We start from the raw sequence: 72,089 nt of genomic DNA, 5'->3' as shown, positions 1-72,089 counted from the left end.
CCTTTCCTCTCCCCCAAGCTGACAAGAGGTGTGCTGTCTAACACACATAGCATTATCCATAATAAATAGTAACCAGAATTCCAGCAATCCAGGAGTGAGATTGCCTCAAGTATTTAAATCATGATTTAACTTGAGAAAAAAAACCAAACTGTGTACTATTTCTCTTCTATAAAGGAGAACACTAAGTCATGATTGATCATAATGTTAGCACCAAGTTATAACTCCCTTTTAGGTACAACTACCCCACAAATCATCATTGTGAATTACATTGTCCAGTTATTTGTGAGAGATTACACCACTGTCATCATTCCATAGCTTCTTATGCCTAGACTAATTAGAGGTTTTTAGCCAAGAGTGAGTGTTGCATTGTGTCAAATACTTTTTAGCATATTCTTTACATTGTTTTTTTTTTCCTATTTGTTGAGCACACTATATTGATTTTTAAAACATCATTTTGGGAGGGCAGGGGTATATAGCATAATGGTTATGCAAAAAGACTTCTTAAAGCTGAGACTTCAAAGTCCAAGGTTCAATCCCTTGCACCACCATAAGCTAGAGCTGAACAGTGCTCTGGTTAAAATAAATACAAAATTCTCCAAAAACATCCTTTTGGGACATCACAAGTTTATAAGAATAATATACCTGCATAGATAATGTCCATGAACTTTATGATTTTTATAATTACATCAATGTAAATAGTATCGGCCCATATTCTTATTATACTTTTGGAAGTTAGGGATAATAAGACTTAACTTGATAGAAAATGTTTTCATAAAATGCCGTATCGTTTTTAATATAGAAACATGCAGAGCCAGCTGGTGGCGCAGCTGGTTGAGTGTCCATGTTACAGTGACAAGGAGCTACAGGGGAGACTCTGAGAATGGTGAAGCAGCGCTGCAGGCGTCTCTCTTCTCCATCCCCTCTTCCTCTCTACCTCCCCCCTTCTCTCTCAATTTCTTACTGTCTCTGTCCAATAAAAAATAAAGATAATAACAAAACATTTTAAAAGAAAAAAAAAACATGCTACAAAAGTAGAGGATAAACAACAGAAAAAGTGGGAGAGTCAGAGAGACACAGGGAAGGAGAAATCCTCTCCACAGCACTTCTCCAGTGCCTGTGAAACTTGCCCTGGTATTCCTGTGTTGTGTGGCCAGGTCTTGGGCCTAGACCTTGCATTTGATGACATATATAATCTGCCAAGTAAGGCACTTATTGGTCCCCAAATCATTGACTTTTTTTAAAGAAATATTTTCTTTATTTTTTTAATAGCCACTAGGGTTATCACTAGGGCTCTATGCCAGCACTATAAATCCATCATTTCTGGTGGTCATTCTTTTTCCCTTTCTTTCTATTTTATTGGATAGGACAGAGAGAAATTGAGAGGGAGATGGAAAACAGAAAGAGAAAAAGATAGACACCTGCAGATGGCGTCACTGCTCATGATGTGCCCCCTTGCAGGTGGGATTCAGTCAGGTGTGCCACCGACCAGCCCCCCATTTATTTCCTAAAAGTACAAAAAGAAGGTGGACTGGCAAATACTTTGGCAAGACGTGAAAGTGCAACTTAAGACAACAGTTTTGTAAAGCATCATCCCTCAATAAAATAAATGATGAAACTAGAAAACAACCTTTTTCTGCAGCAAATGTCCTAGGAGTCAAGTTCTCACGATGGCATCACTGTCAGTCCCCACAGTTTGAATGTCATAGCTTGAGTTTAGTGATTATTATGAGAGGTGTAAGCACAGAGTGCATGACATTCCAGCAGTGAGGCATCCTCTTCACGACTGGATGTGAGAAAATTTCCCTATGAATCTAATATCTCCGTGAGGAGAGGGGACAACACCACTTGATAAGGAATACAGTATTTGGGGGTGACTGAAATGAATGGAGTATATTCATCACGGAGCATTTTTGATGCCTCTAGTATCTCTATAAAAATGATTGGTTTTTATTTCTTTAATTGCCATCCAGGTTATTGCTGGGGCTCCATGACTGCATAATGATTCCACCACTCCTGATGGCTTTTTTATAGAGGCAGAAAGAAGCTAAGAAGAAAGGGGGAGAGGGAAAGAGAGGAGAGGGAGAGAGAGAGAAAGCAAGAGAGACAGAAAGAGAGAGACAGAGAGAAAGAGAACCATTTTTGAAGTTTCCACCCCTTGCAGGTAGGGGTCAGGACCCAAGTCTTTGTGATGAAACCTGTGTACTTTATAGGGTCCAGCACCATCCAGCCCCAACCCATGTCTCTATCCTTTCTACAGTAAAAAAAATCTAGGGGTAAAATAATTGGAGCAAAGACTAGACTGTTTCTGAAACTGAATTGCCTAACAAAATATATATTTTATACACATTATACTTGCCTGTGAGAATAACTGACAGAAGGCCGATGAAAACAATAAATCCTTCCTTTATATCAACATGGAAGAAGAAACAGCATAACTGGGATTAAAGTTGACTATATAGATTCAGGCCTGCCTGATTCAATATTTTCCATAAGGTTACCACGTTTTTTTTTTATATCCACCCATAATTATTGTCGTAAAGTGACAGACCACAAGGCAAAATGTTGACATCTCAATTCTATTTGTTGGGTATCCTGGAAAATTTTATTTGGCCAGCAGTCTTCAATACTACAATGCTTCCCTCTCACAGACTTGGTTCAGTTGATTGAACTAAGCTTAGAGGATATCATATATTTTTCAATAAGCAGTGAAAATCAGGAAAATTAAAAAGTGACAGCATGAACTAGAACATTAAATACAAACGAAATGCCAGGAATTAGTTGGTGTGGCTTTAATATGATTTAATATGATTTTCCAAGGTATCCAGTGTGGAGCTTGAGACTGCTCTTGAGACCCAAATAATTTTGTATGATTTGATTCTACATTTTGATAGAAACAAAGAGGCAGAGAAAAAGAGGGAAAAGCAAACATCCTTCAATGTGATGGGGACTGGACTCAAACCCAGGGCCACATACATAGCAAAGTAAAGCACTATTCAAGTGAGATATATTTTTTAGGCCTTGTAGAATAAATAAAATGGAAATATTGACAAGACTATAGGATAAGAGGGGTACAATTCCATACAATTCCCACCACCAGAACTCCATATCCCATCCCCTCTCTTGATAGCTTTCCTGTTCTTTATCCCTCTGGGAGTACGGACCCAGGATCATTATGGGGTGCATCCCAGAATTTGATTCTTATAACAACTTGATAATTTTTGCTTCTTCCCAGTTTACTATGTTCTATCTGAAAAATCAAGCAACTTACTAAAATTAAATACAAATTAGTTGGTCTATATAGTTTTTCCAGATATTTTTGTTATTTTTTACTTATTTATTAATTTATTTATTTTGTGTAGATGCAGAGATGGATCTCTGAGAGGGAAGGAGAGAATGGAAAGGGAGGGAGAGGGCATCAGGCAGTAGCGCAGTGGGTTAAGCGCACTTGACCCCAAGCACAAGGACCAATGAAGAATCCTGTTCAAGCCCCCCACTTCCCACCTGCAGGAGGGTCACTTCATAAGCGGTGAAGCTGGCCTGCATATGTCTGTCTTTCTCTTCCCCTCTCTGTCTTCCCCTCCTCTGTAGAATTCTCTCTGTCCTATCCAACAATATCAATGGCAACAATAACAATAATGACAACAACAAGGACAACAAAATGGGAAAAAAATGGCCTCCTGGAGCAGTGGATTCATAGTGCAGGTACCGAGCCCCAGTGGTAACCATGGAGCCAAAAAAAAAAAAATGGGGGGTGGGGATTGAGAACTATCTGCAGCACTGATTCACCACTCGTGAAGCTTTTCCCCTACAGGAAGGGGCTGGGGCTTGAACCCATGTCCTTGTGCACTGTAATGTGTGCACTCAACAAAGTACACCACTGTCTGACTCCCAGCTCTATATACTTTTTGAAACAAATATACATTTACTTTTAAATGATTCATATATATTACACACACGTACACACGCACACACACACGCACACACACACACGTGTGTGTGTGTGTGTGCGTGTGTGTGTGTTTGTAAGTAATTTATTTTAAATCTTACTAGGATCTTTCCAGTAGCACTCTTTAAGTTTTAGTTGTCTTGATTATGTTGTTATGTAGTCCAAAGACATACCATATTTCTCAAAACCTCATTTTCAATAAAATTAATATAATAACCTTGTCCTTTCTGATCCTTAGGAATATTCCAAGAATCAAACAAAATATTAAAACTGAATATGTTCTGGGGGTTTACATTATAAATGTAAATGTCACTGACTCACATCCCCTTGGAGCTCATGCATAGAAATGAGGAATTACTCAGTTGTGACCGAATTCTTTCTGATGGGGCTTTCTCAATACCCAGAACTCCAGACTTTACTGTTTGTGATCTGTCTCATCATGTACATGATAATCCTCCTGGGAAACAGCCTTCTGATTCTCATCAGTATCCTGGATTCTCATCTCCACACCCCCATGTACTTCTTCCTTGGGAACCTCTCATTCTTGGACATCTGCTACACATCCTCATCCATTCCCATAATTCTGGTTATGTTTGTAACTAAGCAAAAATCTATATCTTTTATTGGATGTGCTCTACAGATGGTTATCTCCCTGGGGTTGGGCTGCACTGAATGTATCCTGCTTGCTGTGATGGCCATTGACAGATACGTGGCCATCTGCAACCCACTGAGATACCACGTCATCATGAACAAGCTGCTGTATACGCACATGGCCGCATGGTCCTGGATCACAGGATGTCTGATCTCTTTACTGCAAACAGTCATGGCAATGACCTTGTCTTTCTGTGGTAACAATATTATTGATCATATTACCTGTGAGATCTTGGCCCTCCTTAAACTTGCCTGCTCAGATATTACTGTAAATGTGTTTGTGATGACACTGGCAAATATTGTTCTACTGGTGATCCCTCTATTATTAATTTTCATCTCTTATGTGTTTATTCTCTCTTCCATCCTGAGAATTAATTCTGCAGAAGGGAGAAAGAAAGCCTTTTCTACCTGTTCGGCGCACCTCACTGTGGTCCTCATGTTTTATGGCTCAGCCCTTTTTATGTACATGAAGCCCAAGTCCAAGGACACAAAAGTTTCTGACGAAATCATTGGACTCTCTTATGGAGTGGTAACCCCTATGTTAAACCCCATCATCTATAGCTTGAGGAATAAAGAGGTGAAAGAAGCTGTGAAAAGGATCTTGAGCAGACATCTACACTTGTTGAAAACATGAAAGAAGGGACTGAGTGGTGGCATATTCAGCTGACTGTCCATATTGCCATATTCAAGGACCCAGGTTTAAGGCCCCAGTCACTACCTTCGCAGATGGTGAAGCAGTGCTGCAGATGCTTCTATTTATCTCCCTCTCTCTCTATCTCTCCTTACCCTCTCGACTTCTGTCTGTTCTATAAAATAAATAAATAAATATTTAAACAAATATATGAAAGAACTTAGCTCATGTGGCTTCTTCAATGAGGGAAACAGATCCTGTTTGCTAATTTAAATGTGATATTGCAAAACTTACTGTGACATGAGATTGTGTATTTGCAAAGCCAAAGGTTAATTCCTTTTGTAGAATGTTCACAAGAATCTTCTAACTAGAACCTTATTTACTGGGTTTCCAATTTTCAACAGGTATGAAAACTGGCTCTATAAAATTCATGGTGCTGCTGATGAAGATGAATCAATCACTCTCTTGGTCTCCTTATAACCTATCAGTCTCCCCTCCTCCTGTTACTTTTTCCCCCTTCTGGTGACTCCTTTCTCTCGCCCAGTGTCTCGCTTCTACCGTGCTCTCCTGTGTTGTCCTCTCTCTAGATTTCTCCATATATTCTCTTTCTCCTTCCCTCACTACTATCTGTATTCTTCCCTGTACCTTTGTACTGACTAGTGGTTTGTGCTGCAGTGACATTGCACGACTTTCAGATGCATGCTGTGTTTTGTCTTTTGTGGAGCAAACCCTCCTCCACCTGTCAGTGTAGTTGGGCAGGGTGAGCTAAACCAGACCTCTACACATAGGAGTAAACATCAAAACAGACCTTGCCAATAAGAAGGCTGATGCTTATTTCTGTTTTGACATAGAGTGTAGGAAATGTCAGACATCGCGGTAATCATACCCAATCCCAAGTGTGCTATCTCAGAATCGTGAAAGTTGCGCTTTCTACAATGAGCTCTAAACTGGTTAAATGTAACTTTAGTGTTCTTGTATTATTCCTACTTTGCTAATAAGTAGGGATATTGAAAAGGAAGAGGAAAGAAAACAGAGAATGTGCTAATGCCATTTATTCTCCTAAACCCATCTATGGCTACAATCAGAATAAACTTTGTTCATTTCCCATATGGGTAAGATTAGTATTTTATGAAAAAGAAATTTTTAGTGCCACTTCCAACCAGAAAAGTTCTAATTAGTAGCTGAGGGACGACACACCCAGTAGTGTGCACACAGAACTATAGGCACAGAGCAGAGCTACCGCCCTCAGCCTCCACCTGCGGAGGTGTGCTTCACACGAAGCACAGCAGTGCACAAATGTCTCTCTTTCTCTCTCCTTACTTGTCCTCCCACTCCCTTTCAGTCTCAGTCTCTATCAAAAAAAGGCCAGAGGGCACAGTAAATTCACCATGCAGGTACCCAGCCCCCGCAATAAAATACATAACATGCTAATGAATATATTTCCTTAATGTAATTTCTTATTCATCTACTTAAGGTTTTTGAGGCCAAAATATTTGTGTGTATATATCTATCAATGATCTCTTTTTAATAAATAATTTAAGGGCTAGAAAAATAGGCAGATATGAAGATTTTCAAAATAACAGGCCAGAAGACAACTCAACCAAAGGAGTGCACATTTCACCATGTGCAAGGACTCAGGTTCAAATACATGGAAGCAACATGCAAGGTACTACATCCCCTCTCTCCCCATCCTTTCCTCAGAATCCTTTTCTTTGATAATATACACCATTCCCAGTTCAAGTTTCACTTTTCATTCTTCACTGTTTTATTCTACTCATTAAGTCCCACCTAAAAGCGAGACCATCCAATTTTTGTCCTTTTTTTTTTTGTCTTATCTCACTTAACATGATGTTCCATACAAGATAATGCAAATGAGATGACTTTATAATTTTTAACAGCCTATTAGCATTTCATTTTCGCCAATTTTTAGTCACTCCTCTATCATAGAGATCTGAGTTATTTCTAAGTTTTGGCTACTACAAACTGTGCTGCTATGAGTACAGGTATATATAGATCTCTTCTAGTCTTCATAGTTTCAAAAAGATGTCATGGGCATTCTAGCAGTTTCTAGATCTGGTCCAAGAAATTCTAGTGATGTTAGCCATGGAATTAGTATAGTTAGAGTATATTTAATAGTATCTGGCCATTATAATGTTGACAGTTTGTTAAATGACTTGAGAAGATATCCTTAAAATGAGAGAATACAGAAAAAATTATATATTTATATGTTTACCTTTAGTTTTTAAATTGTTATATTTTCAAGATTTTTATATTCATTAACTGAGTCAGTGTTCTGCCACATAAACAAGTATATATATATATATATGTAAATAAGTACATATATATATGTAATGTAGATTAATAAGTATAAGAGGACTTTTCTTTATGAGCATGCCCCTTTTTTTTCAGACACCATTAATCTCAGTTCCTTCCTCTATTGTTTGAAGAGTTCAGTACCTGTTCATAGCAGGACATGCTGACAATTTTGACAGTATATTATGTGTGTCTTCTCTTCATCAGGAGCAGCAACTGCATGTCCACTTGACAGAGTGGCTTCAGAAACCTGTGCCTCATCTAGAGTGGGTGCTTCTATGTTTCTTTTCACATAAAACTCATTTTAGTAATTCTGTCAAGGCAGGACTGATGGTAATTCTGTAAGTTTGAGAAAATTTTATTTTCTCTTCTAGGCTTTAAGGATAATTTGGCAGGACAGAGTATTCCTGGCTGGCAATTCTTAACTTTTACTACTGTGAATGTCCTTCAACTTCCTTCTTGCCTCTTGGGTTTACGATATCTAATGAAAATCTGGAAGTTCTACCTCTGTATGTCAGATTCGTCTTTCTCCTAGCAGCCTGCAACATTTTTTGTATGCCCTTATTTTTCCACAGTTTAAATATGATGTGTTGTGGTGTAGGTTGTTTTGGATTAACTCTCACATTCTTTTTTCCTGATGGAGTCTGTTATTTCACAGAAATTTGCTTCACTTCTCATGAGCATTTCCTCTCCATTGGCTTTGGAGTATGTGATTTTATCTTCTACCCTGATATGCTCTCCTCAATCTGATTTATTCTACTTACTAGACCTCTTAAATAAACATTAACTCCATCCAAAGTTCCCCTCATATCATGTAGCTCTTTTCTGAGTTTTCTTTGTGTGTTTTGTAGCTCTTTAGTGAAATGATCTCTGAGTTCCTGAATTTGTGTCTGTATGTTATAGTTGGAGTTTTGAATCGAATTCATAATAAGCTTTCTGAATTCAAATTCGAACATTTTATCCATGTCTTTGTAAGTCTGAAAAGCTGTATTTCCCCCCATGTTTTAGTTAAGCATGGTTTCTATTGTTCAACCAGCAGGTGGTGCTACAGCTATGTTGTATATGTTTCCTGTGGTGGTGTTGTGGGGGGATCCTCTGTATTACCTTGGGTAAAGAGAATAGTTTATTACTGCTTTGTTTCAGAGTGTACACTGGTCTCCGGCACCCCACTGCTACAGCCTGAGGGGACTGGACAGTTTCGGTTCTGGCTTGGCTCTCCCTGAAATCTTAGGCAAAGCCTGTGTATTCTGTTGTGGGACTGCCCTCTCCCAGCTGCCAGATCCATGTTCAAGCTGTTTTTGTCTTTTTGTTTTTCTTTTACCATCTAACACAAGCACCTGCACCAATTTGTGGCTTGTGAACTTTTCTTCAAATATTGCAATTGAAATGTGAGGTTCTGGGTGTTCTTAATTTGCTTTACATAATTTTGTCTGGGCATGATCTTTCAGCCACGGCTACTCCATGGCCACACACCCCTAGAAGTCAATTCTAGTATTTCTCTAGTATTTCTAACACATTTGTTATGAATTTTGAACTATATATGAAAAAAATATTAAAGAATACCAATACTACAAGAAATGTCCTATTTCAGAAATAGTAACACTTTGAAAAAACAGATCAAGAGAGGACTAGAGACGGAGACATTTAAAGTTAAGTAGATAAATTCACAGATAAGTTGAGCTACTTTTTTTTTAAAGGAAATGGTATATGTCAAGTACAGTAATAAACATTCTTTTACAGAATGCAAATCTCAGAAGACAATCTATAAAGCATACACTTTTAAGAACCATGAATCTTCAGGAACATGTATTAAGATTATGGAATAGGTGTAAGATTATTGGTATAGGAAGAAAGTGGGTATCACTAAATGGTTCTTTGGTGACACTATTATCTGTCCTTTTCTCTAAAGTTTTTGAAGTAGAGAAGACCTTGTTTTTGCAATCCTTCCTCCATTATTGTTTTCTAAAAGAAAAAATCCCAAGCCCTACAAATGGCTAACTAATTCAACATTTGAATTAAAGATTGCTAAAAATGAAAAAAAAAAAAAGATAAATGATGTGCTCTTAAGGAAAAAAAGGGGAGGCTACCAGAACTCTACTGCTGGCTGACCCAGGAGAGCTCACAGGTCACCATGTGTGAGGAACCAGACTGAAGCCTCAGATAACCATATGGGATCACCTGCAGTGAGAGGGTTTGGAGTGGGAACTTCATAAACAGTCCTACAGTCTCTTTCCTCCTCTCTGTCTCTCTGCTATCTCTCTGTATCTCACCTCTATATAGAGGAAAGAGAAAAAAACTGGCCACTGGGAGCAGTAAAGCTATGCAAGCACCAAGCTTCTGTGATAACTCTGGTAGAAAAAATGACTCAGTGGTATAACTACCATCTTACATATGTGAGGCTCTGAGTTCTGTCTCTAAAACCAAATGACATCAACAGGGAGAACTCCAGAGATGGTGGAACCCATGTTTTGCTTTAGCCCTCTTTCTGTTCTCTGTCATTGATCTTTCTAAGAAAAAAAAAAAAAAAAGTTGGATTGAGGAGGCAGGTTTGTGGTAATGCACATTGAGCCTGGGTTCAATCTCCAGCACTGCACTGAAGACATTGGGGTTGAGGAAGGGATGGAGCATGTATCAGGTACTTCACCCAGATGCACATGAGTTGTCATATTTGAGGACCCAGTCTGAGCCACAGTTCACTACACTGAAGCAACTGCAATGGGGGAATTGCATGAGCAGTGAAGTGGTGCTATAGTGTCTATCCTTTTCTCTCCCTTCCTCTTTCTCTGTCTCTCACCTTCTCTCTAGAAGAAAGAAAAGAAAAGAAAAAATGGGTATCAGGAGTGGTGGGATCATATAATTATTAAGTCCTAGGGGACAAAACGTTCTAGTGAAAAAAAAAAACAATAATGTCAACTAAAATAAGTTTAGATAAGAGAGCATCCAGTATTCACCCATAGGTAAAAACAGAAAGGGAAAACACAAAGTGAAATTGGACTGGGTGTGGTGTATTGCACCAGTGCAAAGGCCTCTGGGGAGGGAGTGGAAGGGAAGAGATGCATGGGGATTACTGCAGTCCTGGTGCATGATGGTGGAAAGAACCTAAGTTGGGGTGAGACTATTTTTAGATACCCATCACTGGGAGATGAAAATTACACCCATGTATCAGCATCTGTACTGTAAATCATTAATCCCCCAAGCTCCAATAAAATAATAAAAATAAAAAATAACATTATAAAAATAAGAAAAAAAATTAGATTAGGAAGAAACAAACTCAAAGGTTATGTAACTGTGAATAGGATTACCTACATTTTCCCTCAAAGTCTACCTAACTCTGTTAACTAGAGTTTAAATAAATATACAAGCTAATGTCATTACAATATTGACTAACTATAAAATATTGTAAATATTGTCAATTGTAAACTGGTACCAAAAAAGATAAAATACACATGTCGATTTCTACATCATTAAAGAAATATCTATTTTTGTTGTTAATCTTCCTAAATTTTATTTAGAGACCATTGTCAGGATCTCTAGTATAGGAAATAACAGAAAATAGAGACTAGTCTATGTCAGAAAACAGATTCAGGGTAAGACTTAAAACTGAGAAAATATGAAATCAGTTGAATTGCCCACAATTATAGTTTTTAGTCCTAAGGAAGTCCTTTTTTTGGTCTGAAGAACTAGAGTACAAAGTTTGGGAAAACTTTAAACAGCAATAGAACAGTAAAGGTCATACTGACTGGCACACAACTGAACACTTCCTATGATCATAGAAATATTAATTGTCACCACTAGTATTCCACATAGTTAGAGAATAAGCTTCCCTCTTTGTTTCTCTCAGTTTCTCATTCTCTATTAGAAACAAACAAAAGAAAAAAATGGTCACCAGGAACAGTGAAACCCTGCAGGACAGCCCTCTTCCCCATTCACCATTCACCTCTCCCTCTCCCAGAAACCTTTGTTGTGTTGTAATGCACCATATACAGTTCAAGTTTTACTATGTGCTTTAATTTTCTTCTTTATTTCTTTTTTAACTTTAAAAATACTTTATATTATTTATGTATTTGATAGAAACAGAGAGGAAATGGGGGAATAGAGGAGAGAGAAATAGACACAACTGCAACGTTGCTTCACTGCTTGCAAAGCTTTCCCCCCTGCAGGTGGGGACTGGGGACTCCTTGTACATTGTAACATGTGCTCTCAACCAACTGTGTCACCATCTGGCCCCTCTTTTCTTATTTCTTACAAAAATGGACAATACAATCCTAAATATTATAGAACTACTAACATCTCCAAATAGAAAAATACAACCTAAGTGAAATACAATCATAGGTAACACCTTCACTCATTGCAATGATGTGTGAAGTGACATGTCATTGTTGTCTTTATTTGCTTTTCCCTGATAATCAGTAACTGTGACTATTTTGTTGTGGGGAAAGGCCCACTGTCTGGGAAATCCAGGCTATTATCTCCATGAGAGTCTGGAGGGTCAACCCTGAGCCCCCTCCTCACAGGTGGGGTGGTAGACAAGTCCCCACTTGACCCCATGACCTTAAGATAGATGGAGTTTTCCAGACCGGGAACCTTCTTGCACATACTTATTCCTTTTGGACAAAGGCCATAAGTTACCATATATGGCCAACTGAAACCCACCGCAAATATCCTGGTTTTGCTTAACTGCCCCTTCCCCCCTGCCCTGAGGTGCTCATAATTCACCTTTAGAGAGAAGCTTGCCTAATGCATGGTGAGCTCATGACCAGACCTTATATGGTAACTTCCCAGCAGTGAACAAGTATCTGATATGTCAAGACTTAACCCTGTATTATGTGTGGCTTAATGGCTACCTTGGCCCTTCCCTAGCCCTTGAGTATATGTACTTGCTTGTACACCCAATAAATGAGGTGTCTCCCTGAAGCTCTCCTGGAGGTGGTGGTTTCTCTCTGTGTTCGCCCTTGTCAGCAGTCTCCCCAGGACCGCTGGGGTGGCCCGTCCCTACCTCCTCTGTGATCACTGGCTGTCACACAGAGGGTAATCAGCCCCCACATTTTGTTATATGTTTATTTGGCCATCTGGATATCCACTTTGGTGAAGGTTCTGTCCATTCCTTCTCCCCATTTTTTTATGAGTTGTTTGGTTTCTTGTTATTGAGTTTTGTGAGCACTTTATATATTTTGGTTCTTAGCCCTTTATCTGATATGTGATTTATAAAATATTCTATTTAGTAGGGTGAATGAAGCTAATAAGTGGTATTAAAATAGTAGAGGGGTTGCTGATTTTATATAATTGGGGAAGAAAAACTGTGTGAAGAAGCACTAGGAAGCTGGTAAGGTTATGTCACTGTTCTTTATGTTAAAAGGGGTTTCAATTGGATCGACCTTCTCGTGGTGCATCCCATGAGTACCCATTCATTGGGGAAACTGACGATCCTTTCTAGCCAACTGAATCCACATGGATCCCAGTCACTTTCAAAGCCAGCAACAAGCAGCTCCTGACAGCTTTCAACCTGACCTGTTGACTAGCTACAGAAGAAGGGCAAACGCTAGAAGAAGAAGAAGGGGTTTCAATTACATAGGTGTATAACTGTCAAATATGACTAAGTTTATTTGTATCGATAATCATATGAACACTGAAAATTTATTTTTCATTTTTTATTTCTTTTTTAAAGTTTTTATTAATCTTTATTTATTGGATAGAGCCAGACATTGAGAGGGTAGGAGAGATAGAGAGGGAAAGAGAGAAAGAGCGATGCCTGAAGTCCTGCTTCACCACTTGCAAAGTTTTCCACCTGCAGGTGGGAACTGAGGGCTCGAACCCGGTTCTTTGTACATTGTAACGTGTGCTTAAGCAGATGTGCCACCACCCAGCCCTGAACACTAAAAATTTATACCAGAGTCTACAGAGTATTTTAAAAATTAAAGATGATTAGGAATAATCAGAAAGTCAGATAAGTATGTAGTGAACAACTGTAGTATAATCTGAATTGGAGCATCTACTTGGGGTACAGATGGCTACTCTAACATTACTGATATTTCAATCAGCTTTTATGTTTGAAATAGTTCACAATAAATGTTGGGTAACTTTTAGACAAACATTATCACATGTAAACTAGTAAGCTTTTCAGTAGGTAGAACACATGATTTATAGCCATTAGATCAAAAGTTCAAACCCTGGCACTGCATATTAACTTAGTACTCTGACCTCTCTTTCTCTATTTCTCTTCAAAGAAATTTTTTTTTTCAGTTATCAGGAACAGAGTGTACAAATATACAAGATAGATGCCTATTAAGATAAAGATAGAGAATAAATGAAAAATAGTAACTTCAAAAGTTCCCCCTTAAACTTTTTAAGAAAAAAAACATCATCGCATTGCAAAAGGGAGAAACTTGTTTATCAGTTACTTGTGAATTCTTCAAAAGAGAAATCAAAAATAATTTTAATAGTCCCTGTGAAACTCCATTTTCAATACTGATCTGCAGTCAGAGCTTTAACTCTTATTCCTGAGGGATGAGTACAAGAAACATACAGGAAAGAGAAATGTATCCGAATATGATTTTAAAAACAACATTGTAAAAATTAATGAGTAGAAAGAAAGCAGCAAAGACTGCTGGATAAAAATATTGTCTGAAAAAAAAACAAAAAACTTTAGTCTGCTTTCAGCAACTACTGAGGAGACTATTGATACCCCAGGGCAAGTCAGAGTGTAAAGACCTTATCAAAATTTCAGTCAACCTTACAGTCTGACTTTTTCAATTCAACACTCTCAGTGCCCTTAAGTTCATGAAGAGGTTTTTTTGTTTTTTTTTTTTGTAATAATATCATTCCTCTATATCCGAATTTCTTGGTCAGCATGATCAAAATATATATTTTTCACTTTTTTTAAAGCTTTTTTTTTAATTGTCTTTATTTACTTGATAGAGACAGGTAGAAATTGAGAGGCAAGGGGTGGATAGAGAGGGAGAGAGATACCTGCAGCCCTGCTTCACTACTTGTGAAGACTTCCCCCTGCAGGTGGGCACCGGGGGATCGAACCTGGATCCTTGTCCACTGTAACATGTGTGCTCAGCCAGTTGCACCACCACCTGGCCCCCTATATTTTTCACTTTTAAGTTTGCTTTACTGCTTCTTAGAAAATATAAAATTGCAATTAGATAGAAAATATTAGTAAAGTACAGTAGCATTAAAAATACTAGCCACAACAATATAAATAGCATTTTACATTTGAAAAAAGAGTTCAAAGTGCAGACCAAGTTGCAATTTACTTATAATTTGCATTGAACTGATGAAAAAATCTGCATTGAATGTGCGCAGGTTTAGTTTGCTTTAATTGCTTAATTAATGACTTTCTCGCTTTCTTTCTTTCTTTCTCTTTTTATTATTGGGAGGTTCATGATTTCCAGTACAATTGTCTGGGGAAGGAGGACAGAGAGAAGTTGGAGACAAGGGAAGCTTTTTGGTCCTGGTACAGGGTGATGGACCTAATTTTTAGGCTAGAGTGTTTTGTAGACATCTGTTACTGAGATGGGAAACTACCCATGTCACTATTGACGTTTTAGGCTAGGTATTTTGTACTTGGCAGGGGAGGAGGAGTCCATAGAATCCCTGAACCCTATCTACTAAATGTCATTTTGGGCCCACCAGGCTTCCACCTCCTTATCAACTGTGATAATCAATGATTCTACAGATAGCCCCTTAGGCAGCAAATTTATCACCACTACATAGCCACTAGCCTACATCCAAATCTTATCTCTACGACTAGCATTATTGCGCAGATCACATTGCTCAAAGTCAATACAGATCTGAAACATCAAGAAATATTAAGACATTGAAGTTCAACTTGAACACTGCAGTTTTTAAAAATATTTTGCTTACTTATTGGCTAGAAACAGAGACAAATTGAGAGGAAAGAGGGTTATGATAGATAGATGACAGATAGATGGATAAATAGCCGATAGACAGACAGACAGATGCCTGAAGCAAGATTCACAACTCGTGAAGCTTTCCCCCTGCAGGTGGGGATCAGGGCTTGAAGCCAGGCTCTCATGCGTTATAATCTGTGTACTGTACCAGGAGGGCCATTACCTGGCCTCCAAACAATTAAAAATTAAGCAGAAGAGAGTCAGGTGGTAGCACAGCGAGTTAAGCACATGTGGCGCAAAGCGCAAGGACCGGAGTAAGAAGAGTTAAAAATCCCAGTTCGAGCCCCCAGCTCCCCACCTGCAGGGGAGTCGCCTCACAGGTGGTGAAGCGGGTCTGCAGGTGTCTGTCTTTCTCTCCCCCTCTCTGTCTTCCCCTCCTCTCTCCATTTCTCTCTATCCTATCCAACAACAATTATATCAGTAACAACAACAATAATAACCACAACAATGTTAAACAGCAAGGGCAACAAAAGGGAAAATAAATATAAAAAAATAAAATAAATTAAAAAAAATTTTTTAAAAAGGAGAGAATCTAACTTACCTATCTGAAACTAATAATTGGAATAAATACATGCACATAACTTTGAACTACACATTATGAAATATGTAATGGGTTTTAAATTATATTTTAATTTATTTATTAGTGGAGAGAAACAGAGAGAAACTAAGAGGGGGCGGGGGAAGAAACAGAGAGACACCTGTAGCCTTGCTTCACCATTTGTGAAGTTTTCCTCTGCAGAAGAGGACCCGGAGCTTGAATCTCGGTTCACTGTAATATGTGTGTTTAACCAGATGTACTACTGCTTGGCCCCCATTTTTAAATATTTTTAAATCCAAATAAGACTTAGAAAATCTGTTAAGAAGGAAGCCTCAATAAATTACAAACAATAGCACTCAAAACTCCATTACGATTGAAAATGTTACAGAATATTAGATGAAGCTATTGAACATAAAACTACCAACATATATTTTAAATATCAATCTTAAAACATACAATTAAATAACAAATTATAAAATGTGATGACTATTCCACTGTTTTAAAAATATAATTACAATAAAATGACTATCAATATCAAATCATTAAATAAGACTAAGAAAACTCAAGAAATAGTGAAGATCTATTTGTTTATGCTAAAAATCTTTTACTAACATGCTAATTTACCCCCAATTTTGAGAAAGTTTAGTAATTCCAAACAAAAGGAAGCAGGAGTCTTTACATTTGTCAACATGACTTTAAATTTCATATTGAAGAATTAGTTAAGTGGCAAGAATAACTGAACACAGAAATTAGTAAAGTCGTGGGCCTCTTGGAATAGACCTAAAATAGACTTACTAGCTTTTTCCAAAATGGAGACCCCAAATCTCATTTGGCATATTCTTGCCTTTAGGTTCCTGATTATTAAACAATTTGTTCTACTTTATATCCTAACCCTTTTCAGACACCAAGTTGCAGATGCAAGCATGACACCAACCTGACTGTCCTGGGCAGATGACCTCACCAATATGTCCTGGAACCCCACCTCCCCAGACTCCTGCCCTACTAGGCAAAGATAGAAACAGGTTGGGGTTATGGATCCACCTGCCAACACCCATGTTCAGCAAAAAAACAATTACAGAAGCCAGACCTTCCACCTTCTGCATCCTATAATGACCCTGGGTCCATGATCCCAGAGGGAGAAAGAATAGGAGAGCTTTCAAGGGATGGGATGGGATACGGAACTCTGGTGGTGAGATTTGTGTAGAATCGTACCTCCTCTTATCCTGTGATCTTGTCAATATTTTTAAATTTATAAATAAATTTTTAAAAATTTAAAAGACAGAATAGCTAAATAAATGCTGTAAAACGAGAAATCCACATCTGGACTGGCAAAAGAGCTCACTTGGCTAGTGCACTGCTCTGCTATGGATGTGGTGCAGGGGCAAGCCCAGCTCCTTTCTGTATCAAAGGAGCTGACTAATGAACTGAGATCAACCTTGGGCATACAATGACTCCAAAGATGAACTGGTGTTTGATACAAAACTGAGTCTGTTAGAGGTCAGGCACTGGCGCATCTAACTAAGCGCACACACATTACAGTATACAAGGATTCAGGTTCAAGCCCTTGGTCTACACCTGTAGGAAGAAAGCTTCACGAGTGGTCAGACAGGGCTGCAGGTGACTCTCTGTCTCTTTCCCTCATTATCTCCCCTTTCCCTCTCAATTTCTCTGTCTCTATCCAGTAATAAATAAAGTAAAAAAGTAAAATAAAATAATATGTCTAACCTCAACAAAATAAATGAGCAATTTAAAGATACTGAAAGAAAGATTAAAAGTCTATCTGATGTTAAGCCCAAATTAAATGGGGAAAATAATTAAATATCTAAATGAAAAACAGTACTATAAAAATATCTATAGAAAAATGAGGGGCTGGGCAGTGGCACACCAAACAAGTGCACATAGTACTAAGCTCAAGGACCTGCTCAAGGACCTGGGTTCTAGTCCCCGCTACCTCCCTGCAGGGGGGATGCTTCACAAGCACTGAAGTAGGTCTTCCGGTGTCTACATATTTCTCTCTGTCCTATCCAAAAACCTGGAAAAAATGGCTGGCAGGAGCAGTGATGCCATCAAGCCCCAGTGATTACACTGGAGTCAATGGGGGGGGGGGCTATATAACTGAAACACAATGGGTATTTTCTTTGTATTTTTATTTTTACATTTTATTGAAATGTTGATTTAGAAGACTGTTGTTGTCACAGAGGTAGGTAGTTGTGCATCTCCCCCTAAAATACTTCTGATGCCTAGTTTCTCTTTCAAAATTATGTGTTCCTGATCTTATTTCATGGTGTATTTATCACAGATGAACTAAAACCCTCTCATGGAAATGAATTTTGTTCTTATCTAAACAAACCAGCACAGAAGTATGAAAAAAAACATACAGTGGAGGGGGAAATAAACAAACCTAACATTTCTCATAAGGACAGAGTGAAGTAAAGACATGTTTTTAGCCCTCCAACAAAATTATTGTTTGAAAAATCCAAAATATTATAAAGTTGACAAGATACCAACAGGAAATGACTATACTTCCAGTTGTTGTATATGTTTCTTCCACCACAGTTTACTATGAAGAAATACTATTAAATACATTACAATTGCATGATAACATGACCAGAGAAAATATTGTTGATTTAAAATTTATAAAATCAGAAATACAGTATGTTGTTGTACCACTGTATGCAGTATAAATAAATATATGAAATTATCAAGCGTTCAATCTGAAATTGAGGGTAATTTTCGTTTTCTCTTTTGAATTTTTTAAATTTCTCAAAATTTCAACATGAAATAAAACTGTTTAAATAATTAGGGAGAATATAGTCTAAGAAATAAAAAAAAAATACTGTTCAATAACTAAGGTACATTCTGTTTTTTGAGAGATTTATTTCTAATATACCTGGAAGCTTCTATCTTTAACAAGACTTAAAAGTTTAACTTTAAATCACTTCTGGGATTACAGAGTCTCCTGGAAGGAACAAAGGAGTATTTAAATTGGCTTCCAGAGTCACAGTTGTGTCCTCTGGAAATGTTTAGGGCCCAGGATAGGGGTACTTACATGGCAAATTGCCTTCCTGTAATATAAACTTCTACTGGAGATGAAAGCTTTATTCTGATCTTCTCCCCCTCCTCAGTACTAGCAAACAAGTAGAATTGTGGGACTTCTTGGCAGTGGGTTAAAAAATGACTATGGAAAAGATAGATAATATCTGAATGCATCTAGGGAGAAACAGCAACAGGCACTTCCATATGCAGACAGTATAGTTTAGTGAAATACTATAGAAAAAATAATGAAAAGAAATATTGATGCATGTCTGAAATGGTTTCCTTGTTTTGGAGACTCTCTCAATCATAGATCACACTGTCATTGTAAATTCTGGAATAGAAGAGCCTAAAGTAATGTTTATATGAGGTAAACTAGAATTGGGGTCAACTGCTTTCAGAAAGCAGAAACGATACAGGATCTATGAGTTCAGGTTGGTTACCAGATTTGAAAAGTTTTGACTAAATCAGTGGAAAACAGATAATAGAAAATAAAGAATTTTGGTGTAAAGGAAATATTTCTATACTTATAGACACCACTTTTTAAACTAACTGCTTCTCTTCACTGTGGGAAATAAAGGTATGTTAGCTAGGAGTTCAGATTTAATGAGCACACCTCATTGTGTCTTCTCTCTACACAAGATCTTTTTGATGTGTTAATTCTCACAGTAAGTCAACAAAGTAAGTACTGCTATCAGTTTTTTTTTTTTTATCATTCTCATGCATATGCCTTCCTCAAGGTTTGTATAGCTAATAGTCCAGGAGTTTCAGATCGATCGAGCTCGAAAACCCACCCTTCCAACACTAATACTCTTAAAACACAGTAGTCCATAGAGAAACTTTCATAGCAAACAACAAGTGGGTAACGGAACTGAAATATGACTTAATAATTGTGCCATTCTGAAGATGACTGGCACATTCAGGACAGGATATTTAGGAAACACGGTGTAAAATGTTTAGAAAATGCAGGATATTCCAGGATATTGCTAAGCTCCTACAAAGTAAGATGTTAAGACTAGAAATGTATCCCCAGAAACAAAACTGCACTTGATAATCACCCTACAATATTAGCGAAGAATTTGGAAAAGTTTTCAAGGCCATGTAAGGTAAAGGGCCCCCGGAGGCATTGATGAATAGGCATTGAGGAAGTCCTTTAGCCAGAGATCTTTAATATCATGAAATAGGTATTATTTATGTAAATAATATCTATTATCAATAGATGTTATATTTATTATATAAAGATTCATATCAACAGGGAGACAAACTATATGAAGAATGATGTAGGATGCAATATTTAGTGCAGAAAGTTTCGTCTAGATTAAAACTCTGGAGATGAGTGTTTCCTGCCCTGCTTCAAGAAGATGCTGGTCGTAATCTAGGCACTTGGGTAGAAGTGTGCACTCCAGAAAGGAACTACCAGTCACTGCAGCTGGCAAATGTTGAGAGAAATATAAATGCACATGACCCACAGAGCTCAATCAGAGCTGTCTTTCTCTCCATCAGGGCTGCTCAATAGTAACAGTCAAATTACTGATCAACCTCTTGATGAGTAAAACCAAGAAGGCCAAAAAAATCGATGTTTGATCTTTTGACAGCAGAAAGAGAAGGCACAGATAACAGAAGGCATCGGTGTATGCCCCAGACTCCTCCTAGCTAGCAGGTAGCCCATCTTTCATTTTCCCTTCCTTCCAGTGATACTATGGAATATGTGACAGCACATCATATCTGTACCTTTATGTTTGATCACATTCCAGATAGTAGATTCTAGAGTTATTTTTGCAGTGATTGAGGTCCTATCATCATGTCTGATGATGATGATGATGTGTGAGATCAGTTGTGTGAGCTAAGATATATTAAATGGCAATAAGTTAATCTATAAGACAAAGCAACATAAAGTCCTGCTCCTATATCCTGTCTATTTTCATACTGTGTTTTAGGGGGAAAAAATGGGTGTGGACATCTTCGCGACTATCCCACCAAACAAATTTTTGTTATGCAAAAAGACTTTCATATCTGATGCTCCAGTGTCCCCGGTTCAATCCTCCAGGCACCATCATAAGACAGAAAAGCAGTGCTTTGATTAATAAAATAATAATAATGAGGAGGAGGAGGAAAGACTCATCTATCATGTTTCCTAAGATAAGAAATAAGCAAAATGAGTGGCATTCATATACATATATACATATTAATTTATGTATTCCCTTTTGTTGCCCTTGATGTTTTATTGTTGTAGTTATTATTGATATTGTTGTTGTTGGGGTGGAGAGAAATGGAGAGAGGAGGGGAAGACAGAGAGGGGGAGAGAAAGATAGACACCTGCAGACTTGCTTCACTGCCCGTGAAGTGACTCCCCTGCAGGTGGGGAGCAGTGCTCGAACCCGGATCCTTAGGCTGGTCCTTGCGCTTCATGCCACATGTGCTTAACCCGCTGAGCTACCCGACTCCCAATATATACATATATTTTTTTACAAGCAGACTATCAGCAAAGTTGTATTAGAAGCCTTATATGTATTCCATATAACATATATATTCTGTATAACAGATTCCAGTAAATAATAGAGCAATGTCTTTCTGCTGTTTCTGTTTTTAATATAAATTTCTCAGAAGCAGAAAAGAAGGGTAGTTTTAGATAAAAACTCAGAAGGCATATACCACTCAAGAAGCCCTCTGCCAAAACTTTTTTTTTTTTGGCCTCCAAGATTATCTCTGGGGGGGTCAGTGCCAGCTCTACAAATCCTGGCAGTCATTTTTTTATAGGCCAATAGGAGTATAGATTAACATAATTCCTAACACCATAGATCTGTCCAGCCTCATTAGTACTTATATTTCAACACAACAAATAAACATTTTTTGCAGTATGTTCTATCATTTAGATCACTGTAGAAATGTGTAAGTGGTAATCTATTCCAGTCACTGAAAAGGTAACTCTGGTCAGATGACAGAGTATATATAGCATTCTGGCTTTAGCATTTATTATCAACATAACTTTGTGAAAGTGAAACTTTCCTTGTGTTTCTCCAACTCTTAAAAAATGTGAGTAAAATATGTTTATTAGTTTATGATATGTTTATTAGTTTAATATGTTTATTAAATATGATATTAGTATCACATTTAAGATCAAATTATACAATTCAACCAGCCTACAACAGTGAAATGCGCTGCAAAAATATTTAATAATAATGGAGTCATCTCTTCAGTCATATAAGGAAAGCTTCACTGGTATGTTTTTATTTACATATTTATTTTTCTTTGATAGAGGGTGAGAGACAAAAAGAGGGAGAGAAACAGAAAGATGAGAGAGATGCCACAACACTGCCCACACATTCATGACGCTTATTCCCCATCAAGTGGAGACTGTAGGCTTGCTTGAAAGTGAGTCCTTAACCAATGATGTGTGTGTTCTATTGGTTGCACCACCATATGCAAGACCTGGGTATGTGTTAGAAAATATCAAATACAAAAAAAAAAACTGAAGACAAAATTACATATTAATGATTACTTAAAAATGAACTCAATTTGCCCACAAAAACAGAAGATCAACATGTAGGAAAAAAGTAGCAGAGAAAGAATAGAGAAAACTACAGTTAGGAATAAAGGCAGCTGGCTCAAAGATTCTAAACTGGATCAATGACCCTAATCTACCCAGGAGAGAGTCTAGAGAAACTTATTTTATTTCTTGGATCAGAAAGTGTTCACATTCCTTCAACTACAATCTCTTCCTTTCAAAAAAAAAAAAAAGGCACTCTCAGGCCGAAGTTGAAAAACAAGATTAGAAAAGAAAACACAAGTCGAACCTGAAATGGAATTGGAGTATTACACCAAAGTAAAAGACTCTGGGGGTGGGTGGGTGGGTGGGGAGAATACAGGTCCATGAAAGATGATGAATGACATAGTGGGGGTTGTATTGTTAAATGGGAATCTGGGGAATGTTATGCATGTACAAACTATTGTATTTACTGTTGAATGTAAGACATTAATTCCCCAATAAAGAAATAAATTATTTAAAAAAAAAGGAAAGTTTTACTCTACAGCCAAACAAGTATTTTTAATATGTTTGAATTAATGTGTCAATTAATCTACTATAAACTATTATCCCTCAAAAACTATTAGAAAAGAAAAGTAATAATTATATTTATACATATTATCATATTGCAGTTAATTTGATTATGTACAATTTTACATGACTTTTTGAACCACTAACTATGCCTTCAGCTTGGTAGATTTTATCTAATTTTGTTCTTATATCAAACTTCAAGAGTTATGCTTTTCCTAGCTGGACAACTAGGTGACCTGGCTGAGTCTTAGGTATACAGAATAGTCATTCTGAGGATAAGTGGCATGCTAGTAGATATGTATATTTTAATTAAAACTCTGCTTTAATAACATACAGATTCGTTCAAAAAAATCATTAACAAATTCTTTTGCAAAGATTTTTTTTTTATCTACTTCATATTAGAGAGGGGAAAGCCATCCATCACGTCTATTACATGTGACGGCAAGGCTCAAACCAGATGCCTCAAGCATGTTGTTCCAGAGCTGAATCAGTCATGCTATCTTCATAGCTACTATTAAGGGATTCTTTTTACAAACATTTTTTTAAATTTATTTTGAATAGAGACATAGAGAAGTGGAGAGGATGGGGGAAGGAGGGAGAGAGAGAGAGTGAGAATAAGAGAGAGAGAGAGAGAGAGAGAGAGAGAGAGACCTGCAACACTGCTTCATCACTTGTGACGCTTCCCCTGTCCCTTGAAGGTAGGTACCAGAGGCCTGAACCTGGGTCCTTGTTCACTATAATGTGTGAATTCAACCAGCTGTGCCACCATCTGGCCCTGAGATTCTTATGTAAACACATTAGGAAGTAGTTTCTCTGCGCAATGTATTTAATTAGAGATCTGGCGCTTTTCAACAAAAAGTTGTTTCACTTTGCTGCTGTGTAAATCTGACTAGTTTTGATCTTACAGTGCTTCATTTTATCATTAACATAGTTAATAGAATATCCTTGTTCTATCCAGGTTGACATCAGGGTCTGTTGAAAGGATAACATGAAATAACAAAACAATTTTGAAGACTTTATCAAGACTTTGATTTTAGGCTACATTCTAAATCCTCAAGGTGACATGGGAATGGAGATGGGCAATCACTCAGCTGTGACTGAATTCCTTCTGGTGGGACTTTCACACTATCCAGAGCTCCAGCTTTTACTGTTTGTCATCTGCCTCATCATGTACATGATAATCCTCCTGGGAAACAGCCTGCTTATTCTCATCATCACCCTGGATTCTCGCCTCCACACCCCCATGTACTTCTTCCTTGGGAACCTCTCGTTCTTGGATATCTGCTACACGTCCTCATCCATTCCCACAATGCTCGTTATGTTCGTGTCTGAACGAAAATCCATATCCTTTATTGGCTGTGCTCTGCAGATGTTTCTCTCCCTTGGATTGGGTTCTACTGAGTGTGTCCTCCTGGCCGTGATGGCCTACGACAGGTACGTGGCCATCTGCAACCCACTGAGATACCCTGTCATCATGAGCAGGGTGTTGTATGTGCACATGGCCGCATGGTCCTGGATCGTAGGATGTCTGAACTCTTCATTGCAAACAGCTCTGGCAATGGTGTTGCCTTTCTGTGGTAGTAATGTTGTAGATCACGTGACCTGTGAGATCCTGGCTCTTCTTAAACTTGCTTGCTCAGATATCTCCAGAAACGTGTTCATCATGACAATAGCCAGTATTGTTTTGTTGTTAGCTCCTCTGCTGCTAATTTTCATCTCTTATGTTTTTATTCTCTCCTCCATCTTGAGGATTAATTCTGCCGACGGTAGAAAAAAGGCCTTTTCTACCTGTTCAGCCCACCTGACTGTGGTCATCTTATTCTATGGCTCGGCCCTTTTTATGTACATGAAGCCCAAGTCAAAAAACACAAATGTTTCAGATGAAATAATTGGATTGTCTTATGGAGTGGTAACCCCTATGTTGAACCCCATCATCTACAGTCTGAGAAATAAAGAGGTGAAAGAAGCTGTAAAGAAAATACTGAGCAGACATTTGCATCTATGGAAAACATAACTGCCTTCCATTGGGTGATCGCCTCAGAGTGGAATTACCAGCTCTACTACATTTTCAGATGAAGTCATCAAAACCAGTGTCCAAAGAGCTTGTCTGTTTATAAAATCAGACATGGCCTTCCACTATTCTTCAGCGCCGGTCTTCATGTAAGCCTCTGAATAATGCCGTGTCTGGAACTTACCCTGCATGTAGTTCTGCCAGCTGGATCCACAAATCACAAGCCTTTTCCTTAAGATGAAGCTTTCTGAACAATGCTAGCTACTGAGTACCTGGACAAGTCATGATGCATTTCTTTTCCACAGTATAAATTATTTGTTAACTTGTGTTCATTTATTTTAATGAGAGAGATACAAAGAGAAAGATACAGAGAGAAAGAAAGAGGACCTGAGAAAGTGTGACAGAAAGAGGCCAAAACACTCCTCAGCTCTGGCTTTTGGTGGTGCTTGGGACTAAACCTGGAACCTCAGAGTCTCAGACATCAAGAGTCTTTTTCATAACCATTATGCTGTCTCCCCAACCTCAGGACGGCTTTTAGCACAGGAAAATGTCATGACTTTTTTTTTTTTTTTTTTTTTTTTTTTTAACACATGTTCCCCCATTCACAATGCAGACCGGGCAAGGAGCCTGGGCTGAGGTGTATATGGGGTTAATGTCATGACTTTTCCAGCAACCCAAGATAATGTTTCTCTCTTCCTATTGCTCTCATTCTCCAATATTCTCCTCAATAGCCTCCTTCTTTTCCTGTCCCTTTCTCCATGACATTCTCTCTCTTCCATCCATCGTTCTGCCTCCTATATTAGACACCATGATCCTGGAATTCATTCACCAGGAGAGTTTGAGAAAGGAGAACTGAGATAATGTACCTGATGATGTCACTTTAATTCCTGAGTCCAACTTCAGCTAAAATCGGGCAGATCTTCATATGTATATATGTATATAATGCAAATTAGCATTTTATACAAAATTAACTTAGGTTTACTACTTATCAATTATAGAAACCCTAATCAATATATCTTCTTGTTTCATATACTTCTCTACTTTTGATACCAAAAATATGTATTAACATAAGCTAAGTGTTTCCAGTTTTGCATCATTAGGAATTCTTTTTTTTTTTAAATATTTAATATCCATGGAAAGAATCTGTTAGCTGTTTAATATATATATATATATATATATTACTAGGTAAATATAGAGAGAAACCAGGAGACTAAGGGTAAATAAAAAGGGAAATACTTGAAGAACTGTTTCATTATTCACAAAGCTTTCCCCACATAGATGAGGATCAGGGGTTTGAACCCAGGTCCTTGTGTGTTGGAACATGTGCACTCAGTCACATGCACCAAGGCCCAGCACAGAGAAATTCTTTAATCACTAAATTACAATATTAAAACCTCAATTCTATTAACTATCCTAACCATCTCTACAATATTTTTGAGATGTATCAAAATATTCCTAGTTTATGCTCTCATATTTGTTTCTAGATCATATTCTAGATTTGTATAATTCCCCATATTCATTATATATATTGATAACTTGATCACAGCAACATGCTTTCTTATAAATATTTTTGGGCTTTTTATTTTCAGAGACACTGTCAGTTGGCAGAATATACAGAACATAGCATTTTGTATATAACGCATATCAGTAAAAATAAGTATGGCTTGGAATTTTCCCCAAAAGATAAGATAAATGTATATCTGACATCTAACTACACCAGAACTTTGATGGTAATAGATCAGATGTGCTCTACCCAATCACATCAAACAGAGGTATAATCCTTGAATTATCAAACTCTGAATTCAACAGAAGGAAAATAAGTAAGTTGATAGCCTCAAAGATAGTGATTCAATTGTTTATGTCCTTCATGAATAGGCTGTTCTACTAGGTACTTCCAATGTGACATGTTCAAAGAGAATTATCAATTCCCTCACATTCTCATTCCATCCCTTAGTCATATCATCATTATAACTCATATTCCTTCTATTAACAAATTATGTCAACTCTTATCTTCTAGTTTATTTGAATCTGACTACTTCCATTGTAACCATCTTAATACAACTCACAAAAGCCACTTCTAAACTACAGAAATAGCTTTCCAATTATTTATATCCTTGCTTCCATTCTTGCTCTCTTACAGTCCATAAAATAGATGAGCCACTGCTTTAATAATGCAAGTCACATCATGGAATACATTACTTAAGCCATTAAATGTGTCTACGGTCAAACTTACAAAAAAGACTACATATACACCCAATGGAATATTATTCGCTGTAAAAATAACAGTCATCTCTCCTTTGCCATATCTTGGACAGAACTTGAAAGGAATCATAGTGAGTAAGATATGCCAGAAGGAGAAAAACCAATACCAAATGACCCCACTTATAGGTAGGACTAAATGAACAAGACCAGTCAGGGAAAACTTGGGCTAGGAGTGGTGTTTTGCACCAAAGCAAACTACTATAGGAAAGGAAGGAAAAGATGAGAAGGAGACGCATTGGGGTCCTGGTCGATGGGGTTAAGGACCTAGGCTGGGGATGTCTTGCAGACACCTAGAAACCCGTCATGGGAAGGTGAAAGGTTGTAACTATGTGTGTTCAACAGCTGTGATGAAAATTATTAAACACCCTATTAGAAAAAAAATGGTATGTGTGTAAAAAGTTAAGATCTTTTTTTTTTTTAACAAATCAGGTTTTTTTTATTTATATTATTTTTATTTATTGGCTAGAGACCACCAGAAATCAAGAGGAAGGGAAGATAGAGATGAAGAGAGACAGCCTGCATCCCTGCTTCACCACTTACGAAGTTTTCTCCTTTCAGTTGGGGACCAGGACTTTTAACCTGGGTCCTTGTGGACTATAATGTGACCGCTTAACCAGGTCCACCACCACCTGGCCCGAAGTTAAGACCTCCTGTCATGATTCATAATGAACACATAATCTGACCCCAAACTACTTTAACAACTTCATCTTCTACCTATCTCTAGACCCAACAGACTGAGTTTCACTGCCTTATTTTCAAATGTGTGAAAGCCTTTACATTTATTGGTTCCTCTCCCTGACAATAAGTCCCCAAATATGTCAAAGGTTCCTGCTCTTATCTGAAACAGATATTTCCTCAAATGCTTAATAATTTCTCTTTAAGAAAGTCATAGCAATTCTTATCATGGCACCTAACAATCCCATAAACTGCATTGTACATCTATAATTTTAGAGGTTTATTATACATTTCCTCCAATAAAGTGATTTAGTAAAATAAGCCAACCAGTAAATAAAGAACTTTTGATTTCCAGTATTTTCTTCTCTTTCCAGGTTCTGATAAGTCTTTTGTGGACTACCTTTAGCTTCTTGTTCTACACTACCATTCGTGAATTTGGTCACTTTTCCACCCAGATAGGAATCTGATTTGTTTGCTAAAGGCATATGATTTTATATCATCAAAATGTACAAATCATATTCTAAATTAGGTATTGTCAGTGATTGTAACGGGTTTCTTCTGGATGCACTGAAAATTGCTGCTTATATCCTTTTGGTTGACGTCATATTGTTATATTTCTTTGTTCTCCTTTCTCAAAACTGATCTAAGTATTTGCTATTTGTCAATGTATACTATATCACTGTTTTCTATATGGTGCCATGAAGCTTCCCCCCTGCAAGCGAAGACCTAGGTCTTTTCATTTTCTTTCTCATTTGCCTCCAGGATTATGCCTGCACTACGAGTCCACTGCTCCTGGTGGCCATTTTTTCCTTTTTCACTTATTTATTTATTTACTGAATAGGACAGAGAGAAATTGAGAGGGAAGGGGAGGTTGTGAGGGAGAGAGGAAGACAGACACTTACAGACTTGCTTCTCCACTGTGAAGTGCCCTCACTGCCACCCCACAGGCTGGAAGCTGGGAGCTCAAACTGAGGTCCTTCCTCGGGTCCTTGCTCTTTGTACTACATGCACTTAACCCAGTAAGCCACCCCGCCCCCCCCCCCAAGACCCAGATCTTGACTCTAGGGCTCGAACTTGTCTCCTTGCATTTGGTAATGTGTGCACTCTATCAGGTGCACCACCCATCCCCTAAAGTGAATATTCTCTTAACTGAACAGCTGCCGAGGTTCTAGAAGAACATAAAACGGAGTGGAAAAAAAAAAAAAACTGACTTTGCTTATGAAGTTTCCAGCTCTCCAACACGACCATTCTCTTCAAAAGGCCAGACTGGAAAGTCACCAAGAACCCAATAGGAAGCGTCACTTCCACCTGTTACATGTTTCTCTCCATGGACTTACCGTGAAAATAAACTGGCATTCATCAAAATTCCTTGATAAAGTCACATGAGAAAATATTCACAGTGCATTATCAGTTTTGAACCGCAAGTCATAAAATAGATACTGTAGTGTGCTGTTAAACGATTGCAAGATAGCTCACTTGGGAGGGTGCCTGCTTTGCCCTATGAACTGCCAACTCACTGCCTCCCCCTCACTGCCAACTACCCTCCCCACTACCACATGCTAGTACTACTGCAGGAGAGGAAGTTTCAGGACTGTGATGTCTCTCTATCATCTATTTCCCTATCTGAAAAAAAAAATCATCAGGGGCTGGGTGGTGGTGCCCCTAGCTGAGCGCATATGTGACAGTGCCACAAGGACCCAGGTTCAAGCCCCTGGTCCCCACCTGCGGGGGGAAAGCTTTTCCAGTGGTGAAGCAGTGTTGCAGGTGTCTCTCTGTCTCTCTCCCACTTTATCACCCAGTTCCCTCGCCATTTCTGGCTAACAAATAAATAGAGATAACACAAAATTGTTTTACTCATCTCAGAGAGGTGAAGCCCTGGTGATAAGGAGGAAAATTGGTTGAGTGCATACGTTACAATGTGCAAGGACCTAGGTTTGAGCCCCCAGTCTCCACTGCAGGGGGAAAGCTTTGTGAGTGGTGAAACAGGGCTGCAGGTGTCTCTCTGTCTCTCTATCACCCCCTTCACTCTTGATTTCTGGTTGTCTCTATCCAATAAATAAATAAAGATAATTTTTAAAATATCTATGGTTATATCTAAAGTTATGACTCATTTTGTCCTTTGGGATTTTATAAATTCTCAGCTTCTCTACAAAGAAATTATATTTATACAATTGATGAGAATACCAATTCAAGAAAGATACCTCTTTTTTAATATGATACAACTAACATGTGTAAAGCATTATTTATAACATACTTGGAAGTTACTGACTTGAGTAAGATCTAAAGATTCAACTTCAAATTACTTCTGGGATTAGAGGGTCTCTTAGAAGGAAACAAAGAAATGTTTAAATTGGCTACCAGAGCCACTGGGATGGCCTCTAGAGCTGGTTAGCAGCCAGAGGTTAGAGAGTACTTAGGCAATAGACCGGCTAACTACTGAAACTAACTTATGGCATGAATTTCTACAGGGGATGAAAATTTCCCTTTGTTTTTCTATTCTCTTTACCATTACTGGCAGCCATCTTTATATGCTACTACTATAACAGTAACCCAAAGGACTGGTTATAAAGCTTCATTTCAGGAGCCCCAGGTAGTCATAAAAAATCAGTGACATACTAGGAAAGCTGAACAGACACATCTGTGGAGCTTGTACAAGATAAATAACTTCCTTGTTTAGGAAACGATCAAACACTAAATTTCAGAATTATAAGATCATGTATTGGTGTATTTGATAGGTTAGAACAGAGTTGGGAAGAGGTATTTTCTAAAAGCAAAATAGAGGAGCTGGGAATTCAAATTGAGTTTAGTTTATTTGAAAGTTTCATAGAAGAAAAAAAACATGAGAGATTGGAATTCTGGAGATGAAAATATCTATTGATTTATAATGAAAATTTTCTTTATGAAGTTATTATTCCTTTACCATGGGAGATGAAAGCACGGGGACCAAGGAGTTAAGTCTAAGAGGACATGTTCAATGTACTCCCCCTGCATCAGATCTTTTAGAGAGCTTCACAGTGCGGTCTTCACAGTGTGTCAACAAAGTGAGTATTCCTATCCTTTTCATATCATGCTTAAGTGTCATGCTCAACACGTATATAGAGAGACAACACTGAACTTTCTCCTGACTCTAAGGCATCTTTTTGTTCACTTAAGACCTATCAAACTTCACAACGATAGCATAATGTCAATAAGAAGGGACAGGAAGGATGTCTGGGGCCCAGGCTCATAATAAACAGACACTTGCAGGGTGGCATGTTCAAATCAATCCCAGGAGTAAGTCTGCTGGTCAAACAGAAGTTCTTACCAAATTAAAAAAAAAAGTTTAAAGCTCCAACTGTATTCACAGCAAGGGGAAAAAAATAATTGTACAAAGTATCCATGTGACAATGTAGTGAGACAATCAGAGGAATATTAAAGACCTGCTTGGAAGTGGATTGCTTATTATTTATGCCTTTTAGGCCTTCTACAGTCTCATCTATTCAGAAAAGTATTCATTTCTTTTTCAGATATCTGTCAGAGTGTGCTAAATAAAGCTGCCTATAAACAGTGGGTCAAGCAGTACATAGGAGGCGGTATTTATAGTGCTGAAATTTTCATCTTGAGGGCAACGTCCATGGTAAACGTCCCTGCCTTCTTCAGTGCCCTGGGTGAGTATTAGCCTGTCTGGGTGAATACATGTATTTCACAAACCAAGAACTACACTCTTTCTGGGAAACGTTTAAAGTGGTGAGTGCACACAATCCACAAGCTTCAGCAGAGCTCAGATAGAGATGTCTATCTCCATAGATGTGGCAGAGTAGTAATAAGCAAGTGAAGAATTCTTACTTAGCAAGAGTCTCCTCTCTACCTCTGGAAAAAAATAAACAGAGCCCAGAGAACCAAAGCCCTGGAATTTTAATTCATCTTGGAAGAAATAAATAAGCATAGATAGTACATCACCAATCTTTGACCTTATTCACCCTTACCTACCAGTTAGCTCCTCTTTCTGTCTCTTGAATGATAAAAAGCTGGACGATTGGTCATGCCTAGTACCTAGCTGCACTGCTGAACTTGAACACATTCTAGAGGCTTGGTTATAGATCTTTCAGCAGTAATTGAAACCACCATCATTACTGGAGATGGTTAATCTATGTGTGAGTATAGTAGGTCACACTCAGAAGACTAAAGAGCATTAAATTAGTTAATGTAATATAAAGTAATACAAAACGCCCCCCCCCACTGTCTTTATATTGACTGCTGGACTCGTTGCTTGTTTTTTAGAGGCATTGGGGCCAATATTCTGAACATTTTTGCCACTGTGGTCTTCCAAGGAAAACTTGATTGAATTTGAAATATATTACAACTCTGGGGAGATATTATAATGGTTATGCAAATGACTTCTAAGCCAGAGGCTCTGAGGCCCCAGGTTCAGTCCCTAACATCACCATAAGCCAGAGCTGAGCAATCCAATCTCTGATAAAAGAGAGAGAGAGAGACAGAGAGACAGAGAAAGAGAGAGAGAGAGAGACCAGGTGGTGATACATCCAGTTGAGCACACATATTTCCATCCTTAAGGACCCAGGCTTAAGCCCTTGTTCCCCTCCTGCAGTGGAAAGGCAGGTCTGTGGTGGTGCAGTGAGTCCCTGCACTAACACAGGTGAGAAAGAAGGAAAAAGGGAAGAAAGGAAAGGAGAGAGGGAGGGAGGGAGGGAGGAAGGGAGGGAGGGAGGGAAGGATAAAGGGAGGAAGGATAAATAAATCATTTCCTTTTTCTTTTTTTGTCTCCAGGGTTAATGCTAGGGCTAGATGTCTGTACCAGGAACCCACCACTCCTGGAAGCTACTTTTTTCCCCCTTTTGTTGCCCTTGTTGCATTATCATTGTTGTGGTCATTACCATTGCTGCCACTGACATCGTTGTTGTTGGACAGAACAGAGAGAAATCAAAAGAGAGGAGGAGAATGCAGAGAGGGGGAGAGAAATACACCTGCAGACCTGCTTCACTGCTTGTGAGGCAACACCTCTGCAGGTGGGGAGCCGGGGGCTTGAACTAGGAACCCCATACCAGTGCTTGCACTGTTTAGAGCTATGTGCACTTAACCCACTGCACTACCGCCGGACCCCCTATTTTTATTTCTATTCTAATATTGAAGTTCTATATCTTTGGGTAAAATGCTACATAATGATGATGATGACATATTCTTGATTTACTTTTATAAAAATAATCAGATAGAGCTCACTATTTGTAATTATGCTGTTGATAAGTTTAAGAGATAAGGATGTTTATTTGCTTGCTTGCAATGTTATTTCAGGGTCTTGTGTCTGTATAATAATTCTACCACTCCTGCTGCTTGTCCTTTTTTTCCTTATACAGAAAGAGGGAAATAGGGAGACAGAGAAAGAGACACCTGTAGCACTGCTCCACCATTGTGTGAAGTTTCTCCTGTGCCGATGGGAGCCAGTAGCTTGAGCCTGTGTCCTTGCTCCTGCGAAAGTGTGCAGTGAGCTACCGCCCAGCCTGATTTTTAATCACCTTAAGACTTATTCTCTTAGGTCTAGACTACTAAGAGATCATCTCAAAAGTAAATATTTTATTATATTGTGGGTTGAGTAATGATTACTCAACCTGGTTGAGTAATGATGTAATCAATGATTATTACCTGCTTGTTTTGTAAACTGATAAATTCGTAGTATTCATTTGAAAATTTTAAATATAATATTAGTATGGAGACAAGAAGTTTTTTCCTCTTGCATATATTTATAAATACATTGGGGTCATAATTAAATTCTATCTTTGATGGTTAGGTATAATGGATATTTTTACTTTAAAAATTAAATGGGGAGCTTGCTGGGTGGTGGCGCACCTGGTTGAGCACACACATTACTCTGTGTGCTTAAGAGTCATGGCCCTGGTCCCTTCTGCAGGGGGGAAAGTTTTAGGAGTGGTGAAGTGATGCTAGTTCTCTCTCTCTCTCTCTCTCTCTCTCTCTCCATCTCCTCTTTCCATCTATAAAATAAAATAAAAATAAATGATACATATTTTAAAATTCTACTCTGTATTAAAAGAAAGAAAACCTATCTGTAGTGGACTCAGGAGGTGCATCTAGTTGTGCAGGGATCTGGGTTTGACACACCCCCTCAGCGCTCCCCTCCTGCAGAGAGTGGGGATATCTTGCTTCACTAGCAGTGAAGCAGGTCTTCAGGTGTCTCTATCTTTCCCTCCCCTCTCAATTTCTCTCTAATGTAACTAATAAAAAAGAAAGGAGACAATGTTCATTGGGAGAAGCAGTGCATTCCTCCTGCAGGCACAGTCTCAGTACTAAGCACAGAGTCTCAGTACTAAGCCTGAGTACACTAAATATGCCAGGTGATGGTGCACCTGGTTAAGCACTCACGTTACAGTGCACAAGGACCTGGGTTCAAGCCCCTGGTTCCCACCTGCCGATGGGGGTGGGCAGGAGAAGTTTCACTCGTGGTGAAGTCCTGGCTGCAGGTACCTTTCTATTTTCTTCTATCTCTGCCCTCCCCTCTCAATTTCTCTCTGTCTCTAACTAATAATAAAAATGAATGAATACATAAACAAATAATTTTTAAAAATGTGCAGTGTCCCATAAGTTTTTATACTGAAACATGTTACAGCTGTTTAAATAAACCATTTATTACAATTATAAGCCATCTATCATAAGCATTATTCACTTAATTCCCCCCTTTGAAATTCTATCACTGCAAAATGGAATTCTTATCATATGTCATGACATGTATACACAGCATCCTGTGTGCTGAATAAATGAGCACCAGAAGGAAGCTAAGACAGCAGAAATAGAAAGTTCTAGGACAGCACTTAGTAGGGCCATCCTATCAATACTAGAATGATAAGTAAGAAAGTATTGATGAAAAAAGTCCAGATTGGAAGAGGGCCTTCAGGGTTAAACCATTTAAAATACAAGCATGCATGAATAATGTACAATGGGGGAGGGGAAAAAAAGAGAAACTCAGCTTAGACACCAAGGATCTCAGAAATACCTCGGAATTTCTAAATTGGTGGTGAAATGGAGGAGTAACTGGATGTCTTAAAGCTGTTTTGCAAAATAAATAATATTTCTCTTTAGGTTTTTAAAAATAGTTTATGTTGTTAATAGTATGTTACAGGATTGTAAGAACATAATGTATGGTTCCACACCACACCCACCATCAAAGTTCTGTATTCTCACCATCTCACCTCCCAAAGATAAACACCAGAGTTCTCACAGATCTTAATAACATGTGCTTGCCTCTGTTTGCTTGTTTGCAAATTCATATGTGTCAGATCTCTAGATGCCACATATGAGTGAAACTATCTGGTAGCTGACTTTCATCTCTTGACTTACTTCACTAAGTATAATCACCACCAGTTCTCTAGATGCCACATATGAGTGAAACTATCTGGCAGCTGTCTTTCATCTCTTGACTTACTTCACTAAGTATAATCACCACCAGTTCCATTCATTTTGTCCCAAGGGATCCAGTATCATCTTTTTGATGGCAGATAAGTATTCCATGGAAAATATATCCCATAACTTCTTTTTTATATTTATTTTAATTATTTATTCCCTTTTGTTGCCCTTGTTGTTTTATTATTGTAGTTATTATTGTTGTTGTTGGATAGGACAGAGAGAAATGGAGAGAGGAGGGGGAAGACAGAGAGAGGGAGAGAAAGATAGACACCTGCAGACCTGCTTCACTGCTTGTGAAGCGACTCCCCTGCAGGTGGGGAGTCAGGGCTCGAACCGGGATCCTTATGCCTGTCCTTGTGCTTTGCACCACCTGCGCTTAACCCGATGCACTACAGCCTGACTCCTGTGCCATAACTTCTTTAGCTAGTCATCTGCTGATGTGTATTTAGTCTGCTTCTACTCTTTGGCTATTGTAAATAATGCATCTATGAACATAGGGGTGCATATAACCCTTCTAGTTAGTGCTTGAGTATCCACTTAGTAAATACCTAAGAGTGGTATTGCTGGGTCATAAGGTAATTCCATTTTTGTTTAAGGACTTTCCATACCCTCTTCCAAAGGGGCCTCACCAGTTCGCATTCCCACCAGCAGTGAAGCAGAGTTCCTTTTTCTCCACAACCTCTCCAGCACTTGCCATTTCCTGGTTTGTTGATGTAAACCACTCTCTCAGGTGTGATATGGCATTTCAGTGTAGTTTTAATTTGCATTCTGCTAATTATAAGTGAAATAGAACATTTATTCATGTGTCTATGGGCGATGGGTATCTCTTTAGAACTGTTTAGTTCCTTGGCCCACTTCCTTATTGAGTTACTTTTGCTTAATTTGTAGGTCTGTACCAATTCTGTACAGATGTTTGATATCAGTCACTTGCCTAATGTTTGATGTGCAATTATATCCTCACATTTACTGAGTTACCCTTGTGTACTTTGCTTCTATTCTCAGTTTCAGGAGGGTCTTTATCACAAATGGATTTTGAATCTTGTCAAATGCCTTTTCAGCATCAATTGATATGACCATGTTATTTTCATCTTTGTTTTTGTTGATATGATGAATTATGTTGATTGACTTGTGGGTATTGAACTATTCACAGGGATGAATCCCACTTGTTCTTGGGGAATTGTTCTCTTGGCGTGTTGTTGGATTGGATTTGCCGAGATCTGTTCAGGATGTGTGCATCTAGGTTCATCAAGGATATAAGTCTGTGGTTTTCTTTTTTAGTAGAGTCCCTTCCTGCTTTGGGATCAAAGTGGTGTTTGCTTCATAAAATTTGTTTGCCCTTCTTCACTTTTCTGGAATAGCTGAGGAGAGTAGGTATTAGTTCTTTGAAAGTCTTAAAGAATTCATTAGTAAAGCCAGCTGGACATGGGCTTTTATTATTGGGAAGATTTTGACTAAAGATTCAATTTCTATACAAGCAATTGACTTCTTTAAACTATCTACTTCCTCTTGTGTTAGGCTTGGCAGATGGTATGGACATATATATTCATTTCATCTAGGTTGTACAAGTTATTTCCATAGAGATGTTCAGAATATCCACATATAATTCTTTTATCTCTCAGTTGTAATTTCATCTCTCTCATTACTGATGGTTTTTTATCATAGTGCTCTCTAGTTTGTTTTCTGTGATTCTAGCCAGTGGTTTATCTATTTTATTTGTCTTTTTGAAGAACCAGTTCTTGGATCCACTAAACTTTTGGATAATCTTTCTGGATTTTACTGCATTAATTTGTGCTATGCGTTTGACGATTTCCTTCATCCTGCTGACTTTTGGGTCTCTTACTGCTCTTTTTCTAGATGACTCAGTTGTGATGTTAGGTAACTTACTTGAGATGTTCGCTGTTTGTTAATATGGGCTATTGCTATGAACTTCCCTCTTAGGACAGCTTTAGCCACATTCCACAGGGTCTGGTAGTTGGTCTCTTCATTTTCATTGTTTTAGAAGTAAATTTAAGTTCTCTTTTAATTTCTTCAGTATGTTATTCAGAAGTGTACTGTTCAGTCTCCATAGTTGGGGTGTATTTTTTGTTTCTTTTTGTGGTTGATTTCTCACCTCACAGCCTCATCGTCATAAAAGATGCTTTTTATGTTTTCAATGTTTACATATTTATTAAAGTTGTCTTTGTGTCCCAACACATGGTCTATCATTGAAAATGTCCTATGTGCACTTAAAAAAGAATGTGTATTTTTTTTTGCCTCCAGGATTATAGTTGGGGGTTGGTACCAGCATTACAAATCCACTGCTCCTGGCAGTCATTTTTAAATTCATTCTCTCTCCCTCTCTCTCTCTCTCTCTCTTCCTCTCTCTCTCTCTTTCTCTGTCTCAGATAGGACAGAGAGAAATTGAGAGAGGAGGGGGAGAAAGAGAGGGAGACATAAAGACACCTATAAATCTGCTTCACTGCCAGTGAAGCATCCTGGCTGCAAGTGGGAAGCTCAGACTGGAACCCAGATCTTTGCCTGGGTCCTTGCACTTAGTACTATGTACACTTAACTGGGTGTGCCATCCCTCTTTATTTGTTTATTTATTATTGGACAGAGACAGAGATAAATTGAGAGGGGAAAGGGAGGTAGAGAGACAGAGAGACACATGCAGCTCTACTTCACCATTTATGAAGCTTTTCTCCTGTAGGTGGGAACCAGAACTGGGGGCTTAATCCCAGGTCTTTGCACACTGTAGTGTGTACTTAACCAAAGGTTCTGAATCTATCTGTTAAGTTCATCTTTATCTATGGCTTCATTTAAGGCCTTTATGTCCTTGTTGATTTCTTTGGGCCTGATAATGTATCTTTTGTGGTGTGTTGAGGTCTCCAGCTAATACTGGTATTAGTATTTTCTATTTGTTTTTGTGCTATATTTTGTTTTCTGGTTATCATGAATATTGTGTCGAACTTACATTGTCTACAAGCATCTTTTTATGTTGGCCTTGGTTGACCAACTGTACCACTCTGTCTATTTTGCCCTCCCTTTTTTCTGGTTCTTTCTTAAGGTCAGTAAGAACTTTAAAAATTTTTTTTATTATCTTTATTTATTGGATGAAAACAGCCAGAAATTGAGAGGGAGGAGGAGATAGACACCTGCAACCCTGCTTCACCACTCACAAAGCTTTCCCCCTGCAGATGGGGGCCAGGGGCTCGAACCTGGGTCCTTTCGCACTGTTACATGTCGTTCAACCAGGTGCATCACCACCTGGCCCCAGTAAGAACTTTTAAGAAAATAATTCTGTGCCCACATATTGGGGGCATATACACTGATGATGGCTATGTCTTTCTGTTATATTGACCCTCTGCCCAAAAATGTAATGTCCATGTTTGTCTCTATTCACCTTCTTTGCCTGAAAGTCTATTTTTATCTGATATTACAATAGTTGTTCCTGCCTTTTTGTTTGCATTATTAGCTTAGAGTAGCTTGTTCCAGTCTGTCACCTGGAGTTTAGTTGCTTTTTCTTTTGGACGTGTGTTTCCTGGAGACACAGAATAGATAGGACTTGCTTTTTAAATCAATTCAGTCACTCTGAATCTTCTGACTAGTGAATTTAAGTCATTCACTTTTAGGGTAATTACTGATAAATGTGGTTTGCTTACATGCATACTATTTTTTGTTTTGAGGTTGTCTTATGTTCATGTTAGCTCTTTTCCTGTTTGTTTCTGTTTGTCACTTTATGTGGCTGGATTTCTATAATGGTTTTGCCTACTGTACCTATGTTTCCTATTTGTCTTAGTGCTATATTTTGTTTTGGGGTTATCATGAATATTGTATCTAACTTACACCATCTACAAGCATCTTTTTTTAAGTTGGCCTTGGTTCACCAACTGTGCCACGCTTTCTATTTTGCTCTCCCTTTCTTCTGCTCATTTTTTCTGTAGTTTTTGTGTTTTTAGCTCTATTCTGATATTGATAATCTCTTTCAAAGTTGGAATTCCTTTGCATCTTCTCATGTGGGACTCCTCTTGGTAATTCTACAAAGTAGTTTTGGTAGTGGGAAGTTCCTTCACTTTCTGAATGTTTGGCAAGATTTTTATTTCTCCCTTATATTAGAAAAGTAATTTTGCAGGATACAGAATTCTTGGCTGACAATTCTTATCCTTTAATGCTTTGAATATGCCATCCCAATCCCTCCTCACCTCTAGGCTTTTTTGATGAGAAATTTGATGAAAGCCTGATGGTGACTTTCTTCCTTTCCCTAGCAGCCTGAAATATGTTTTCCCTTGTTTCTGGTTTTGAACAATTTTACAGTGATGTGTGTTCATACGATTTAGCTTGGACTCAAGAATTTAGGTGTTTGTTCACCTTCTTGGATTTTTGTATAAGAACTTTGTTTGGGCATGGAAATTTTTCTGCTACTTTTTAAAAAATATATCCTCTACTCTTCTCACCTTCTCTTCTTCTTCAGGAATCCAAATAACTCTGATGTTCATCTTTCTCATGGAGTCTTATATTTCATGGTGAAGTGCTTCATTTTTTCCTAAACCTTTCCTTTCCAACAGCTTTAAATTCACAAAGTGTGATCATGTGTTCTAGTGTTGACATTTTCTCTGGTCCTCACTCAAATGAAGGAAGGATTACAAGTGGTGAAGCACTGCCACATATGTCTGTATTTCTTTCTCCCCCTCACATCCCTTTCAGTTCTCAATTTCTCTCTGTCCTATCAAATAAATAAGTAAATAAAAACTTAAATGAAAATTTATAAATACTGCAGTTAAAGGCAATGGCAATTAAAAGACTATGATCCAGACTTGAGAGTTCTCTATCACATTTTTGATTATCAGAAATAAAACAAGTAAATCATACTTTTTAAAAAGTTTATCACAGTAAGAAACATTTTTGTAATAGGTAATAGTTGTCTCTTGTCTAAGCTCAGTATAGGAACTTCAATCTCCTTGCCCAGCTTAAAAAACTATATTTTCTTCAGAACAATTCAAACACACATAAAAGTTGCAATTTTTATATTTTCATATTGAATTATATATTTCAGTATATTGTAGTATGTTATGTATTTTAGATACTTAAAAACCACATGTATCTATCATATCACATATGCCATCTAACTTGATTCTCATAATAAAGTGCTAAACAATGCTAAACACCATGGAGAATCATAGAGTTCAGAAATTGGGAGTCAGGCGGTGGTGCAGTGGGTTAAGCGCACGTGGTGCAAAGTGCAAGGACCAGCGTAAGGCACTGGGTTCGAGCCCCGGGCTCTCCACCTGCAGGGGAGTTGTCTCACAGGCGGTGAAGCAGGTCTGCAGGTGTCTCTCTTTCTCTCCCCCACCTCTGTCTTCCCCTCCTCTCTCCATTTCTCTCCGTCCTATCCAACAACAACAATAATAATAACTACAACAATAAAGCAACAAGGGCAACAAAAGGAAATAAGTAAATAAATAAATAAAAATTTAAAAAACAGGTAAAAAAAGAAATTAAAGCTAGCTCTAACATTTTATGGCATTGTACTGAATCTATATAATACTTTAAGTAAGAACTTTTTAAAATTTGTTTTTAATTTATTTTCCCTTTTGTTGCCCTTGTTGATATTTTATTGTTCTTGTAGTTATTGTTGTTGTTATTGATGTCATTGTTGTTGGATAGGACAGAGAGAAATGGAGAGAGGAGGGGAAGACAGAGAGTGGGAGAGAAAGACAGACACCTGCAGACCTGCTTCACCACCTGTGAAGGGACTCCCCTGCAGGTGGGGAGCTGGGGCCTCGAACCAGGATCCTTATCCGGGTCCTTATTCTTTGCACCATATGCGCTTAACCCTCTGCGCTACCATCTGACTCCCTATAAGAACTATTTTTATGTGTCCACATTTGAAAGTGATTTCTCCATACATTGTATTCAGTCTCTGTCACTATCTATCACAATGCCCAGCCTCTGCAGCTATGTAAGCCTATTGGACAAATAAAGTAATAGAAGTAAAAATAATTTGACAAATCAACATCAAAATGCACTTTCTGAGTTATCTCATTTTCCTTTGCTTATACTTATCTGTCTATTTAAGGGAGACAAGAGAAGAGATAGAAGATCACAATACTCCACAATTCTGGCACTAGGTGTTACAGAGATAGGATCTATGACTGGTGGGGTCTCAGGTACTCAAACTGGTGCTCCAACAGGCAAAACTGTCACCTCAGTCCTTAGTTCTCTTGTTTCCTAAATATTCAAGGTTTCATCCACACATAGAGATGGGCAATCACTCAGCTGTGACTGAATTCCTTCTGGTGGGACTTTCACACTATCCAGAGCTCCAGCTTTTACTGTTTGTCATCTGCCTCATCATGTACATGATAATACTCCTGGGAAACAGCCTGCTTATTCTCATCATCATCCTGGATTCTCGCCTCCACACCCCCATGTACTTCTTCCTTGGGAACCTCTCGTTCTTAGATATCTGCTACACGTCCTCATTTATTCCCACAATGCTCGCCATGTTTGTGACAAAAAAACAACATATATCCTTTATTGGCTGTGCTCTGCAGATGGTTATCTCCCTTGGATTAGGCTGCACTGAGTGTGTCCTCCTGGCTGTGATGGCCTACGACAGGTACGTGGCCATCTGCAACCCACTGAGATACCCCATCATCATGAACAGGGTGCTGTATGTGCACATGGCCGCATGGTCCTGGATCACAGGCTATCTGTTCGCTTTAGTGCAAACAGTCCTGACGATGGTCTTGCCTTTCTGTGCTAGTAATGTGATTGATCATATTACCTGTGAGATCTTAGCCCTTCTTAAGCTTGTATGTTCAGATATCACCATAAATGTTTTTGTCATGACAGTGGCAGGTATAGTCTTACTGTTGGTGCCTCTGTTGTTAATTTTCATCTCCTATATTTTCATCCTCTCTTCCATCCTGAGAATTAATTCTGTGGAAGGGAGAAAGAAAGCCTTTTCTACCTGTTCAGCCCACCTGACTGTGGTCATCTTATTCTATGGCTCAGCCCTTTTTATGTACATGAAGCCCAAGTCAAAGGACACAAAAGTCTCAGATGAAATAGTCTCACTGTTTTATGGAGCCGTCACCCCTATGTTGAACCCCATCATCTACAGCCTGAGGAATAAAGAGGTGAAAGAAGCTGTGAAGAAAGTCTTGAACAGACACTTGCATCTCTGGAAAGGATGAAGAGCCCTGAGCTATATGACGTCCTCAGTGTGAGACCAGATTATAACTTTTGCAATCGCAGATACCATTGATAGTTTCAAAAAAAAAAAATTTCTGTTTTAAAGGTAAAAAAAAAAGCCAGTGTTATAAAACTCATATGAATCTTCTGCATAGTGTCTTGTGGTAATAATTAAAATAAACTTCAATTTAATAACTAAAATAAATCAGTTTGGTTCTGTTAACTTAAATATCCAAGTCATTTCCACAATATTTTCTGAGAAACATTTACATGGATCTAAATTTTTTCTCATTATTTTTGCTCCAATATTATGTTCTGGATTCTTTAAAATTCCTCTTAATATTTCAATTAAAATATTGATACTTTGGATCACTGCAATTTGAATTTTTCTATAAAGTACATTTAGTGTCTTTTTATTTCTTTTAAATTTTTATTATGTGTATTTATTAGATAGAGAGAGTCAGAAATTGAGAGGGCAGGAGAATATAGAGAGGAAGAGAAACAGAGAGACACCTACAGCCCTGCTTCACTACTTGCAAAGCTTTCTTCCTGCAAGTGGGGCATGGGGCTCAAACCCTGTTTCTAGTACATTGTAACCTGTGCTTAAGCAGTAGCTTTAATGTTTTAGGTAACATTGTCAGTTATTAGAATACAAAATGACTTTTTTCATATTAATACACATTACTAACAATAAGTCTGATTATGAAAAATATCCTTAAAAGAAAATTGCATATCTAATACTGCCCACCCCTTTCCCAGAACTCTGATTGCAATACATATGTCATAGTTGACCAAATCCAGTTAAGCTGAGTTATAAACAGCATGCCATAGTAAATTCTGAATTTGACAAGAGGACAATAAGTGGTCTTTTATCCTACTGACATATTATTGTGACTTACATAGACCACCAGCACAGATAGGCTATTCTAACTTCAAATATAATATGTCCAAAGAGAGAATTCTTGCCTGCCACCCCAGAACAATTTCTCAATTATTTATCATCTCAGAAATTGCCAGCATCATACATTCACATTCCATGCAAGTAAATCCTATCAACTCTTCATTTTAATTCACTTGAATTGAGTCAGTTACAGCGGCAGCGGCACCTTAATACACTTCACAACCATCTTTCCTAAACTATGGAGATAGTGTGCCATTAATCGCACCACTGCTTCCACTCTTTTGCTACTACCCATTCTCAGGAAAGCACTGAAAACATCAATCCTAGGGATGGTCTCACTCTCGGGCAGAACTTGAAAAACAAGATCAGAAGAGAAAACACAAGTAGAACCTGAACTGGAATTGGCTTATTGCACCAAAGTAAAAGACTCTGGGGTGGGTGGGTGGGAGGGGGGAGAGAATACAGGTCCAAAAAGGATGACAGAGGACCTAGTGGGGGTTTTATTGTTATCTAGAAGACTGAGAAATATTATGCATGTACAAACTACTGTATTCACTGTCCAATGTAAAACACTAATCCCCCAATAAAGAAATTAAAACAAATGCCAATCCTATCAGGGACTACTTAGACTACTGCAAAGGTTTACAGTGAATCTTAATTTTAAACCTCTTAACTATAGCTTATACAGTTCACTTTAATAGCCTCAACAACTGCTTACTTACTAGCTTTATGACAGGAACTCCACTGCCTCTGAATGCTTCTCAAATGTACCACACACTTTACATTTGTTGTTCCCTCCACCTGAAGTACACCTGCCCAGAATCTACCAAGGCCTTGCCTCCAATGTCCTCTTTTTGGAGGAAGTGTGTTCTCTGTAGAGAAGCCTTCACATGCTCCTCCCCACCATGACTGTCACTCCCATGAGCTGCAGTACTCATCACTGTGTGGGTTTATCATCAGTACTCATCACTGTGTGGGTTTATCACCAGTACTTATCACTACTGTATGTGTTTATCATCAGTACTCATCACTGTGTGGGTTTATCATCAGTACTCATCACTGTGTGGGTTTATCATCAGTACTCATCACGGTATGGGTTTATCATCAGTACTCATCACTGTGTGGGTTTATCATCAGTATTCATCACAGTATGGGTTTATCATCAGTACTCATCACGGTATGGGTTTATCATCAGTACTCATCACGGTATGGGTTTATCATCAGTACTCATCACGGTATGGGTTTATCATCAGCATTCATCACTGTGTGGGTTTATCATCTGTACTCATGTCTCTGATATGTCTCTGATATCTGATTACTGTAAAAAATGGCGACTAATCCCTAGCACTGCAAAAACGGTCTCATCTGTTTTCCATCTACACCATGCCTCGGCCTCGCATGAGCTTAATGTACAGCTTGGCGATACAAGAATCCGGCAAGAAGCCCAGCCAGTCTATCTTGGCGTTACTCTCGATCGCACCCTGTCATTTCACAAACATCTCATAAAAACTGCAGCAAAGGTGGGCGCAAGGAATAACATCATTGCAAGACTGGCCAGCTCCTCATGGGGCGCAAGCGCTTCCACACTACGATCATCATCTCTGGCATTATGCTATTCCACTGCAGAATACTGTGCCCCAGTATGGTTCCGTAGCCCCCATGTCCACTCGGTCGATTCCAAATTATATTCCTCCATGAGGATCATTTCTGGAACCATCCGTTCCACCCCGGTTCCATGGCTGCCAGTTCTTAGCAACATCACCCCGCCAGATATTCATCGGGATGCGGCATCATCTAAGTTCATTTCCCACGTCTACACTCAACGGGACCTGCCAATATACGCAGACATCTTCGCCCACCCTGTCCAACGCTTGACGTCTCATCACCCAATCTGGTCCCCTACGCCCACACTGAACTTCTCTGTTCCAGACTCTTGGAAACAGAGTCGGCAGTCAGCTGAGGTAAAGAACAAACACCTCATCACAGAACCCTGCAAGAGTCAACCCGGCTTTGACCTAGCACGTTATGATTGGGCCCTCCTCAATCGCTATCGAACAGGCCATGGCCGGTGCGCCGCTATGTTCCATCGCTGGGGAGCCAGAGATGACCCGAACTGCCCCTGCGGCTCCAGACAGACTATGACCCACATAGTCAACGACTGCCACCTCTCCAGATTCAAAGGAGGTCTTGAAACTTTACATCAGGCTCAACCTGACGCTGTTGACTGGCTACGGAAGAAGGGCAAACGCTAGAAGAAGAAGAATCTGTACTCATCACGGTATGGGTTTATCATCAGTACTCATCACGGTATGGGTTTATCATCAGTACTCATCACTGTGTGGGTTTATCATCAGTACTCATCACTGTGTGGGTTTATCATCAGTACTCATCACAGTATAGGTTTATCATCAGTACTCATCACTGTATGGGTTTTTAATCAGTACTCATCACTGTGTGGGTTTATCATCAACACTCATCACTGTGTGGGTTTATCATCAGTACTCATCACTGTGTGTGTTTATCATCAGTACTCATCAAGGTATGGGTTTATCATCAGCACTCATCACTGTGTGGGTTTATCATCAGTACTCATCACTGTGTGGGTTTATCATCAGTACTCATCAAGGTATGGGTTTATCATCAGTACTCATCACTGTATGGGTTTATCATCAGTACTCATCACCATATGGGTTTAACATCAGTACTCATCATGGTATAGGTTTAATATCAGTACTCATCACTGTATGGGTTTTTAATCAGTACTCATCACTGTGTGGGTTTATCATCAGTACTCATCACTGTGTGGGTTTATCATCAGTACTCATCACTGTGTGGCTTTATCATCAGCACTCATCACTGTGTGGGTTTATCATCAGCACTCATCACTGTGTGGCTTTATCATCAGTACTCATCACTGTATGGGTTTATCATCAGTACTCATCACGGTATGGGTTTATCATCAGTTTTCCCAAGATAAACTCACGAAATCAGAGATCCTTCATTGCTGTTCACTATTGTGCAAGGTCAACTATTTCCAAGGTCAACAATATGATAATAGTAGCTCATAAACAGAATAAGACATCCATAGGGCAACTTTGGACATTTCTTTCTGAATTACATACATATGTAAGCATACTGATCTTCTTGACTAAAGTATTAGGTAGATAAATATATTCTACATTTAAGAAATCTATGCCATATAGACATAATAAAATGCTACTCAAATGTAAGAAATGATGAAATGTTGCCTTTTGTCAGTAGAGAAAGAACAAATACCAGATGACCTCACTAATAGCTGTAACTTAAAAAGAAAGAAAGAGAGGGAGAGGGAGAAAGAAAGAATAAACATAGGATGAAACAGACTTTCTGTGGTTTATTACACCAAAACCAAGGACTAGAGGGAGGAGATTGAAAGGGAGTTGGGATCCCAGTGCAGCATGGTGGAGGCAGACGTCAGCTGTGGGGGTGTAGTGTGTGGTCAACTATCATAGAGAGATTTTTTAAAAATCTGTACTTATTTAACAATAACTCTCTTGCAAATCATTATTTCCTCAAAAAAGTTTTAAAAAACTTTAATTTCCCAGTGAATTCTCTTTCCAGGTACTCTTGATTCATCTGGTGAAATCTTAGGGAAAATAATGTAACAGGAACATGAATAGAAGAACATTTTCCAGGATGGCAATCACAAGTGAAAATTTAATATGGTGTAATATTTTATATGGCATGAGATAAACAGTGATACACATGTAAAATTATGATTTGAAATTCATTTAAATGAGTTGAAGAACTCACTTTCAATAGGTACAATGTAATCTTACTATGATGTGATTTTTCTCAGAATCTATCCCTAAATTATTCTATCTAGCTGCATATTAAAATATTACATAGGCAATCATCTTTAAAATATTTCATAGTTGGAGAGACTTCACAGCAGTGGCACACAAGACTTATATGTGTGAGATCCCAGGTTAGATTAGATCCCCAGCATGATCAACAGCCCGAGCTAAGCAGTGCTCAGGTCAACAACTGCCCCCTTTTCTCTCTGAAGGGGATTTTTCTAAGGTTATAGCTTTGTTCTTTATCATTAGGAGTTGGGATTACACAGATGTATGCATTTGTTAAATATGAATGTTATGGGGACCATCTCTATAAACCATAAGCCGAATTTAAATAGTTTAAATGTTAAATTCTACTTACTACTAAACCCTAGTTAATTATGGGCATGTTGAACAAGTATACTGAAGTCTACAAAGTACTTTGAAATGAATGAAAAAGGGAGTTGGGCGGTAGCACAGAGAGTTAAGCGCAGGTGGCGCAAAGTGCAAGGACCGGCCTAAGGATCCCGGTTCCAGCTCCTGGCTCCCCACCTGCAGGGGAGTCACTTCACAGGTGGTGAAGTAGGTCTACAGGTGTCTATCTTTCTCTTCCCCTCCTCTCTCCATTTCTCTCTGTCCTATCCAATAATATAATAACTACAACAAAAGGGAATACATATTTTTTACTCTCTCCATTTCTCTCTGTCCTATCCAATAACAATAATAACCACAACAAAAGGGAATAAGTAAATATTTTTTAAAAAATTAACAAAAAGGGAGTCGGGCGGTAGCGCATCGGGTTAAACGCACGTGACACAAGGTGCAAGGACCTGCTAAAGGATCCCTGTTCGAGCCCCTACCTGCAGGGGAGTCACTTTCAAAAGCGGTGAAGCAGGTCTGCAGGTGTCTCTCTGTCTCTCTTTCTCTGTATCTCCCCCTTCTCTGTCAATTTCTCTCTGTCTCTATCCAATAACAAATAAATAAATAACTGATAAAATTAATTATAAAATAAAAAATAAAATAGTTTAAATAATAAATACAGCATGTAGGTAAACAAGTGCAGTAAAATATGAATAAGTAGGCAAATGTTCCCTCTAAAATTACTTAAATCCTCCTTTTGTTTGAAAGTTACGGGCAGTAGCGCAGCGGGTTAAGCACCCGTGGCACAAACCGCAGGGACTGGCATAAGGATCCCAGTTCGAACCCCTGGCTTCCCACCTGCAGGGGCGTCGCTTCACAGGCATGAAGCAGGTCTGCAGGTGTGTATTTTTCTCTCCCCATCACTGTCTTCCCCTCCTCTCTCCATTTCTCTCTGTCCTATCCAACAACAATGACAGCAATAATAACAACAACAATAACTACAACAATAAATAAGGTCAACAAAAGGGAATAAAGAAATATTTTTAAAAAGAAATGTTTCAGGTAAATTATAGAGGCTTTATGTAAAGTTATGAGGGCATAAATCAGGAAATAACAGTAAATATAGAATAGTAAACCTATTCACACAAGTATAGAAAACAAATAAAAATAGTGCCCTTATAATTGATCTTAAACATAACTAAGGAAAGAGTAACAATATTGCAAAATGTCAAAACTTGCTCTTGGATTATTTACAACTCCTACAAGAAAGAAGTCAAAAATAAATTTTAAGGGTCCCTGTGAAACTTAATTTCCTATACTGAACTGTTGTCAGAGCCTTAACTGTTATTCCTGTGGGAGTCTGTAGGAAAGGACAGGGAAGAAGTTAAATGTATCAGGATATTTACACCACCAAAAAAAAAAGTTGTATTGTGATGAGTGCAAATAAAAATCATAAACTTTAAAGGCTGGATATGCTTCTGAAAAATTCTTTCATGTGCCTTTTTTTTACATTTTTATTTATTATTGGATAGAGGCAGAGAGAAGTTCAGAGAGGAGGGGAGAGAGAGAGATAAACAGACAGATAGCTGCAGCCCTGCTTCGCCATTCATGACACTTTCCCCCTTCAAGGGGGAACCAAGGGCTTGAACCTGGATCCATGTGCTCTGCAATGTGTGCACTTAGCAAGATGCACCACTGCCTGGCCCCTATCTTTAACAATTTCTGACGGGTTACTAGTTTTCCAGGGCATGCCCAAATGTATAGTATGTATAGCAAAATGAATTTGATTCTTATGATAGCATTTATTTAAAAAATCATTGAAAATGACGATATACAAGACAGCTTTTGTCACATGAGTAGTTTCTGATCTGCCCATGAGAGAGGTCTGTACACACCAACCACCAGCTGACAGCTTCCTTTACTGTCTTACACCGAGTCGCTGACACCACCTCATCCCCTGATGCAATAACCCACACCTAGCCTAAGTACTTTCTCTCTTCCTCCCCTTCCCCTTCTCCCTCTCCCTCTTACTTTCCTTCTTTTCTCCTTTTCTTTCTTTCTCTCTTTTTTATTTAATTTTTTAATTTTTACTTATTTTATTTATTTATTCCCTTTTATTGCCCTTGTTGTTTTACTGTTGTAGTTACTGTTGTCATCATTGTTGGATAGGACAGAGAGAAACGGCGAGAGGAGGGGAAGACAGAGAGGGGGAGAAAGACAGACACCTGCAGACCTGCTTCACCGCCTGTGAAGCGACTCCCCTGCAGGTGGGGAGTCAGGGCTCGAACCTGGATCCTTAAGCCGGTCCTTGCACTTTTCGCCACCTGCAATGAACCCGTTGTACTACAGCCTGACTCCCTTTTTTTTGTTTTTTGTTTTTTTTTACTTTTAAGAGAGCATTGTTCAACTCTGGCTTATGATGGCGGAAGGAGATTGAACCTAAGACCTTTGGTGCCTCAGATATGCACAACTATTATGCTGTCTCCCCAGCCCAGTACTTATTCTTTTAACTTTATTTTTATTTATTTATTGGATAGTTGACAGTCAGAAATCAAGAGGGAGATAGGGATAGAGAGACAACTGCTTCACCACTTGCAAAGCTTTTCCCCCCTGCAAGTGAGGATTGGGGCTTGAACCTAGGTCCTTGTGCATTGTAACATGTGCACTCAACCAGGTGCACCACTACCTGGCCCCTGTACATACTCTTTATTCAGATTTTACACTGCCTTTAAGTTCATAAAGAGTTTTTTTTGATAAAGTTATTCCTTTCTATCAGTAGTTCTCAACCTCAGCACTATTGACATTTGGACTGGATAATTCTTCATTGTGGAGAGTCAGACTGTGCACTGTAAGATGCTTCACAGTGTCCCTGAACCAAGAAAACAAGTTGCCAATAGCGGTGTCCACCTTCCCTTTGACATCTCAGTGAGGACAGCCAACAATATTTCTGGACATAGTTCCCAGAGCAGCAAAGTCATCACCAGCTAGAATCACTGCCCTATGCCCACGTGACCATTATCTCTAAATCTTACAGCACTGTCGTCCTTATGACAGTCAAGTTACATAACTGCTCCACATGTCATTTATAACCTGAAATGTTAATGCTTATTAAGATGTTAAAGTTCAAATCAAATGAAAGCTATAATTGACTTAGAAATGAACTGCTCCCTTCCCTGTTCCTGACACTCTCATACACTGAAGGGGAGATGGCGGGGGGGAGTACAAATGTAAGGCACTGAAGAAACACAAGAGAAACTCAAATTAACAATGGCAGCATATATGTGAAGATTCAGTCAAATATGCATGCTAAGACGCCTTTGATTGTCCTATAAAGGAGACGAGACTTCCCTTGACCAGTATAATGAAGAATACTAGTAGTCTGTTCTTTTGAGTATGCCATATTGTCAGGAGCATGTTACCTCCAGACAGAAATCCGGGGGGTAAGGGTTCTCCAGATAGGATGTCCACATCCTGTTCAGGACAAAACCAAATATTATAGGATGAACAGCAATAGGCCCCCATGCAAATGAGACATACTAGAGTAACCAATCACTATTAAGCAACCAACCACAGCAACCAGAAACAGAAGGGGATAACTTGCTTCCATTTAGGTCTGCCAAGAGCCTACAAAAGTACTTGGCAGGGGGCCCTGTCTGTAGTTTCCAGCCTGTCTCTCCACCTCTCCTGCTTTCTTCCCCATGAATAAAAATTCTCTTATCTGGTTTACAGGGTACCTGCTTTCCCCTGATATCTGATAACCCATGGGTGCTTCTCTAAGAGGGTGGTAACCTGCTTCTCCCTTCTCTTTCACCTGCCACCTTGACCCACAATCTAATTCTAATTGACAGGTGTAATTTAATCTAAAATTCTAGCATATAAAAAGTGTTACTAAAAACCAATCCTTAGAAGATTTTAAAATAAAGACTTTCTAAAGTCACTTGTTCATAAGTACATAAGTGTAATTCATGTCTATACTGAGCAAACTGTCATGGTGGCTTTAGTTTTCCGTAGGGTATCACAGGAATACATCAAGAATGTCATGATGCTGTTTCTATGGGAATATTATTGTCGCTTTATTTTTATCACTTTATTGGAGGGTTAATGTTTACATTACAGTTGTTAAAACAATGAACAGACCCTCTTAATGATGGAAAATACACTAACTTTTAATGTCATGTTATAGTAATGGTATTTTGTCAATTATTTGTCATGTTATAGTAATGGTATTGTATCAATTATTTCACAATAAGCAAGTATAAACATCCTTAAAGAGGGGTGGGGTTGTAACTTTTTGGTAGAACACAAGTATTACAGGGTGAGGTTCTGTCTCTGGGTTCAAACCACAGCTCTGTATAAACTGATGTTTCCCATTAGTCTCTGCTCCCTTTCCTGTCTCTGTCTCAAAAATTGTAGCAAGTAAATATTATTAAATAGGATAAGGAACCAAAGTCAACTGTAATAATATATTCAAGTATGCACTGAGAATAACTAGTCACTTAGAAACTAACCTTTCAAGACAGAGAGCAAGCCAATAATATACATAGACAAAAACTGGGATGTTGTGCTGCGAAGCGGAGGAGAGAGAGAAAGAAGAGATCTGGAGTGGAGAGGGAACACAATTCTTCATTCACGCAGACACCTCAGAGTTGGGTGAGAGCACAGTGGTTCGGGCCACGTGGAGCTAGCCAAAATGGCTGCCTCACGCAACAACCTTCCCTGCGTCTAACTGAAGTGAAAAGCAGGCAAGACAGAGAGGGGCGGAAGAGGAAGGGATTTATAGGGCAAAAACCGGGAGTGATGAGCCAGGACAGGATTGGTTGGGAAGGGCACTTCGAGAATATCGTATTAACTCTCGTAGGAACTGGCAATAGCCTGAGGGGACAACATGGCGGAACAGGTGCTCAGAGAATGTCCCAACTCTCGCAGGAACTGGCACTAGCCTGAGGGGGCATCTGCACAGCACTGGGAGACCTTACTATACAGAGTTCCATGGGCACAACACTAAGCTCAGGGATTCAGGTTGGAGCCCCTGCTCCCCACCTGCAGGGAGGGAAGTTTCACAAGCAGTGAAGCCTGTCTGCAGGGATCTCTTTTGCTCGCTCTCTCTCTCCTCTCTCAATTTCTCTCTGTCCTATCCAACAAAAATAGAAAAATGGCCACCAGGAGCAGTGGATTTGTAGTGCCAGCACCAAGCCCAGCAATAACCCTGGAGGCATAGAGAGAGAGAGGCCTTAGAAGAAAATATTACTTAACTAAGCAAAATGGAATCAAAACAATCATGGTAGACAATAAAATTAGCAAGCAGAGTCAGACTTTTAATTGTAGAAAATAAAAATAAATCAGTAATAATGTGGATAAATAAAACAGGTATAATTAATTTAAGTATCAATAATAAGGAACAGAATATGAAGGTTTAGAATGAAACAAACATTTTAAAGTCATAATATCGAGAAGGATTTCAGAGACACTAGGTAGGATTATAACAGATTAAAACCACAAAAATGAGATAACTTATTATGAAAAAAGGTAAGTGTGAAAGCTTATTATATTTAAAATGTTGATATAAATAAGATTTAAAATGTTGATAATTCAGAAGTGTGAATTTTCACATTTGATGGAAGTATATAAATAAACCACTTAAGAATGACTATTGACTTTATGGATAATTACATTAATACTTTTCAAATATTAGAATTACCTTTCTATTCAGTAGTGAGTTCAACTAATCCACCAATGTTCTATTCACAAGAGATATTCCTAAAATCTAATATATTTTGGAGTCACTGACTCCAACACGATTTAAAGATTGTATTTTAAATCACTTCTGGGATTAAAGAGCCTCTCAGAAGGAAACAAATGAATGTTTAAATTGACAGCTAGAACCACTGTGTGTCCTCTGAAAACATTTAGGGCCCAGAGACTACAGAGTTCTTTTGTAGATTATTGAGTTATTGATACCAGTTTATAGCATGAATTTCTACTAGTTCTAAAAACTCTGTTTTTGGTCAGACAATATTACTGCTACTAGCAGTCATCTGGAATTATGGGATTCTCATAGGTAGGTCTAATAGCATGACTACAGTTTTTAAAAAAAAGATAGTTAGAGGGGCCAGGTGATGGCAGACCTGGTTGAGCGCACAAGTTATAGTGGTCAAGGACCCAGGTTCGAGCCTCTGGTCCCCACCTGCAGCTTTGCAAGTGGTGAAGCAGTGCTGCAGGTGTCTCTTTGTCTCTCTCCCTTTCTATCACTCCCTTCCCTCTCGATTTCTGACTGCCTCTACCTAGTAAATAAATAAATATAATGCAAAGAAAAAGAGTTAAGATTTAAACCAATCTAAGAAGGAATAGAAACAGCCGCTTCCAAATGTAGACAGAGTAAGTTAATGAAACACTTCAAGGGAAAAAAGTTTTGGTGGTGGGAATTGTGAAGAGTTATACCCTTCTTATCCTATGCTTTTTTCCACTGTTTTCTTTTTATAAATAAAATTATTAAAAAAGATTTTATCTGAAAGATTCCTTATTTTCCATACTGTTTCTCAATAATCCATAATATCATTTTAAGTTTTAGAATTTGAGCATCCAAACCATAAGGTAGATTATAGCAAAGGAAGGCTACTTTCATAAAGAAGGGCAGATAAAGGAATTAGAATTTAGACTTGTTGATCTGTCTACTTGTTTATGAGTGAGATACCAGAGTACTGTGCCATTATGATGGGTTTTATTGTTGTTGTTGTTGTTGTTTTGTTTTGTTTACTACTGAGATAAAATCCCTGACACCCAGATCACATTAACTGAAAAGGTTTTAATGAAAGAGTGAAAACAGACAAAATACCTTGGACAGTTATGTTGTCTTAAATAATTTATTTCTCTTTACAAGAAAAATGAGGGTGGCAGTGAAGCAGTTGAAAGTAAAGAAGTATATTTAGTAGACTCACCCTGTTTTAAGGTGTTACCGGTATATGTTCATCCTTACCACTAGCCAACAAAGAAGCTACTATTACCATTTTTTTCATCATGCTCCTTTAAGAGACCCTAGAGTATGACTTACATGCACAAATGTTCAGGATTTCTTGTAGAGAGCTGTCATATGGTAAGGAGCAAAGTTGCTTTATGCTTATAAGCAAGAAAAGATGGGTGAAGCAGGAAGAAGGGACAATATTTAGCACTATGTATTTCCTCCTAAGGAAATTTCCCATGGTGAGTGTCCAGGTCTTCAAAAGATGCCCTGAGTTAGTATGAGGGTACCTGGGTCATAGCACGAACCCAACAGACCAACTATTGTTCTCTCCTGTTGGTAAGTGGGAAGGATGCATGTACACGATCTAGAGGACTTAGAAGAGTTTGCTTTCTTTCCACAGATTTCCAGTTAAGGACAAATTAAAGGACTGATTGATTCTTTGGAAATGATGAACAAATCCCGGAGAACAAACAAACTGAAATTTCATCTCTTTATGGCAGAAATAAAAATACACAGAGAGTAGAAGTCACTGAAGTTGACCAAGATTCCTCCCAGTCCATGGGTACCTCCTCTGTCTTTTCTTCTGTGACACTACCAGATGCTTGGTTCTACATCCTGTTAAACTTGGTCACGTTCTGAATGGTGAGCTCTAGAATCCATTGGCAACAATGAGGTTGTATTAGTGTCTTTTCTAGTAGCTGCTATGTGTGTGCAACTCATTCGCTGAACTTAGATGACTAAATGGCAGCAGATCAGTCTGTGCAACATAAATCAACATAAAACTTTCTCCACTGACTTATTTTATGACCTATTTCACTTGTGTTTTAGAGAAAACCAGTGCCACATTTCTGGATGTCCTTGCAGTATTCTCTTGTAAGGAAATTGCTAAAATGTTATTTCTGGTATTTATAATCAGAAAACAAAGTTTAACTGTGAACTACTTAAAAAACAAAACAAAACAGAGTACAGATAACATTAAACTGGCTCCTTTGGGATATACAGAGAAAACTACAGTTGGGGTATAGTATCTTCAGGCATATATAGGTATTCAAAATTACAACCACTTTTCCCACATTTTTATTATTTTCTTAGTTATGGTTTACAAGATTATAGGATTATAGTAGTATAGTTCCACACTCCCACTTGCTATCAAAGTTTTGTGCCCTGCACCAGATAAACCTCCTAGTTCTCATAAAGCCTTAGAGATAATTTTGTTATCCATGGGTTTGTTTGCCGTCAGTTCACATGTCAATTATCTGTATACCACAAATGAGGGGTAACCGTTAGTGCTTGTCTTTCATCTCCTTATCTCACTAGGGATAATCATGTCCTATTCCATCTATTTTGTCCCAAAGTATAAAATATCACCTTTTTTTTTAACTAGAGAGAAGTATCCCATTGAATATATGTCCCTTATAGAGCATTTTCAATATTTGAATCCTCTTTTGTTGTACTCCTAGTTTATTTATTTATTATTTATACGTGTGTTTTTGCCGTCAGGGTTGTTGCTGGTGTTCAGTGCTGACAGGAAAAATCCACCGCTCCCAGAGACCTTTTTTTTTTCTTTCTTATTTTCTTTCTATTTTATTTGATTGGGGAGAGAGAAGTTGAGAGAGAAGGGGAAGAGAAAATTTTATTTATTTATTATAGGTGGCTGCTCAGTTTCCATACTTTGTTGAAGAAAGGGAGAGAAAGAGAGACCCCTGCAGCACTGCTTCACTGCTCATGAAGCTTCCTCCTTGTAGTTGGGGCTCAGAGGTCTGAACACAAGTCCTTGTGCACTGTAAGATTTTTGCTTAGCCAGGTGCTCCACTTCCCGGTCTCCAACACTATTAATTCTTACAATCTTTAAGTGAGGGTTATTTTTCCCTTTCTTTTGAATCTCTTACTTTAATAATATCACACCATTCTTAGTGCATAGGATGTATACATCCTTTGTTAATTTTAATCCCAGACACTTCACCCTTTTTGATACAGCTACAAACAGGAATATTCTATTTTCTTCTCTGCAATTCATTCTTTGCATATATATATATATATATATATATATATATATATATTAGACTTTTATATTGACTTTTCATCCTGTCATATTATTGTGTTCAGTTATAATTTCTAAGAGTTTTTGTGAGGTCTTTGGCATCTTCTATGTATATTATCATATCATCTGTAAATAGTGAATAAAATTTTACTTCTTGTTTTCCATAATGAATTCCTTTTATAACTTATTTTAAATCATTTATTTCTGCCTAGGACTTCCTGAACTATGTGGAACAGTAGTAGTGAAAGTAGACATGACTGTATTGCCCCTGGCCTTATGGGGAAAGCTTTCAGCTTTTCACCATTGAGTATGATGTTACCCATGAGTTTGTCTCATGTAGTCTTTATTGTGTTGAGGTATGTGCTCTCTTGTCCCCAATTTATTGAGATTTTTTTCCATCATAGCAGGGTGTGAATTTTGTCAAATGCCTTTTCAATATCCTATTTATTTATTTATTTACTTTGTGTTCAGAGTTATCACCAGGGCTTGGTGCCAACACTATGAATCCACTGCTCCTAGTGGCCATTTTCCCCTCATTTTATTGGAAAGGACAGAGAGAAGTTGAGAGAGATGGTGAAATAGAGAGAGAGAGAGAGACAACTACAGACCTGCTTCACCACTTGTGAAGTGTCCTGCAGATGGAGAGCTGGGGCCCCCAACCCAGATCTTTGTGGGGGTCCTTGTGCTTTGTAACATGTGCACTTAACCAGGTGCACCACCACCCAGCCCCTTGCCTTTTTGGTATCTACAGGTAAGATCTTGTGTTTTTTAGCTTTTTTTTTTTTAAATGTGGTCTTATCACATTCATTGTTATGCATATAGTGAACTATCTTTGTACCCCTGTAAGGAGTTCTACTATCTACGGTTGCTGATTCTTCAGATGTATTGCTGGATTCAATTTGCTGATGTTTGTTTTCTGCATATATGTTTCTAAAGATATTGGTCTATAGTTTTCACTTTTTGTCCTGTCCTTGTTTGATTTTGGAACCAGGGAAATACCAGATTCATAAAATGTATTTCAGAGTAATCTCCCCTTCATATTTCGGAACAGTTTGAGATTAGGCATTATATCTTGCTTTAAAATTGGTGGTGTCATTCTAGATACTATTATTCTCACGTCTGTAAAATCATTCGATACATGGAGAAAGTTTCAAAGGCCATGGGGGTGGGGGGGAAGAGGTTTTGCTCTCTTATCATGTCCCATATAGTGAGCAAGAGAACAAGCAAGGGATGCTTTTACTTAAATTATCACATCAAAGAGACATTTTCCTATGAGTTATTTCTTTCTAGAAATAGTGTAGAGGGGGCTGGGCAGTGGCGCACCTGGCTGGATGCACACATTACCATGCACAACAATGTGGGTCAAAGACCCTGCTCCCCACCTGCAGAAGAGAAGCTTCATGAGGAGTGGTGATATAAGTCCTACAGGTGTCTTTCTGTCTCTCGCTCTCTGACTCCCCCTCCTATCTTAATTTCTCTCTGTCTCTATCAAATAAAGGAAAACAAACAAAAAAAAATGGAAAGGAAAAAATGGCCACCAGGAGTAGTGGATTCATGGTGCAGTCACTGAGCCCCAGAGATAACCTTGGAGGCAATAAAAAAGGAGGAGGAGTAGGAGGAGAAGGCGAAGTAGGAGGACGAAGAGGAGAAAGAAGAAGAAAAGGAGGAGGAAGAGGAGGAGGGAGAGGAGGAGGAAAAATAGTTCAGAAACTTGTCTAGGAATTATATGGTTGATTTTGAGCCAGATGAGTGAATATCGGATATTGGATCCTGAACTTAGCATTATCACTATGTCCTTATGAAAGTTACTTAAATTTCTACTATTCCAGGTTACCTCACCCTAAAACTTGAACTTAGAAAACGTTACCTAGGATTGCATTAAAATTAAATGAGTTAATACAATTCAATCAGTTTGCAACAAGTTAGTGTTATCACAACATCATAGAAAATCATTATTATCAGTTTTGTCACTTAAGAAATATTTCATGGTCAAAATTAAAATAACATAGAAGAATTGAGTATATATTTAAAATTGCCAAAAAAAAACCCTGAAAATTACCAAAAAAAAAAAAATGAAAAGTATGTTTAAGACAAAAGTAGCGAAGAATTTAAAAAAAAACATAGAAAACAGAGCACTGGGAAATTGCAGTTAGAAGAAAGATGGTACTAAGTTCCTTGTATTAAAGTGGGGTGGATTCCTGGCCCTAGATGACAAAATGTTTTAATTAGGGGGGTTAATTAATTACAGCACATGGCTTCAATCCTTCATCTCTTTGTGATAGGTATCTGCAAGACACTCTAAATGTCCCCTTTCTACCCAACTAAGACAGAGATAAGCTTATGTCATGCAAAATGTTCGCATTCTTCAATTATGGTATCTAATTCAATCTCTTTGTAAAAAAAAAAAAGTAATTTTTTTCTTATGAGTTTTTCAGGCACAATTAAAAACCTATTTATAAAACTTATAATACTTACTTCATAATATATTGTGTATAACTTTAGATGGCATGTTGGAATCACCAGATAGGTCTATCACTTAACAAAGAGCATGCAATTTCCTTCTCACAACAAATTATCAAAGGTGTAGATTCTTATTCATTTGAACCTGCTAGGTTCCTTTTGAGGACTAAAAAAATATATATATATATACATATATATATGTAAACTAATTTAAAACAGTTCTAATGAAGATATGGCTTTGAATCTTCCTTTTTAACTAGATTCTGCTTTATTATGATGTAGATTGATTTAAAATATTAAGCGATTGATTATTTTATGTAATTGAAAGCCTAGAACATTTTAGTATAATTCCCAACTCTGCTGCTGCGTGACTGTTATAATAACAATATTTCAGTGCCTCTCGCATCATTAATAAAATAAACGTAGTGTCTCCCTGCCTTGTTCGTCTCAGGAACTGCTCTACTAAACACAAAATACTAGGAGTGAAAAGGATTCAACAAATCTACATCGAAACTGAGGAGACCTCTGAGCCATGTCTTCTATGGCCCAAAGCTGATGTGGGTGTGTAGAGATGGGGAATGACTCAGCTGTGACTGAATTCCTTCTGGTGGGGCTGTCACAGTATCCGCAGCTCCAGCTTTTACTGTTTGTGATCTGCCTCATCATGTACACGATAATTCTACTGGGAAACAGCCTCCTGCTGACCATCATCGTCCTGGATTCTCATCTCCACACCCCCATGTACTTCTTCCTTGGGAATCTCTCCTTCCTGGATATCTGTTACACGTCATCCACTATTCCTACAATGCTCGCCATGTTTGTCTCTCAGAAAAAGCCCATTTCCTTCGTCGGCTGTGCTCTGCAGATGGTTATCTCCCTTGGATTAGGCTGCACTGAGTGTGTCCTCCTGGCCGTGATGGCCTACGACAGGTATGTGGCCATCTGCAACCCACTGAGATACCCCGTCATCATGAACAGGGTGCTGTATATGCACATGGCCGCATGGTCCTGGATCACAGGCTATCTGATTGCCTTAGTGCAAACAGTCCTGACGATGGTCTTGCCTTTCTGTGGCAGTAACGTCGTCGATCATATTACCTGTGAGATCCTGGCTCTTCTTAAGCTTGTATGTTCGGACATCTCTGTCAATGTGCTTTTCATGACTGTAGCAGGCTTTGCTTTATTGTTGGTGCCTCTGTTGTTAATTTTCATCTCCTATGTTTACATCCTCTCTTCCATCCTGAGAATTAATTCGGTCGACGGGAGAAAAAAGGCCTTTTCTACCTGTTCAGCCCACCTGACTGTGGTCATCTTATTCTATGGCTCAGCCCTTTTTATGTACATGAAGCCCAAGTCAAAGGACACAAAAGTCTCAGATGAAATAGTCTCACTGTTTTATGGAGCCGTCACCCCTATGTTGAACCCCATCATCTACAGCCTGAGGAATAAAGAGGTGAAAGAAACTGTGAAGAAAGTCTTGAACAGACACTTGCTTCGATTGAAAGTGTGAAAGAACTTGAGACGTGCAAAATCCTCAGTCCGAAACCAGATCAGAACCTTTGCATTCATAGATGAAGTTTTGGTTACCGATGTAAAAAGAACTCTCTTCCTTAAAAACCCAAAGGTGTCCCTCTCTCCTCTCTCTTTCTCCCTCCCTATCTATCTATCTATCTATCTATCTATCTATCTATCTATCTATATATCTCTCTAATATGGCTTAAGAAAATGTATTCAGATTACCACCGGGTGGTGTCCCTGACCTACTTTTCTATGCTTTTGTATTTGTGAGGGGGAGAGAAGACAGACAGAGAAGAAAGAGAAGGGCTGATGGTGGCGCCCCTGGCTGAGTGCACATTTTCCAGTGTACGAGGACCCAGGTTCAAGAAAGTGACCCCAACGGCAGGGAGAAAGCTTTGTGAGTAGTGAAGCAGGTCTGTGGGTGTCTTTCTCTCTCCCTATCTCCACCTACCCTCTTGGTTTCTGGCTGCCTCTATCCAACAAATAAAGATAATAAAATAGTAGGAAAATAAGTAAAATAAAATAAAAACTTAAAAAAGAGAAGCAAGAGAAATACCCACCAAAGAGCCTGCCACATCAACTCTGGGACTCTTCCAGTCTCATAATGGTATTCCCATATGGTGTCGGGTTCAAACTTAGATCTTCACACATGGTAGGTATGCACTCTACTGGGTGACCTATCTCTAACACCCAACCCTCTCATTTTTTTCCACTTAGAATGTTCACATAAATCTGAGTGTCATTTTGTCTTTGGAGTTTCATTCTCCTGATATATGACTCTTCCAACTATGGACAGTAACACAGAGGGCATATGGCTTCTCTTTAAGCCTCTCCTTTCTTATTCTTTGTATTTCTCCTGTTTTCATCAATTTCTTTCTCCTTCATGTCTTTTTTTTATCCCTTCCACTTTTTAGTTCCTTTAACTCAGTAAAACTGAGATGGATGGTATATCCTTGATTATTTTGTTTGGTTTCTGTTTGTTCTGCGGAACTCAGGTCTCATCAGTGCAAAGCATCACCACTTTCTACCACTTTTTCATTCAGAGAAAGAGAGTGAGAGAGAAAGAGACATATCAGCCACAGCTCTAGTGTTTGCTCCAGTGACACAGCACCACTCATGGGGTTATTGGATTGAACCTAGGTCACAAGCATGACAATGCAAACACCCTACTGGCTAACTACTGACTACTGAGACACCCCTGGCTAAAATCAGACTAACCTCTATATCTTACTTATGTAAGTGAAATCAGCAATGTGTTCAGAAGTTTAGATTTACCAGTTTCAACCATCTACATTCTAATTACTTAATCATCATCTTGCCTCACATTCCCTCCCATCTGCTTATATTTTTATGATAATTACACACAAACACTCACTTTCTGATTGGTTTCAAGTTCTCTTGCCTTAAGGAGTTGATTTACCATTTTATACAAACTGAAATAACTTAACCTTTGTTGCCATGAATTTAAACATTTTAATCAACTCCCCAATTATCTCTGAAGGGCATTTACATATTCTTAATTATTCTCATATTTTGCTTTAAAGTGGTATCACAAATGTTTTTGATTTTTAATATCTCAAATCACTTTATGGGGGGAATAATGACTTATAAGACAGTTGCTGTCACATAAGTACAGTTTCTGATCTCCCCATGAGAGGTATCTGTGTACCATTCCCACCACCAACTGAAGTCTTGTCACACTAAGAAATGACTGTATGCCACACTTTTCTTAACTTGGAATAAACGTGGTAAGGAATGTTGTTTTCCTTTTTTAAAACAGAGCACTGATCAGCTCTGGTTTACTGTGGTGCCAGGGACTGAACCTGGGACTTTGGAGCCCCAGGCACTAGAGTCTCCTTGCAAACCATTATGCTGACCCCACCCCCAAAAAATTTGATGAAGTACAACTAATTTTATATGATGTCAAAGAATAGGCTCTATGATGAACAACCGAAAACTTTATCTTTGATTTCTGAAAATTGACAAGGATCTCTACTGTCACATATACATGTACTTATTTTCCCTTTTGTTGACCTTGTTGTTTTTCATTGTTGTTGTAGTTACTATTATTGTTGTTGTTATTGATGTCATCATTGTTAAGATAGGAAAGAAAGAAATGGAGAGAGGAGGAGAAGACAGAGAGGGGGAGAGAAAGATAGACACCTGCAGACCTGCTTCACCGCCTGGGAAGCGACTCCCCTGCAGGTGGGGAGCCGGGGGCTTGAACTGGGATCCTGCCACCAGTCCTTGCGCTTTGCGCTAGTGTGCTTAACCCACTGCGTTAAGGCCCGACTCTCTATTGTCACTTTTTCTATTAAATAAAAGTAACAAATTTCATTGCTAGTAGAAATAAGAAAGAAAAACACGATTAAAATATCTAAAACAGAAAGGAACAAGTATATTATTTCAGACACCATAATCATATATGTGAAAAAAAATTCTAGAGACTCAACTACAACCAAAAAAAAAAAAAAACTCTGCTTGAAAGGAACAGTACATATACACAGTGGAATATTACTCAGCTCCAAAAATGATGAAGCTATTTCCCTTGCCCCATGTTGGATAGAACTTAAAGGAGTCTTATGAAGTGAGATAAGCCAAAAATAGAAGAACAAATACCAGTTGACTTTCCTTATAGGTGATACTTTAGGAACAAGGACAGATAGAAAAATACAAAGTGAGTGGTCCAGGACGTGGCGCAGTGGATGAAGCTTTGGATTCTCAAGCATGAGGTCCTGAGTTCAATCCCCGGCAGCACATGTGCCAGAGTGATGTCTGGTTCTTTCTCTCTCCCTCCTTCTATCTTCATGAATAAATAAATAAAATCTTTTTTTAAAAAAAAAATATATATAAAGTGAAACTTGAACTGGGTGTGGTACGTTATATCAAAGTGGAGGACTCTGGGGAAGGAGGGGACATGAAGGGGGAGAAAGGTCACTGGAGTCCTGGAACATGATGGTTGAAAAGGACCTAAATTGGGAGTGAGAGCATTCTGCAGACACCTCTCGGGGGGAAATGAGAAAATGTACCCATATCAACCCTGTACTATAAGCCATCAACCCCTCAATAAAATGTTTACAAATAATAATGAAATGGAAATGCACAAACTAAAAACCTTGTTAGAGCAAATAATTGAACAAAGATGCACAACATAAAAATGTAAAATTTAAGTGCATTTCTGTGTGTTAACAACAGATTATCTGAAAACAAAGAAATAGCCCCACTCTAGATAGCAACAAAATACCAAGAAATACACTGAGGTCCGGGAGGTGGCACAGTGGATAAAGCATCAGACTCTCAAGCATGAGGTCTTGAGTTCAATCCCCAGCAGCACATGTACCAGAGTGATGTCTGGCTCTTTCTCTCTCCTCCTATGTTTCTCATTAATAAATAAATAAAATCTTTTTAAAAATAAATAAAAAAACAAGAGAACAGAAAAATAAATCATACAAGCACAGGAGAATCTAAATGTAACTGTCTACTCAGTGGACGTATTTAAGTGTTCTCTCTAAGATTCTTTCTATTCTCCTTTAAAGTAAAAATTTCAGAGAAATATTAGGGAAACTTTTATAAAGAGTATTCATAAAATACCACGAATAATTTACATAACACATATTCCTACTGTGTCAAGAGTAGAGAATATATTAAAAAAAGTTCCCTTGCAAATTCCCTTGAACTTCATTTAGGAAAAATCAGTAATACTGCTGAAAAAAGGCAAAGCTTGTTACTGAATTATTTACAACTCTATGAAAGACGTAGATTTTTTAAAAAATTTTTATTTATAAAAATTTTATTTTTAAAATATTGACAAGACCATAGGATAAGAGGGGGGTACAACTCCACAAAATTCCCACCACCCACTGAAACTCTACGATGTATCCTATCGTCTCCCTTGATAGTTTTCCTATTCTTTACCCCTCTGGGAGTATGGATCCAAGATCATAATGAGGTGCAGAAGGTGGAAGGTCTGGCTTCTGTAATTGCTTCCCTGCTGAACATGGGTGTTGGCAGATCAATCCATACTCCCAGCCTGTCTCTCAGAAGAAGTAGATATTAAATGTTAATAGTCCCTTTGAAACTTTATTTTCTATACTGACCCACAGTCAGAATTTTAACTGTTATTCATAGGGGGATGGGAACAAGGAAAGGAAAGAAATATATACTAAAAGATTTTAAAAACTGATTTCTAAGTAATGAAATAAAATAGGAGACATTGCATTCCCCTGGCCGAATGTGTTGTCTAAAAGTTCTTTCATCCTTGTCTGGCCATTTCTGAGGGGACTCCTGGTTTTTCAGGGCATGTTAGTGTATATAGACTTCACCAAAAGGAAAAGGCTTTTCTTACAATACTGACTTCTTCATGATTTTTTCTCTCTTTTTAAAAATTTTTATTTATTTATGATTGGATAGAGACAAAGAGAAATTGAGAGGGGAGGGAAATATAGAGAAAAACAGACACCTACAGCCCTGCTTCACCACTAGTGGAGGATTCCCGCTGCAGGTGGGGATGGGGGGCTTGAACTTGAGTCCTTGTGCACTGTAATGTGTGCTTAACCAGATGTACCACCACCTGCCCACCAGTACTTACTCGTCAATTCGACTTTTTAGACTACACTCTAAGTATCTGAAAAGTGGGGGGGGGTTGTTTGTTTGTTTTGTTTTCATGAAGATTTTTTATAATGCCATTCTTCTCGATCAGTATTTCTCAACTTTAGTACTACTAAAATTTTGGACTGGATAAATCTCCGTTGTAGGTTCAGTCCTGAACCCAAAAACCTAGATGCCAATGGTACTTCCCACCTACCCCTCATCTGTTTCTATGGCAAGCTACGGTATTTCTGGACCTAGCTCCCCAAGTAGCAAAATCACCCCCCGCCCTGCATCCACATGGTTATCTCTAAGTCTTGGAGCACTGTTGTCAGAAGACAGTCAAGTTGCATAACCATTCATGCTACTCAAAATCAGGAAAGTAAAGCAAATCTCTGAAATCAATAACTGATAACTGTATGTGCATGCTTTATTAAAAATATGTAAAGGTAAATCTACAGTCTACTAGGGAACTATGGAAGTTAGTCAAAGATATCCATTTCTTGGAAGTTGGGTGGTAGCGCAGCAGGTTAAGCATACTTGGCGCAAGGACCAGCAGAAGGAACCCGGTTCAAGACCCCCACTCCCCACCTGCCATGGAGTCCCTTCACAGGTGGAGAAGCAGACCTGCAGGTATCTGTCTTTCTCTCCCCCTCTCTGTCTTCCCCTCCTCTCTCCATTTCTCTCTGTCCTATTCAACAATATTAATATTACAACAATAATAATAAAAACAATAAGAGCAACAAAAATAAAATAAATAAATATTAAAAAATTTTTAAAAGATATCCATTTCTCTTCTTTCTTTCTTTTTTCCTTCCTTCCTTCCTTCCTTTCTTTCTTTCTTTCTTTCTTGTATTACCAGAGCACTGCTCAGCTCTGGCTTATGGTGGTGCAGGGGATTGACCCTGGAACTTTGGGGCCACAGGCAGGAGTGTCTCTTTGCATAACCATTATGCTAAGTACACTCCCAAAGGATCTATTTCTATGAAAATATTTATCACTTTAAAATACTGATGAGCACATTTCTCTTAATGATGGGAAGTCCCACTAAATTTACTGTCTTGTAGTTACAGTATAGTTGTACTTAACAGAGAGATATCTACAACATTGCTTCACCACTTGCATAGCTTTCCTGCTGCAGGTGGGGACCAGGGGCTCAAACCCAGGTCCTTGCACATTGTAACATGTGCTTAACCAGGTGCACCACCACCCCGTTCCCTACTGTAACCATATCTAGACATGAAACTGGTATACTAAAGGTACAGTCTAAGAAACTTTAAATATTTTTTTGAAACTTTAAGTGTTTGTTTAGATCTGGAGAGAGAACTCAGTGGCTTATACAACAGACTTTCGTGCCTGAGACTTAAAGGACTCAATTTTAATCCTTGGTAGTAGCATAAGACTGAGCTGAACAGTGTTCTGGTTAAAACATTAAAAATATTCTTATTTAATAATTAATATGAGAGCGATGAAAAAGGAAGGAAAGGAGGAAGGGAGAGATAGAGAGATCACAGTTGTAGAGAATTATCGGGAAATTGTGAGGATGTGGTTGAGCTTGGCAGGGCTCAGCTTAAGGGGACATCTACATAATCATTATTTTGCCTTTTCTTCTTCTAGCATTTGCCCTTCTTCCGTAGCCAGTCAACAGCATCAGGTTGAGCCTGATGTAAAGTTTCGAGACCTCCTTTGAATCTGGAGAGGTGGCAGTCGTTGACTATGTGGGTCATAGTCTGTCTGTAGCCGCAGGGGCAGTTCGGGTCATCTCTGGCTCCCCAGCGATAGAACATAGCGGCACACCGGCCATGACCTGTTCGATAGTGACTGCAGAGGGCCCAATCATATCATGCTAGGTCAAAGCCTGGTTGATGCTTGCAGGGGTCTGTGATGAGGTGTTTGTTCTTTACCTCAGCTGACTGCCAACTCTGTTATTTTGCCTGAAAGACCCCCACCCATTCCATTCCTTTGATCAATCTTTTTCTACCCTCAAGACCCTCCCTGCCTTCAGGGTATTATTATTAATCCTACCAGTTAAAACCACTAGCAACAGTTGCTAGGGAGATCCATACCATTCCTGGCCCCCTTTGCCTTTCTCCACCCCTTTCCTAACCATGTATGGTATTGTCAAGGCACTTCCATTTCTGTCTTGTCTCTTCAGTGTTCCGAGCTGGAGGAAGGTGGGCATGCAGACCGGAAGGCTGATGCCAGCCATTGCAGTTTGCACCATGTAGCTTAACCAGGTATTATTGTTTACTATCAATTCCTTCCGGGACTCATAGAAAATATTCTTTTTTTTTTCTTCCTGGGTTATTGCTGGGGTTTAGTGCCTGCACTACGAATCCACTGCTCCTGGAGGCATTTTTTTATTATTATTTTATTAGATAGGACAGAGAGAAATTGAGAGTAGAGGGGAGATAGTGAAGGAAAGAAAAAGACGCCTGAAGACCTGCTTCACCACTGGTGAAGCAACCCCCTTGCCCCCGCAGGTGGGGAGCCAGAAGCTGGAGCCAGGATCCTTACAGTGGTCCTTGTGCTTCTTACTAATTATGCTGAACCAGGTGCATTACCAACTGCAAGGAAAACAAAAGCAAAAACAGACCAATGCGACTACATCAAACTAAAAAGCTTTTGCATGGCAAATGGAAGCACTACCATAACAGAGACAACTCCAACCCTAAGCACAGAATGGGAGAATTTCTTTACATGCCATATATCAGGCAGAGAAGTGATAACCAAAATAGATAATTAACTCATCAAACTCAACAAGAAAAAGACAACAACCCCATGGAAAAATCAAAGGAAGACATGGGCAGAATCTTCTCCAAAGAAGAGATCCAAAGGGACAACAGACATAAGAAAAAAAATGCACAAAGTCACTGATGATCAGAGAAATGCAAATAAAAACAACAAGGAGATACCTCTTTACACCTCTGAGAATTATAAAAGACAGAAACAGGGGGGCTGGGTGGCAGTGCACTGGGTTAAGTGCACATGGCACAAAGCGCACAGACTGGCATAAGGATCCAGGTTTGAGCCCCCAGCTCCCCACCTGCAGGGGAGTCGCTTCACAAGCAGTGAAGCAGGTCTGCAGGTGTCTGTCTTTCTCTTCCCCTCTCTGTCTTCCCCTCCTCTCTTCATTTCTCTCTGTCCTATCCAACAATGACAGCAATAATGGCAACAACAACAATAATAACAACAACAATAAATAACAAGAGCAACAAAAGGGAAAACATAGCCTTCAGGAGCAGTGGATTTGTAGTGCAGGCACAGAGCCCCAATGATAAACCTGGAGAAGAGAGAGAGAGAGAGAGAGAAAGAAAGAAAGAGAAAGAAAATAGAAAAGACAGAAACACTAATTGTTGGAGAGGCTGTGGGGGTTTGGAACTCCCTACATTGCTGGTGGGGATCTAAGTTAGCCCAACCCTTATGGAAAACAGTCTGGAGACTTGTGAGAACTCTAGAAATGGACCTGCCTTCTGACCCAGCAATCCCTCTCCCAGGGATTCACCCAGGGAAAACAAAAACACCTATCTGAAAATACCCATGTACACCAATATTATAAGCAGCACAGTTTGTAATAGCCCTAACTTGGAAGGAACCCAGATGACCAAGGACCGTGAATGGCTAAAGAAGTTATGGCACACACACACACAATGGAATGCTATGCAACTGTTAAAAATGGTGGTCATCTCCTGTGCAGTACTATGGTTAGAATTTGAAGGTATATTATGTTGACTGAGAGAAGTCAGACCAAGACCAATATTGAATGATCTCACTTATAGGTGGAACTTAAGAACATAGAGCAGTGAGGGAAAATAATATATGTGTGGTGACCTTGCTCTGAAAAAAAAAAACTATCAATAAAAATAAAGTTTTATATTTTATATATCTTAAATCTAATAAACATAAGCTGTAGAAATAAATAATACAAGGGTAGAAATTGGATCAAAAATAATCTAACTACCAAATTCATTTGGAAAAAAGTTCCACTCTTTTAAAAAAGGCAAAACTTTTTAATGGGCTATTTACAACTCTTACCACAGAGGAGAATAAGAATAAGTTTTAATGATCCCTGTGAAACTTCCTCTCCCTCACCGAACTCTTGTCAGGATTTCAGTTGCTAATCCTGAGGGAGTGGAGTGGAGAGGGGGGGAAAAAAGAGGGGTAAAGAACCACATGAGGAGACTTACCAGAATCAGGTTCTAAAGTAATGAATTTTATTGAAAAGCAACTTTATTTCTCAGAAAGTGTTGTTTGCCATAGTCTTTTATGAGTTTTTTTTTTGGACGGGTGTCATATTTCTGAAATAACTACTGATTCCCTAAGAATGTCAAATATCAAATTGTATAGACTTTATCAAAAGAAAGTTAGTTCTTCATACAGGCTTTATTATGAAATTCCATCTTGTCAGTATTGTTAAGTCATAAAGTCTTTAATGTCTTTATGATATATATGTGAACACAGAACTATCACCTATATACCTAGCAACATCAACATCCTTAAAACAACAAAGTTGCATAACCACATGTCACAGGGTCTGTTTTGGTTGATTGAAATTTAATTTTAAAAATTTAAGAAGCTAAAGTTAATTCCAAAAACTAAAAATTGACTAGTCATATTTCTATGTCAGGTGTGGTATAATTACTGTAAATGTGAAACATGATATATTTCAAATGAAACATACTAATAGTTGTTTTAGTATGATCTGTGATTATAGAATACAGGTACTGTAATGTAATTCATAAAATTATATGAAAAGGAGAGACAGTATAATAAACAACACTGGTATTAGTGTTGAAAGGACTAACGAAAAAATTATAAGTCTAATTAAAAGGTTTATATCTTGAAGAATTTTTAAAAATAGATAAGTGCACAACTCAGAGACTAAAAAATATGAAAGAAACTAATGAAGTAGATCAAAACAAGTAGATGCAGGTGGGGACCAGGGGCTTGAACCCAGGTGCCTGCACAATGTAATGTAATGTGAGTGCTTAACAAGGCACACTACAGCCTGGCCCCTTAGCAAGGCTTCCAAATACAGGATTTAGACACAAAATCTGTTCATTATTTGATGTGTTCCAAAACAAGTAGATGCAGGTGGGGACCAGGGGCTTGAACCCAGGAGCCTGCACAATGTAATGTAATGTGAGTGCTTAACAAGGCACACTACAGCCTGGCCCCTTAGCAAGGCTTCCAAATACAGGATTTAGATACAAAATCTGTTCATTATTTGATGTGTTCCAAAAGGACTAGTAGTGTTGAAAAAAAAAAAAAGAATTAGACTTCAACCTTAAATTGAGACCGAACCTTGAGATGCAGTAATTACATTAATGTAAAAAGCACAAGTAACACTTCTAGAGAGGAATATGTGAGAGTGTATTGTATTCATATACAGGGATGAGAGTGTTAGCGAGCATAAATCAAACCACCATCCACTGTAAGGAAGCAAAGATGTTTATTGACGAATTGCAATCCGGGCCGAGATGGTGACTGGTGTTAGTCTACCAAACTCGACCCCGAACAGGGCTCAAACCATACAATTTATAGGAATTCAGACTACACTCAGGGAGGGGGAGCACATCACCTTATCAACCTACATCTAATAACAGGCTATAGCAAACACAAGATCTAATCATTTCAAACTTAGCAAAAGCATGATCCATTCAAAGCAAAGCGCGGGCTAGTTTCAAATATAGTAAGATCACACAACCAATAGAATTCAACCAGGCAGGGTCGCCACATCCTCCTGCCATCGGCTATGACCACCCATCTGGTAGGCAGCACACCACAAAGTCTGTTCAAAGGTCCTGATAAGGCTTATCCCCATGTAGGGTCCTTCGAACAATGGGTGGCCTTCACTGATAAGGTCCTGATAAGGCTTGTCCTCAGGCAGGGTCCTTTGAACAATGGGTGGCCTTCACTGATTAGGTCCTGCTTATTCAAGGGGGAAGGGGCAAGGAATTTTTCTACTTCACTCAGCAGGACATACTAAAAGCACTTAACAAACAACTGCATAAAAAGGGAATTTCAAGGCTACTGCCTTTTACATTCCCCACTTGTCTTAGCCGAGAATCAAATCTTTGATTTATCTTTATCTTTTTTTTCTTTTGGGTCAGTGGGATCAGCAACTGTCCTCTTCAAAGGAGTGTGATGACTCTAGTGGCACTTTCTGGCAACCTTTGCAGCAGTTGGTGTACTCAGGATCACAATATAAGGTCTTTCTCACTGGGTGTGCCTTGTGGAGCAGGCAGCAGGTGACAGGGTCCTTCCCAAAGGCTTGTAGCACAGCATTCTAATTGTCCTGCAATATAGGCTGGAGATCTGTAAGAACTTGGTAACAGTTGTGGGATAGATCAGAGACAAGAGCATCACAGATCATGACAGCAGCAGTCAGCCAAAAAACATTTCAAAGGGAGACAGTTTGTTTACAATGGGAGACAGTGTACTCTCAGAAGGGCCTGAGCCAGGAGCGATACCCATCCCCTGCCAGTTTCAAGGGTTAATTTAGTTAAAGTCTCCTTTAAGGTCTAATTTATCTCTCTACCTGCCCAGGGATATGGGACTCGTTAGCATAATGAAATTTCTAATTTGTTCTCATTTCTCAGGTCACTAACTGAGACACAAAAACAGTGAATGTCTGCTTACCAGAACCAATGGTGAGAGGGAACTCTCCACCTGGGCACTGTTTTATCTAAAATTTTTTTGCTCACCATCTATGCCCCCTCAGACTTTATTGGTTAAACCTCTACCCAACTTGAAAATGTGTCTATAAATATCAGCAAGTACTTATACCCAAAAGTCTCTGATTTTACTTCTGTAAAATCTATTTAGTCTCT

General features: G+C 38.6%; 4 protein-coding genes and 1 non-coding gene across 5 annotated transcripts; 4 read left to right on the top strand and 1 right to left on the bottom strand.

Moving 5' to 3' along the window:
* Positions 1-4,292: 4,292 nt before the first annotated feature.
* Positions 4,293-5,231, top strand: LOC103107399 (olfactory receptor 13D1-like). The gene has a single exon (XM_007516189.2). It carries the CDS (start codon positions 4,293-4,295, stop codon positions 5,229-5,231), a length of 939 nt encoding a protein of 312 aa, XP_007516251.2.
* An 18,902-nt stretch (positions 5,232-24,133) lies between these two features.
* On the top strand, positions 24,134-25,096 carry LOC103107398 (olfactory receptor 13D1-like). Its single transcript, XM_007516188.3, has one exon. The coding sequence runs from the start codon at positions 24,146-24,148 to the stop codon at positions 25,094-25,096; it is 951 nt and encodes a 316-aa protein (XP_007516250.2). The 5' UTR covers positions 24,134-24,145.
* A 585-nt stretch (positions 25,097-25,681) lies between these two features.
* LOC132541127 (small nucleolar RNA SNORA51) lies at positions 25,682-25,769 on the bottom strand. Its single transcript, XR_009552301.1, has one exon. It is a non-coding gene; the product is annotated as a small nucleolar RNA SNORA51 (small nucleolar RNA).
* A 15,907-nt stretch (positions 25,770-41,676) lies between these two features.
* On the top strand, positions 41,677-42,618 carry LOC103107396 (olfactory receptor 13D1-like). The gene has a single exon (XM_007516187.1). It carries the CDS (start codon positions 41,680-41,682, stop codon positions 42,616-42,618), a length of 939 nt encoding a protein of 312 aa, XP_007516249.1. The 5' UTR covers positions 41,677-41,679.
* A 16,958-nt stretch (positions 42,619-59,576) lies between these two features.
* LOC103107379 (olfactory receptor 13D1-like) lies at positions 59,577-60,661 on the top strand. Its single transcript, XM_007516172.2, has one exon. The coding sequence runs from the start codon at positions 59,723-59,725 to the stop codon at positions 60,659-60,661; it is 939 nt and encodes a 312-aa protein (XP_007516234.1). The 5' UTR covers positions 59,577-59,722.
* The last annotated feature ends 11,428 nt before the right edge of the window (positions 60,662-72,089 follow it).

The sequence above is a fragment of the Erinaceus europaeus genome, chromosome 10 (genome assembly GCF_950295315.1).
Source record: "Erinaceus europaeus chromosome 10, mEriEur2.1, whole genome shotgun sequence".
Taxonomy (NCBI): domain Eukaryota; kingdom Metazoa; phylum Chordata; class Mammalia; order Eulipotyphla; family Erinaceidae; genus Erinaceus; species Erinaceus europaeus.
This window is presented reverse-complemented; position numbering and strand designations above follow the sequence as displayed.

What these genes read in the sequence shown, in the direction of transcription:
- LOC103107396 (XM_007516187.1), top strand. Translation starts at nt 41,680, where the DNA reads ATGGGCAATCACTCAGCTGTGACTGAATTCCTTCTGGTGGGACTTTCA.
- LOC103107399 (XM_007516189.2), top strand. Translation starts at nt 4,293, where the DNA reads ATGAGGAATTACTCAGTTGTGACCGAATTCTTTCTGATGGGGCTTTCT.
- LOC103107398 (XM_007516188.3), top strand. Translation starts at nt 24,146, where the DNA reads ATGGGAATGGAGATGGGCAATCACTCAGCTGTGACTGAATTCCTTCTG.
- LOC103107379 (XM_007516172.2), top strand. Translation starts at nt 59,723, where the DNA reads ATGGGGAATGACTCAGCTGTGACTGAATTCCTTCTGGTGGGGCTGTCA.